Genomic DNA, 72,089 nt, shown 5'->3' on the forward strand with positions numbered 1-72,089 from the left:
AAAACGAAGTGTGATCAGTGATTGCTCTGCTTTCATTAAACTTTGTTTGAACATTTAAGCCGTGGAAATACTGAGAATAGAAATTAAAATTCTAAGTAAAGGAAAGAAGGATCAAATATTATTTTCTAAATTTGTAGATGGTATCTTTATAAAATTTAAGATGATCAGTTAGGGGAGAGGAATGCAGTTATTCTTACACATAGAAGAGTTAACTGCTTTTTACCATAATCAAGAGGTTTTTTTTTTTAACACAATCATGACAGTTAAAAAATATATCATATAAACGTAATCCATTTATAAAACCAACAAAAGCATAAAATCCCTAGGAATTAACTTAACAATAAGCATGAAGGATATGTAACACTTTTACACCAAATTAATTGATATTTTTAATTGATTTCAAAACTTCATAAGCATATATTTTAAATTATCCCTATTATCATCTTACTTGACATTGTGAAAAATCCAATTCAATTTGCATAAACAATAATTTATGAGAAACTACACCAAGCCATAATATAAAATATGTAATGATAAGCAGGAACAGGAAAAAATGTTAATTGCAAAGTGAAAAAAACTCAGGGTATATATATATATATATATATATATATATATAATGATGGCAATTTTCAAAAAACAAATATATATATATATGTTTTTATGTTTCTTATATATATTTTATATATGTTTGTGTATATATTACGTAGGAACATATTTATATGGTGTTTTGTACGTTTGTGAGTGTATAAATTTAATATTAAATATATGCCACCCAAATTAAAGGCAAAGAAAACATACCAATGTATCAACATACTTGTCTTTGTGAGTTGGGACTATACATATTTTCACCATTTTTTCCACTTTTTTGACAAAACATAATTTGTCTACAACAATCAAAATTGCTTATGTAAAATACTTAAAAGTTAATGCACATACAAAGTCATGGGCATAAAAAAATTCCATGCTAAAATATGTTTCATCCTTATTAAATATTATTTTTCCATGTGACTCTAACTTATTTATTTATTTATTTATTTATTTTGCGGTACGTGGGCCTCTCACTGCTGTGGCCTCTCCCGTTGCGGAGCACAGGCTCCGGATGCGCAGGCTTAGCGTCCATGGCTCACAGGCCCAGCCACTCCGCGGCATGTGGGATTTTCCCAGTCCGGGGCACGAACCTGTATTCCCTGCATTGGCACGCGGACTCTCAACCACTGCGCCACCAGGGAAGCCCTGACTCTAACTTTTATAAAAGCTAATATAAATAGGTAATAATAACCAGTCTTTAATAATCACATTCATAGTGTTTTATTCAGGAAAAACACATCTATTAGTCATGTTGAAATTAGAAAAAGATTTTCCCTAAGGAACATCATAGAAAGCTTCCCCTGTAATTTCATTAATTGCATCTTTGCAAATTTTTACATAAAAGAGTGACAATTTTCATGTGATTTTTTAAAGTAATGTTCCAAATAGTGTGCTTTCATCTTCCAATTTAATTCAGCAAAAGCAATTACAAGCTTGGCCAATCTAGCAAGGTCCAAATATGTAGTTAACTGATGGTTAAAGTTAATCCAGGGATAGATTTATTAAAAGCATAATTGGTATATAAATACTATTTTATTGTAAATATGCCAGTAATGTAGAAGGAGATAAATTAGAAATTGGAATTTTCTTTTTAAACTGATAAACATTTCCCTGAATACCATACCCTTTCCCAGTGGTAACCTGTCTTCAAAGTTTGCTGAGTGTGTCATTCTTGAAATTTTCTATGCATTTATCTAGTTTACTCACTAAATCTATATAACATTTTGTTCAGTTTTTTACACTATATGTTTACCTCTAGCCCTATTTACTGATCTCTTTTGTCAAGAATTGCTATCATATTTTTCAAGTGCTTTTGCATTATCTCTCAAGATGGCCTTGTTGTTTTATTTTTTAATCTGTTAATATATGGGATTGTATTGATATATGTATTAATTATCCTCAAATTCTTGGATTAACCCTATTTGGTTATGTTGAAATAGTTCTTTAAAACACTGCTGGAATTTATTTTCTAATGTTTTAGCTGGAAACTTTTAATCTGTCTTTGTAAGTGAAATTGGCTTGCACAATGTGGTGTGTGTGTGTGTGTGTGTGTGTGTGTGTGTGTGTTGGTATCTGACTTATTTGGATAGCATGTAAATAATATCCTCATAGAATGAACTGGCAAAGATATTATATTTTCCACATTCTAAAATAGTTTATATGGCATGCAGTTATTTTTTTCCCTGAAGATTAGTTAAAAAATATTTCACATATAAATTTTTAAAGAGTGATGATTTTAATAACATTTATCACGTTACTGTAAACTAGTATGAAAAAAGGAGGCTTTTGGTCCTGAAATGATTGGCTTTCTGTTTTGTCTTTAATCTTTCTACCCCACATGTATGTGCCATCCTGACCCTTCCTGACAGGAAGATGATAAAAGGAAAAATGTAATTTAAAAAAATATATCTAGCTTAAGGTACTAGTAAGTGATGGCATTTTTACCTGGGGACTAAATTGTATTTTAAAATAAACAGAAGTTACACTTTTCATCACTTAGATGACTAGTTGTCCAGATCTGCCTTACTTGTTCTCTAGCCATCATTGCCTGACAGGTTCTCATTGGCCCAGAGACTGTCTGTATCTGTTTGTACTAAGTAAGTGAAGATAAAAATTTGGCATGACTTTTTTTTCAAGAATGCATTCTCACTTAATGAAAAATATTGGATTGTTGAGTACTCATGGACTAAATCTGAAGGACATTTTGATCAAACCATCCAAACTTCATTAAAATCAAGTGGAACATTTACTTCATTATTTCCTTTCCATAAAATGCACTGTTTTCAAATGCAAAGAAAGTTCAATGCTGCAACATTATGAGCAATTAATAAAGGCCTCATAAATTTCATAGTACCTATCATGACAATAGAGAAATTCCTACAAGTCTTCACAATCTCACTGTTGTCAATAGTGTAATTACAGAGACAATGGAGCGTTTTTTTTAAAAAAAATGAATTTCATAGTCAAGGACCAAACTGATAGCTTAGCTGATTTTAACAACCTTTATGTCTTATAAAAGGTCAAAGCACTGTCCTTTTTTCTCCATTGGTTTTATTGAATATTTTATGAAGATAATTTTAAGCAAGTATCAATATGTATTTCACTCAGTGCCTGCCTACAGATGCTGTGAGAGGGAAAATTCTGTTTCCTCCGTCTTCCAAAGCTGATATTATATTTGAATCTTTGTCAGAAACATCCATTGCCAATGATATATAAGTAATGTTGTGGTATAACTTGATGATACTTGACTAACATTAATTTTTTCATCAGAATTTTTGTATTTTAAGCAAAAATAATATTTCTCGCTTGATTTTAACACACTTAGTGTGTTGGTTCCTAGCAGAAAATATGCTTGGGCAAATTTTGAGTTGAAGAATGTACTTCCTTTTAAAAACTACTTAGAAAATGAGACATTCCTTTGACATTAAAAAACTATGAATTCAGTACTATATGACTAATTTGGAAGCTATGTAGAAAGCATTGGGTGTAGTGGATTTGAAACTTTCAGAGAAATACACAAAATGTATTTTGCATTGTAATATGCTATGAGCATTTATAGCCCAAAACCCATGATGGAACTGTGGAAACAATGCATTGGCATTAAAACTTTATTTTCAGAGATTATAAAAAAGAAGAAACACTTACTTTCATACTCTTAATAGATAGAATTATGCATTCATCTCATCTACACATGTTATCAAGTAACTAAGATAAGAGCAACAGCAAATACAACTGTTTCATTCAACTGAAAATTATATTCTGAATAGTTTAAACATTATTCTAATTAACCTATGTCTTAATATCATGGTAAATATTATCAAATAGTACTGCACAATGTTCTATTTTATAATTGTCAATTAAAGGTTATTCATAAAAAAATGAAAGCAAAATTCAGTGAGGTGGATAGTTAAGACACCAAAACTTCTAAATATAAACATAGAACAATGCTGAAGGATTTGAATTTTACTTAAATTAAGTAGAATTGCTGTTAGTATGAAACCATTAATAACTGGTTATTAACCTTGAAGACTGGGTGAACAGAGGATTGACCATACAGGGCATATTGCTACTGAGCTGCAAAGTGTTACCAATTACCCTTCTGGTTCTTAGTGAAATTTAAAGTATAGATTTCATTTCCAAATTCTGATATGGTTTGGGATTTAGTTACCTTGGAGACTGCTTCTCTACCCTTGCCAGAAAAAGGATCATTTGAGGGTTCCCATTGTTTCCAGCTTAGAACAATTGAGAAATTACAACATTTCTTTTGAAATATACTCATAGTTCAAAATTTCCACTATAAAATGCATCAGCAGTATAAATTCCATATCATCAGTAACTGTGTACCACTGTTCATGTAATAGCCTACATCATTGAATGCATATTTGTGACTGGCACTGTCCTAAGGCTCTACATAGATAATCTCACTTAATTTCACAAGAGAATACTGGATTTGTTCATTAGTGCTAACATTGTTTTGGTGGAGCGTTTAGGATTTTCTATGTACAAGATCATATCATCAGCAAACAGAGATAACTACACACACACATACACACAAATTCTATTGGTTGTGTTTCTTTGAGATCCCTGATTTATACATATGTCTTCTTTCTATTTTAACAGTTTTTATCTGTGCTGTAAATTTTTGATTGATTGAATGGGGTGTGATTCTATTTATTATTTTATCCCCTTGAAAGAAAAGAACGTGGTTTGCTTTTAAAGCCTAACACAAAGATTACAATTCTGGGCTTGATTTTGAAGGAAACACATCCAGGGTGATGAAGATGAAAAAAAGGGAATAAAAGGAAGATGAGGCTAGAAAAGATACATAGCAGTAATCCATAAACAGAAACACCAAATTATTTAGTAGATGTTTGTTGCACTAGGCACATGAGACTAACTCATCTTAGAATTATTCATGGAAGAGAGAATTAAGGGAGAAGTGATATGTTCAGCTTTCTTTCTCTTATTACTGATTCACCAATATTAATTACAAAGGGATGCAACAACCCCAGACTTTATGGTTGCAATATATGTCTAATCAGAAAGCCATATTTGCTGCCCTATAGTGTAGTATTTTGTCCAAGAATGGATTTGAGATCCCATGAAAATGCAACCTCAAAGAAAAGAACAAAGAAGACATTCAGAGGAATTGAAGAAGTAACAGAGACACACATAACCTTGCCCAATTCAGTCCACTCATTGTGCCACTTAAATATTTTATGACTTCCCATTTTATCTTAGTTCTATATTCTCCATTTTTTCCTCATGTTAATAAATCATCCCTACTTTATAAATCAAGGAGAAGTATGAGTCTAATTAGTCAGTCTCCTCCAAAATATCAGCTAATTATTGGGTTGACCAAGCAGTTCATTCATTTTTTTCCATAAGAGGGCTCTAGTAGTACTTAGTTGTCTTTAACTTCATTCAAAACAATTTTCTTAAATTGTATTGTGACAGCTGTCATATCAGTGTGCATTTAAAAAAACATCAGAATTGGTGAATTTTTGTGTAGCCATTTTAATACTGAAGATGGAAGAATAAAAGCAACATTTTCGGCATATTATACTTTATTATTTCAAGAAGGGTAAAAACACAACTGAATCGCAAAAAAAGATTCGTGCAGTATATGGAGAAGGTGCTGTGACTGATCAAAAGTGTTGAAAGTGGTTTGCGAAGTTTTGTGATGGAGATTTCTCGCTGGATAATGCTTCACGGTCGGTAGACCAGTTGAAGTTGGTAGCGATCAAATGGAGACATTAATTGAGAACAATCAACGTTATACCACGTAGGAGATAGCAGACATACTCAAAATATCCAAATCAAGCGTTGAAGATCATTTGCACCAGCTTGGTTATGTTAATCACTTTGATGTGTTTGGGTTCCACGTAAGTTAAGCAAAAAATCCCTTCTTGACCATATTTCCACATGCGATTCTCTATTGAAACATAACAAAAAGTTTCGTTTTTAAAACAAATTGTGATGGGTGATGAAAAATGGATACTGTACAATAATGTGGAATGGAGGAGATCGTGGGGCAAGTGAAATGAACCACCACCAACCACACCAAAGGCTGGTCTTCATCCAAAGAAGGTGGCATTGTGTATATGGTGAGATTAGAACGGGGTCCTCTATTATGAGCTCCTTCTGGAAAACCAAATGATTCATTCCAACAAGTACTGCTCCCATTTAGACCAACTGAAAGAGGCACTCGATGAAAAGCACCCGGAATTAGTCAACAGAAAACGCATAATCTTCCATCAGGATAATGCAAGACCATGTGTTTCTTTGATGACCAGGCAAAAACTGTCACAGCTTGGCTGGGAAGTTCTGATTCATCAGCTGTATTCACCAGATACTGCACCTTCGGATTTCCATTTATTTTGGTCTTAACAAAATTATCTTAATGGAAGACTGTAAAAGGCACTTGGAATAGTTCTTTGCTCAAAAAATAAAAAGTTTGGGGAAGATGGAATTATGAATTTGCCTGAAAAATGGCAGAAGGTAGTGAAACAAAAGGGTGAATACGTTGTTCAATAAAGTTCTTGGTGAAAATGAAGAATTATTATTACTTAATAATAAAAGTAATTATTATTACTTTTATTATTACTTAAAAACCAAAGGAACTTTTTGGCCAACCCAATATCATTGCTTAGAAGTAAAAGAGGCTCATAATTAGCTATCACTTTGGCTAGTCTGGCTTATTTGTTTAGAAGAGGGACCAAGGTTGTCATTCCCAAGGAGTCTGATCTGTTAAATGCTATGTCCTTATTAGGCAGTTGTTTTAGTTGTACCTTGATAGTCATTACCATGCATGACACTATGTTTCATGTCATATTATAGTTATAGTTATATAATATATAGTTATAATTATAGTCATATGTTTTGGATTGATTTTCCTAGCCAATATAATAATTCCTATTTGGCCTATAAGACTAGTGACATGAAATTAAAGTCCCTAATTGGTAATACAATTTCCAATTTAGTAGAAGATCCTGTTGTATTCCTCTAGCAGAAATGTTTCCCATTTCTGATTTGAAGGAACCAGAAATTCTAACCCAGAAGAATATAATATTGGGGGGACAGAATCAAATTTTATAAATGAATCTCTGGGTATTATTTTAAGGGAGATAATTTCTACTCTTCACACATTCCCTTGGCTCCCAGAGGTGTGTATTATAGCTTTAGCAAGCAATTTTATACAGTGGATTTTGTTTCAAGGTGTATACCAGATCAAAGAGGACAGTGCCAGAGCCTGTGCCTTGGATGAGGTTTCATCACTGTGTTCCAATATTCTATCAGGCTGACTGTTTCCAAGAGATAGGGTTCAATGCTATGCATTGGTTCCAGGCAATATTTGTGTGATACCACGTTGATACAATGGGTGTTTGAAGGCAACAGACTCTGATGCTGGTATGGATACTGTGAACAGGGAGGGTAAACCCTCATCTGGAGTATATGTCAAGCCCAGTAAAGACAAATTACTGCTTCCTCCAAGTTGGAAATAGTCCAATATAAATGACAGCCTTCAGGTGGCCAAAATAATAGTGCTATTTTGAGGCCCAATATCTGTCTCTGCTATCATTTTAAACATTCAGCAATGGCAGTAACTGAATCAGCCTCACTGAGAGAAATTCCATGTTATTGGACATATGAATATCTTCCACCTCTGCCACCATGATCCCTCTGTTCATGGGATTTGGGGACGCTCAATAGAGAAGTTGTCTGACATGCAAAATATGGGTGATCCTGACACATGATACTGTAGAAGATGGTGATTTCTGGCAGGTATTATTGTGACATGAAAAATCCTCATAGTTCATGTCCCTCCCATAAGCCCATCATGCATTTCTTCCCTGAAACTTGTTTTTAGTGGTCCTGTCTTGTTTAGTTCAGGTCCTGATGAAATGACCCTGAAAGTATCCACAGTCCAGAAATTCATGTATGTAAAAACCCCAGACTACCTCTAATCCACAGGAAGTGGATAGAAAGGTATACTCCTCACTGTGAAGATTTTCCTTCACTATTATATCTTCGAGGCATCCTTAAATGTGGCTCTTATGTGTCTCCACTATTCATCTGACTACTGCCAATATATTGTGGAAACCCATCTGTGAATCAGTCCCAAGTCCCTTCTTTTTTATCAGTCGGCCGTAGGAAGGTTTTCATAAAGCCGCAGATTTGGATTAAGGATGAGCAACAATGCAGCAGAGGTAGTTGTCATGGGACTCTGTTCATGTAATTTACTTGTGCTTTCTAGACCTGATTAAGTCTGGTTTAACTAAAGGATGGCTGCAGGACACACATGACTTATTAACATGGTTGATGAGATCAAACATAGCTCATGGTGAGCATTAAAATATCAATTAATTTGTGGTCCTGGTTAGGAAATCTTTCACTTCTAGGATGTGGTAGCATCCCAGGTGCTATAAACAAATAAGGAGTAGTTCTATGACAAAGAATGCATATTCTTTCCCCCAAACCTTAGAAATTACTGCTACTCTCATATTAGGGCTTGATATATATCATCTAGCATCCTTACTTTTCTTGGTATATCACTGAATATGCTACAGTGTACAACACAAGAAAAAGAAAAAGTTTACCATAGCCTGGAAATGTGGCTTTTTTCCCTCTGGAACTTACTTTAATTTAGCAAACTTTCAGGTAACCCAGTGAATAGGTTGGAACAGTTTTCCAAGTGTAGTCAGTGTTTTTCAAAATCTAGAGTTGTCAACCAAGACCTGGGTCTTTTACTTAATGGTTGGAGGTACAAGGATAAAGATCTTATCCATGTAAAAGGATAGTGAATATGTAATGAGAATATATATGTATCTTACATGGCATCTAGGGAACTTGACACTTCCAGCTCAACAGATCAATTTAACTTGATGCAATCAATATAGCAAATTACTGGTATCTTCTATGGATTATTGAGGTTATAAATGCCCTATATACAGTATTATATAGAAAGCAAGAGAGTTGACATAATACTTATATAAAACCATGAAGGTGGAATTATCGTCCTTGGTCCTTACCATATAAACACACACACATAGACACACACACACTTAATGGAGATTGAAAATTTACTTATTTATTATTTTCCAAACCAATAGATGCACACCTAAATCTCCAATGATAATGTCTATGATAAGCTTTTCTAGTCAGGGTATCACATGTAGACATAGCAGTTTCAATTCAAAATCAGGCTACCACCTGTTAAATATACAGGAGTCCATGTTTATGTGCCATGATCCATCACTGTTGTGCTAAAGCCATGTAAGAAAATTAAATGGGGATATCCAGGAATCACAACTACTACATTTTTCATATCTTTGACAGTAATACACATCTCTTCAATAATTCCAGAAATGCAGTATTGCTGTTGATTTCAAGCTTGTTGGAATGGGAGACAAGTTCAGTTTAGTTTCGTTTGGCTTTCCTACACAAATTTGAAAAGCAAGACAAGGGATGTTCTATCACTAACTGTGTTTTCCCCACTTATATATCAGGAACGGGATAAATATCCACAAATTTCATTATGAACCAGTGAGCACACTGTGAGTTGGGCTTGGGTCAGAACTCAGTTTATCACCTGACCTCCATATCTCTCATGCTAACAACTTGAGAGGGTATCATTTCTGTTTAATAGATGTTATTGATACCTCAGACCACTTATCTAGATGTTTTCGTAGTGTCTGAATGTTACTCCAAGTCAGTGTCAGATTCAATAATTCAGTTGCTGATTCAAGACTCTTATAAGATACACATATGCATGTGCATGTGTGCACACACACACACATCCATTCATTCATCTATCTGTCATCTACCTATCTATATCTATAAATATTTTTTGACATAGCATTAAGTGAAAGAAGTGTGAGAACATTTCCCAGTTTGTGGATTTTCAATTTTCCCTGGTGAAGACTGAGTTGCTATATTTATAGAAGCTTGAGAAACTGGAGTTACTAGGTCTTCTTAATGATTCATACATTTTATCATAGTAAATATCTTTTAATCCCTGATAGTATTTTTGACTTCTTTTTCTGATATTATTATAACTAAATCCATTTCTTTTTGATCAGTATTCTCCCCTTAGATTCTTTCTGTCACTTATACTTCAGACTTTCTATGTCCTGTTAAATTGGGTATGTCATAAATAAATAATAATAATTGTCTATTTAGCTAAATTAAATCTTACATTTAATGTTTTTATTGTGATTTTAATTTTAACATTTTTCTTTCTTAAGAACTGCATTGGATATTTTGCAAATAGATATAGACTTTTTCTTGATTTTGTCTTTTATAAAATAACTTTATATAATTTCTTTACATTTAGAACTGATTTTTCAAAAATCACTGGATTTATTGAAAGGCATGGTATGTATATCAGTTCCTCTTTTTTTTAGCTGACTTTTATTTATGTTTGACTTCATTTCATCTACAGTTCATATTTGATATTGAGGTTATTTTTTTTTTCAATTCAGTTTGCTGAAATTCTGAGGGCTTAAGTAGAGAATAATTTCCTCTAAAATAGGTCTAAATGTGCTTCTTCTGGGTTCCAAGGAAGACTATTAACCTGGGAAACTATCTTGAGCTTAACTTCAATTTATCAGTATATGATTTTTATGATTAGAGATCTACTTCTAATTTGAACTTCAGACCCAAGTGAGATCTGTAATTGCAAACATGCAGGGTATATTATTATTAACCCCCATCCACAGCATAAAAATATGATTTCTGGGGCTTCCCTGGTGGCACAGTGGTTGAGAGTCCACCTGCCGATGCAGGGGACACGGGTTCGTGCCCTGGTCGGGGAAGATCCCACATGCCGCGGAGTGGCTGGGCCCGTGAGCCATGGCCACTGAGCCTGTGCGTCCAGAGCCTGTGCTCCGCAACGGGAGAGGCCACAACACTGAGAGGCCCGCGTACAGAAAAAATATATATATGATATCTTACAGCCTTCCATTAGTGATAGGCACATTTTTGTACCCTCCTGTTTTAGCCCCCAGTGAGACTCTGCACTTAATATACAGGTGTAAGATTCATCCCCAACTTAGCAAAAGTCCATGATTTAGTCAGTTTTTCCTAAACTGTTATTGAATTTGCCTCTAAGACAGTCTCAGATTTCTTTGACTAAAATCACTTCTCTGATTACAAGTCATCTTTTGTTGCTTTTATTGTTTTGTGTTTTATTTCTTTGGTGGGAGAACTTAATTGCCTGCCTTATCTTCTTACAATCTCAGCAATTCATTAACTTTTATGTTATTTTATCCTCTCTCTAGTAATACTGTGGACTGGTATTCTTTTTTTTTTTTTCTTTTGCGGTACATGGGCCTCTCACTGTTGTGGCCTCTCCCGTTATGGAGCACAGGCTCCGGACGCGCAGGCTCAGCGGCCATGGCCACGGGCCTAGCCGCTCCACAGCATGTGGGATCTTCCTGGACTGGGGCATGAACCCATGTCCCCTGCATTGGCAGGCGGGCTCTCACCAACTGCACCACCAGGGAAGCCCTGGACTGGTATTCTTTTTAAAACCTACTCTAATATACTTATTTATATATTTTATAAAAGGTATGTTTATATTCTTAATATCAATTTTTTTTTCTTTTTAGCACCTTGGTGAAATCCACCATGTACAGACAGACATAAGAAAGACCAGGAGTTTATTCATCATCAGAAACTCATCCTATTAGAAACACCATGTATTGGATAATGGGATAATATCTAATTGACCCAATCAGATTCTGTAGTAGATAGAATTCCCTTGGAAACAGACTCTAAGAATATGAGATTTGTATGTAGTAGAGCTATTAATGTGTGTTCTTGGGAACAATATCTGTTAATAATATAGTAAAACAATGCAGGAAGAAATACAACATAGTTCTCCAAAGAAAATACATCTAAAGTTAGTTGAATTTCCCGAATGTCTTGTAATCATGAAAAACTATATATGGAGTCCCTATGATTACTGTACTTACCTATGGGGTAGTACTGCTCTTATATTTCCATCAGTTCTATCAATCTTCATGTCCTAAGCCTTAATACATTTTTTTATCAAGAAATCCAGTAATTTCCTAGTGTCCTTACAGTAGATACGGTTGTTTGCTTAAGCCATAGCATTGCTTCCTTTTACATACAACTCTGATTTTGATTAGATATCAACCTTCCCACAGGCAGCTTGGATATCCATAGGCTGTGGATGACACATTGGAAACCAATAACATGTCATTCAAACATTCTGGTTAAGCTGTCATTCTACTTGTCAGTGATCTTTTTTTTTTTCAGGAATAGAAATGTAGTGAAATTCAGATCACAGAGAATCATAAAGAAATTTGTTTTTGGAAAAATCATTTCTCTGTAATTAGCAATGATTTCCAGAAACATTTCTTCTTCTATCACTGATGTGAAGGAAAATGCAGGTAATCATGATCATTCTTGGCAGTAATTCTACAAGTATGTACAGAACCAATTTTAGGGTGGCATCAATACTGTGGCCAGGAGAGCTGAGAGATAGTAAAACTTGAGCCTTTATAATACTAATGAGCTCCTAAATTGATAAATTCTGAAGATTGTCTTTCTCCTAGACTTCTTCTGTATCAGCCTAATCATAGCAATCATATTTAAGCTGTTTGAATCAGAGTTCCTTGAGTCAGCATCCTAAATGAATAAAATATTTGTGTAGAAATGGAAATCTGAAAATAACATTCTAAAATATGGAATTGAGTAAAATTGATACAAGGCAATAAGGATAATATTTTTCTGTCACAGGAATCTGAAAATACTAGTTATTCTACAGAAAAGTTCTGTTTAACTATTGCCTGTTGTATATTGAGATGTATCAACTTTTGATGATGGCTGAGTCATCATGAATCCTAGTAGGAAATATTTATGAGATTGAACTAGGTTGAATCTTTTCTTTGGCATTACATAACACCTTAAATATGAGAAAACTTTTGTCTGCAAGTGACTCATAGGAAATCTGAGCGAGAAAAATATGTCTCTGCTAAGATAGGTCATCTTCACTTATGCATTATAATCAAAACAATTGGAAGTTTAGTAATCAGGGGCCTGGATGATTTAGAAAAGCTAAGGCTTGTAAGAACGATACTCTAAATGTTTGGGAATTTGAGAGAAAATAAGATTAGAACAAAACACTTGTCCCCCCCAAACCTCTTCCAAGCACTTCCTGTAAAGCATTGTGTGACTGATGAAGGGCACAGTCTGATAATTGTGAAGATACAGCTGTCTAAAGCAGCGATATTCGTGCCAGAGGCAGTTGGTTAAATCACCTGGTAACTGAGACCAAGAGGAAAGGAAAGTGTTACATTAAGGTCTCATGGCACAGACAGAGCACAGAGCTTGTTATCATAAACCAGAAACTTCCAGATTCATAGGCCCAAATAATTGCTGATTGTGTATTAGTATTCATGCAGTTAATTGAAAACAAGTAGACTGTATAACTAGTTTTAAAAGAAATGTATACCAAAGTGACCCCAAGCCTGGTTAGAGTATATGATTGCTAAACCTTCTAAAGTAAACACTAGTCCCAAGAATTTTCACCTACAGAAAGTACGTTGCTAAAGTGGTGCAGACCCAGAAAAGAAATTTTACACTGTCCACTCTAAGGTCACAGAGACAACAGACATGGCTATACTCTGAGAGAGGAGAATAAAAGCTCTCTGATTCACAAGCTATGAAAATCACTTCACTGACAGAACAGGAAGTTTTTGTATCCCTGTCCAACAAGTAAAGTATATTATAGACAACTGCATATTTTCCCATTGTCCACCTTTACAAAAGGGAGTTCTTTATTGTAATTATCATGCTTTTTTACCACTTTGTGTACAGTTAAGGAAGATAAATCACCTTATCACTGGACCATTGGGAGCCATGTCAGAGGACTGAATACTACCCAGAGATCTTGTACTTCAGAATAAATGCAGTAATTGACTTTGGATTTTCTCCCTTTGGGAAGGACTTAAGACATATTTCAAGTGGGCACGAATTTTTTTTAAATGTATTGTAGAATGTGTGGAATGAAAATATGTATGTGGAATAAGTTCTTGGATAGCCAAAGAGCGTGTAATATTGGATTTTAATTGTTGCTTATCCATTTATATTCCATATTCCCCCTTCATTTCCCTACTAGAAACTGAATTCATTTTCCCCAAATACCCAGTTCATCCTATGAAGCTTATATAACTTAGTAGAGACTGAGTGGGCTCTGTTTAGTCTGAACCAATCACAATATTTATCTTTACACCTCTCAGTGATTGGTTGGAAAATAGACATGGAATTTACTGAGAATTAAAAGAATTGGGAAGTCAGCTAAGGGCTTCTGGGAAAGTTCTTCTTTGCTCTTCAGTCAAGAACCTAAGAACAGGAATAAGCCTCTAAAACTGATTGCTACTGGCAGTCACCTTGTAACCCTGAGGGCAACCAGTCTTAGCATAAAACCAACCTGAAGACAAAAAAGATAAAAGACAGATAAAACCGATGACTCTGATGACTTCATTAAGTCATGTATTCAGTGAGCTTAGAAATCTGCTCCAGCTTCCAGTTTTATGAGACAATAGATGATCTCATTGTTTTAGCAAGTTTATATAGAATTCCTATTAATTAATCCAAAAGCATTCTAAATAATATAATCATATTCCCCATCTATTCCCTCTGGAAAACCTAGAGGGTGCTTGTGAAGAGATTCTATATAGGACAGTTTTCCAGGGGTATCCACAGCAATTCCATACGTCAAGCATCTCTGTGGCCTAGTTTTACAGAAAACTAAGTGCTTTTTACTCCATTCTGTCCTCTTTTATGATAACCCCCTGTAAAACTGGATGGTCTATATATGTCTGTACTTCATTTCTGGACTATTCAGGTACTGAGCCATGTGACTTCAGGTTTTCTTGAAGAGCAAAAAATTACACTGGGTATTTATTTCAGTGTCTGGACAGCTCATGATAAGAATATTCTATTTCATTTTAGTTTTGTCAATAGGGAAGGTTGTGTGCCCAGAGGAGAATGATAATCAAAACAGTAAAATGTTTTCTCATGCTTGAGAATACTAATGCTGTTAAATATTTCTTCTGAAACACTATGTGTAATGAATGACTGGAATTCAATCCTAGGTATAAACTTTAATTTACTCCATCTTTCCCCAGTTTTTATACTTACATTTTTTATTGTCCTTTGCTTTTGTAAGTAATGCCTCTATAAATATGTTTATACAAAATCAGTATTATTCAATAGAATTATTTTTGAATTCCTATCTTAGCAAGATGCTTATGTATTTCAAATTTAGTACTAGGTATTCATTAGTAAATTTGATTCTTGTTATCATGGAGCTTACAAAGTACTGAGGAGAGAGATGCAAAATAAAATCTCACAATAACATATTTTTCTGTGATGAATACTATCCAAAAAATGTATAGTATTTTATGAGACTAAGAGTGAAAGAACAAACGTGTTTTCCATTAAGAAAAAATCTGAGAGAGACCTTCAAGATTGCAGAGGAGTAACACCTTCCTCCCCACAAATACATCAAAAGTACTTCTACATGTGGAACAACTCCTACAGAACACCTACTGAACACAGGCAGAAGACCTCAGACTTCCCAAAAGGCAAGAAAATCCTCATGTACCTGGAGAGGGCAAAGAAAAAAGAAAAACCAGAGACAAAAGAATAGGAATGGGACCTGCACCTCTGGGAGGGAGCTGTGAAGGAGGAAAAGTTTCCACACACTAGGAAGCCACTTCACTGGCAGAGATGGGGGCGGGGTGTGTGTGTGGGGAGGCTTCAGAGTCACGGAGGAGAGTGCAGCAACGGGTGCAGAGGGCAAAGCGGAGAGATTCCTGCAAAGAGGCTCGGTGCTGACCAGCACTCACTAGCCTGAGACGCTTTGCTCACTCGCCGGGGGGCTGGGGACTGGGAGCTGAGGATCGGGCTTCCGAGGTCAGATCCCAGGGAGAGGACTGGGGTTGGCGGCGTGAAGACAGCGTGAAGGGGTTAGTGCACCACAGCTAGCCAGGAGGGAGCCCAGGAAAAAGTCCGGACCTGCCTAAGAGGCCAGAAACCGTTGTTTCGGGATGCACGAGGAGAGGCGCTTCCTGCTCTGTGTGCCCACAGATGGTAGAGCACAGCCTAAGCAAGCTCCACAGATGGGCATGAGCCGCAGCTATCATCTCAGACCCCAGAGTCAGGCACGGACCACTAATGCTGCCACCACTGCCACCAAAAATCCTGTGTGCAAGCACAGGACACTACCACACTCCCCCAGGAGCCTGTGTAGCCTGCCACTGCCAGTGTCCCATGATCCAGGGACAACTTCTCCAGGAGAACACAAGGCATGGCTCAGGCTGTTGCAATGTCACGTCAGCTTCTCCCCCTGCAGGATCACCCCACATTCCAATTATGACTATCATACCTTTCCTCCTCTCTGACCTGTGTGATCAAGAGAGCCCTAATAAACCGCTGCTTTAATCCTTTCCTGTCTGGGCGGGGAACAGATGCCTGAGGGTGGCCTACACACAGAGGCAGGGCCAAAACCAAAGCTGAACCCCAGGAGCTGTGCGAGCAGAGGTTAGAAAGGGAAATTTCTCCGTGCATCCTCAGGAGCAGTGGATTAAATCCCTGCAGTCGACCTGATAAACCCTGCATCTGTGAAATACCTGAATAGACAATGAATGTTCCCAAAATTGAGGTGGTGGACTTTGGGAGCAACTGTAGATTTGGGGTTTGCTTTCTGAATCTGATTTGTTTTTGGTTTTATGCTTAACTTAGTTTAATTTTTAGTGCTTGTTATCATTGGTGGATTTGTTTATGAGTTTGGTTGCTCTCTTTTTTTTTCTTTTAATGAGTGTGTGTGTGTGTGTGTGTGTGTGTGTGTGTGTGTGTGTTTCTTTGTGTGATTTTGTCTGTTTAGGTTTACTTTTACCTTTTAACCTAGAGTTCTGTCCATTTATCTGTTATTTTTGTTAATTTTTTTTGCTTGTTTGTCTTTTCTTTTAATGAATGTGTGTGTCTATGTTTCTTTGTTTGATTTTATCTGTTTAGTTTTGCTTTGACCATTTGTTTTGGGGTTCTATCTGTTTGTTTGTTTGTTTTCTTCCTTTTCTTTCAAGGCATACGGATGGCAGGGTCTTGGTGATACAGCCAGGTGTTGCACCTGGGCTTCTGAGGAGGGACAGCCAAGTCCAGGACATTGGACAACCAGAGACCTCCCAGCCCCATGTAGTATTAATTGGCAAGAGCTCCCCCAGAGATCTCCATCTCAACACTAAGACCTAACTCCACCCAATGGCCAGCAAGCTCCAGTGCTGTATGCCCCATGCCAAACAACTAGCAAGACAGGAACACAACCCCACTCATTAACAGAGAGGCTGCCTAAAGTCATACTAAGTTCACTGACACCACAAAACACACCACCGGATGGAACCCTGCCCACCAGAAGGACAAGATCCAGCCCCATCCACCAGAACACAGGCTCCAGTCCCCTCCAACAGGAAGCCTACACAGCCACTGAACCACACTCAACCACTGGAGATAAACACAAAAATAGCAGGAATGATGAACCTGCAGCCTGTGCAAAGGAGATCCCAAACAGAGTAACTGAAACAAAACGAGAAGACAGAGAAATGTGTAGCAGATAAAGGAGCAAGGTAAAAACCCACCAGACCAAACAAATGAAAGGGAAATAGGCAGTCTACCTAAAAAAGTATTCAGAGTAATGATAGTAAAGATCCAAAATCTCTGAAATAGAATGGAGAAAATACAAGAAACGTTTAACAAGGACCTAGAAGAACTAAAGAGCAAACAAATGATGATGAACAACAAAAGAAATGAAATTTAAAATTCTCTACAAGGAATCAATAGCAGAATAACTGAGGCAGAAGAATGGATAAGTGACCTGGAACATAGAATGGTGAAAATAACTGCCACAGAGCAGAATAAAGAGAAAAGAATGAAAAGAATTGAGGACAGTCTCAGAGACCTCTGGGACAACATTAAACACACCAACATTCAAATTACAGTGGTCCCAGAAGAAGGAGAGAAAAAGAAAGCGTCTGAGAAAATATATGACGAGATTACAGTTGAAAACTTCCCTGATGTGTGAAAGGAAATAATCAAGTCCAGGAAGCACAAAGAGTCCCATACAGGATAAATTCAAGGAGAAACATGTCAAGACACATATTAATCAAACTATCAAAAATTAAATACAAAGAAAAAATATAATAATCAGCAAGGGAAAAGCAAGAAATAACATACAAGGGAATGTCCATAAGGTTAACAGCTGATCTTCCAGCAGAAACACTGCAAGGCAGAAGGGAGTGACAGACATATTTAAAGTGCTGAAAGGGAAAAACCTACAACCAAGATTCCTCTACCCAGCAAGGATCTCATTCAGATTCAACAGAGAAATTAAAAGATTTACAGACAAGCAAAAGTTAAGAAAATTCAGCATTACCAAACCAGCTTTACAACAAATGCTAAAGGAACTTCTCTAGGCAGGAAACACAAGAAAAAGAAAAGACCTACAATAACAAATCCAAAACAATTAATTAATATCAATAATTACCTTAAATGTAAATGGATTAAATGCTCCAACCAAAAGACACAGACTGTCTGAATGGATACAAAAACAAGACCAATATATGTGCTGTCTATAAGAGACCCACTTCAGACCTAGGGACATATACAGACTGAAAGTGAGAGGATGGAAAAAGATACACCATGCAAACAGAAATCAAAAAAAAAAGCTGGAGTAGCAATTCTCAAATCAGATAAAATAGACTTTAAAATAAAGACTATCAAGGGATCAATCCAAGAAGATGATATAACAACTGTAAATATTTATGCACCCAAAATAGGAGCAACTCAATACATAAGGCAAATGCTAACAGCCATAAAATGGGAAATCAACAGTAACACAGGAATAGTAGGGAACTTTAACACCCCACTTTCACCAATGGACAGATCATCCAAAATGAAAATAAATAAGGAAACACAAGCTTTAAATAACAAATTAGACCAGACACACTTAATTGATATTTATAAGACATTCCAACCAAAAACAAAAGAATACACTTTCCTCTGAAGTGCACATGGAATATTCTCCAGGATAGATCATATCTTGGGTCACAAATCAAGCCTTGGTAAATTTAAGAAAATTGAAATTGTATCAAGTATCTTTCCTTTTCACAACACTATGAGACTAGATATCAATTACAGGAAAAAAATTTGTAAAAATACAAATGCATGGAAGTTAAATTATATGCTACTAAATAACCAAGAAATCACTGAAGAAATCAAAGAGGAAATAAAAAAATACCTAGAGACAAATGACAATGAAAACATGACGGCCAAAAACCTATGGGATGCAACAAAATCAATTCTAAGAGGGAAGTTTATAACAATACAATCCTACCTTAAGAAACAAGAAAAATCCAAACAACCTAACCTTACACCTAAAGCAATTAGAGAAAGAGGAAAAAAACAACACCCAAAATAGCAGAAGGAAATAAATCATAAAGATCAGATAAGAAAGAAATGAAAAAGAAATGAAGGAAACAATAGCAAAGATCAATAAAACTAGAAGCTGGTTCTTTGAGAAGATAAACAAAATTGATAAACTATTAGCCAGACTCATTAGGAAAAAAAGGGAGAAGACTCAAATCTACAGAATTAGAAAGGAAAAAGGAAAAATAACAACTGACACTGCAGAAACACAAAGGATCATGAGAGACTACTACAAGCAACTCTATGCCAATAAAATGGACAACCTGGAAGAAATGGACAAAATTCTTAGAAAAGTACAACCTTCCAAGACTGAACCAGGAAGATATAGAAAATATAAACAGATGAATCACAAGCTCTGAAATTGAAACTGTGATTTAAAATCCTCCAACAAACAAAAGCCCAGGACCAGATGGCTTCACAGGTGAATTCTATCAAACATTTAGAGAAGAGCTAACACATATCCCTCTCAAACGTTTCCAAAATATAGCAGAGGGAGGAACACTCCCAAACTCGTTCTACGAGGCCACCATCAGCCTGCTACCAAAACGAGAAAAGATGTCACAAAAAAACAAAACTACATGCCAATATCACTGATGAACATAGATGCAAAAATACTCAACAAACTTCTAGCAAACAGAACCCAACAGCACATTAAAAGGGTCATGCAGCATGATCAAATGGGGTTTATCCCAGGAATGCAAGGATTCTTCAATATATGCAAATCACTCAAAGTGATGCATCATATTAACAAATTGAAGCATAAAAGCCATATGATAATCTCAATAGATACAGAAAAAGCTTTTGACAAAATTCAACACCCATTTATGATAAAAACTTTCCAGACAGTGGCCATAGAGGAAACCTACCTCAACATAATAAAGACCGTATATGACAAACCCACAGCCAACATCATCCTCAATGGTGAAAAACTGAAACCATTTCCTCTAAGATCAGGAACAAGACAAGGTTGCCCACTCTCACCACTGTTATTCAACACAGTTTTGGAAGTTTTAGCCACAGCCATCAGAAAAGAAAAAGAAATAAAAGGAATCCAAATTGGAAAAGAAGAAGTAAAGCTGTCACTGTTTGCAGATGACATGATAGTATACATAGAGAACCTTAAAGATGCTACCAGAAAACTACTAGAGCTAATCAATAAATTTGGTAAAGTAGCAGATACAAAATTAATGCAAAGAAATCTCTTGCATTCCTATACACTAATGATGAAAAATCTGAAAGAGAAATTAAGGAAACACCCCCATTTACCATTGCAACAAAAAGAATAAAATACCTAGGAATAAGCCTACCTAAGGAGACAAAAGACCTGTTTGCAGAAAACTGTAAGACACTAATGAAAGAAATTAAAGATGATACAAACACATGGAGAGATATACCGTGTTCTTGGATTGGAAGAATCAACATTGTGAAAATGACTATACTACCCAAAATAATCTACAGATTCAATGCAATCCCTATGAAACTACCAATGGCATTTTTTACAGAAGTAGAAACAAAAATTTTACAATTTATATGGAAACACAAAAACCCTGAATAGCCAAAGCAATCTTGAGAAAGAAAAACAGAGCTGGAGGAATCAGGCTCCCTGACTTCAGACTATACTACAAAGCTACAGTAATCAAGACATTATGATACTGGAACAAAAACAGAAATATAGATCAATGGAACAGGATAGAAAGCCCAGAGATAAACCCATTCACATATGGTCACCTTATTTTTGATAAAGGAGGCAAGAATAGACAATGGAGAAAAGACAGCCTCTTCAATAAGTGGTGCTGGGAAAACTGGACAGCTACATGTAAAAGAATGAAATTAGAACACGTCTTAACACCATACACAAAAATAAACTCAAAATGGATTAAATACCTAAATGTAATTCCAGACACTGTAAAACTCTTAGAGGAAAGCATAGGCAGAACACTATGACATAAATCACAGCAAGATCCTTTTAGATCCACCTCCTAGAGAAATAGCAATAAAAACAAATGGGACCCAAATGAAACTTAAGAGCTTTTGCACAGCAAAGGATACCATAAACAAGATGGAAAGACAATGCTCAGAATGGGAGAAAATATTTGCAAATGAAGCAACCGACAAAGGATTAATCTCCAAAATGTACAATCAGCCCATGCAGCTCTATGTCAGAAAAATAAACAACCCAATCCAAAAATGGGTAGAAGACCTAAATAGACATTTCTCCAAAGAAGATATACAGATTGCCAACAAACACATGAAAGGATGCTCAACATCACTACTCATCAGAGAAATGTAAATCAAAACCACAATGAGATATCACCTCACACTCGTCACGATGGCCATCATCAAAAAATCTACAAACAAATCCTGGAGAGGCTGTAGAGAAAAGGGAACCCTTTTGCACTGTTGGTGGGAATGTAAACTGATACAGCCACTATGGAGAACAGTATGGAGGTTCTTTAAAAAACTAAAAATGAAACTATCATATGACCCAGCAATCCCACTACTAGGCATATACCCTGAAAACCCATAATTTAGAAAAAGAGATGTACCACAGTGTTCATTGCAGCACCATTTACAATAGCCAGGACATGGCAGCAACCTAAATGTCCATCGACAGATGAATGGCTAAAGAAGTTGTGGCACATGTATATAATGGAATATTACTCAGCCATAAAAAGAAATGAAATTGAGTTATTTGTAGTGAGATGGATCAACTAGAGTGTGTCATACAGAGTGGAGTAAGTCAGAAATAGAAAAACAAGTACCATATGCTAACACATATATATGGAATCAGAAAAAAAAATGGCTCTGATGAACCTAGGATCAGGACAGGAATAAAGATGCAGACATAGAGAATGGACTTGAGGACATGGTGGGGGGACGTTAAGCTGGGATTAAGTGAAAGAGTGGCCTTGACATATATACACTACCAAATGTAAAATAGATAGCTAGTGGGAAGCAGCTGCATAGCACAGGGAGATCAGCTCGGTGCTTTGTAACCACCTAGAGGGCTGGGATAGGGAGTTTGGGAGGGAGGTGCAAGAGGGAGGGGATATGGGGATATATGTATACATATAGCTGATTCACTTTGTTATACAGCAGAAACTAACACAACATTGTAAAGCAATTACACTCCAATAAAAGTGTAAAAAACATAAAATAAAATGAAATAAAAATTAACAAAAAAACCCTTTGAGAGGGACTAATGTTTTTACTGAAGTTTGAGTGCGTTGTTGAGGAGAGTGGGCTTTTCAGGGAGAAGAAACATTTTTCAATGATGTCTAAGTGTCTGAAAGAGCTTTCTGCACTAGAGAAGCTTGAAGAAATATACTGTGCTTGAAGAGGCAAGAAAGTACACAAGATAAAGGTGAAGAATTGGAAGGAACTAGAATATGCAAATCTCAGATTATGTGAGGAATATACTGGTGTACCAATTACAGATTGCTTAATATAACTGTTTTACATACTTAAAAATATCTGGTGTAGGGAATTAGAATTTTACACAGTATTATTCTTAGTTACCAAGACATAGTGTAACTCAACATTATTTGTCTAAGAAATTTATAAATAATAGATTGGCTGCAGTGTGTAGGAGGAGAATGTACCCAAAAGGAGCCCAGGTTTCTGATGTGTATAACTGGATAGGAAAAGCAGAGGAATGGTTGTAACAAAGAAATTAAGCATTTGATTCTGAAGAAAGAAAATGAAATGTGGTATAATATTTCATATAGAGAAAAACAGAAGAGGCTTGTGTGTTGATACAGTTATGGTCTACTGGAAAATTCCAAGTGAAGAAACTAAAATACAAGAAAGTAATAATGATTAGATTTTCTATGTATTTCTTTATAATAGCTCAGCAAACATTTTTCATAAAGGGCCAGAAAATAAATATTTTAGGTTTTGAAGCCATATGGTTTCTATCTCAACTCTAGAAATCTACCATTGTAGAATTGAAGTAGGCATAGTCTATAGGTAAAAGAATGAAACAAAACTCCACAGATGGATTGAAATTTAACTACGAAGTGTTATCTGGAACTATATTTCAATAAATTTGAAAACATAATAATAATTTATGTGTAAAATACCAATCTTGATTTTAAATTAACTAGGACACTTGAATAGATCAATCACCTTAGAAAAGAGATGCAGAAAAAGATTTTGCATCTTTTTTCAACATTCATTCATAATAAAACCTGTCAACAAAGTGTAGAAGGAACTTACCTCAACACAATAAATGTATATGAGAAGCCCACAGCTAATATAATAATTAATGGTGGAAAATGGAAAGCTTTTATTCTAAGATCCAGCACATGGCAAGGATGCCCACCCTTGCCAATTCTATTTAACATAGTACTGGAATTTCTAGCCAGAGAAAGTAGATCAGAAAAAGGAATAAAAATCATCCAAATAAGAAAGAAAAAATAAAATAATCTCTGTTTTCAGATAATACAGTCATATCTGTAGAAAAATCTAAGGATTCAATAAAAAACTCTGTTAGTATAATAAACAAATTCAGTAAATTGCAGGGTACAAAATCACTGTACAGAAATCAGTCACATTTTCCATTGTCAATAATACTGTATTGTATATTTAAAAGTTGCTAAGAGAGTAGATCTTAAAAGTTCTAATCACAAGAAAAAATTTTTTTAACTTTGTATGGTGATGAGCTTTCTGCAATATATACAAATATTGAATTATTACATTGTACACCTGAAACTAATATAGTGTTATATGTCTGTCATAACTGAAAAAAAATCAGTCACATTTCTACACATAAACAATAAACTGTTCAAACAGAAAATTAAGAAAAATTTCCCATTCACAGTAACAACCAAAAGGATAAAATACTTGAGGATAAACTTAACCAAAGAGGTGAGACACAGTCAAATGGAAAGATATCCAGTGTTTGTAGATTGGAAGAATTAATACTGTTGAAATGTTTGTACTACCCAAAGAGATCTACAGATTCAATGCAATCCCTATCAAAATCCCAATGATGCTCTTTGTAGAAATATAAAAAACAATACCAAAATTCAAATGGAACTACTAAAAACCCCAAATAGCCAAAGCAGTCTTGAGCAAGAAGTGTAAAGCTGGAAGAATCACACTTCCTGATTCAAAATACATTACAAAGCTACAGTAATAAAAACAGTATGGGACTAGCATAAAAACAGACATGTAGAACAAAGGAACAGAGTAGAGAGGCCAGAAATAAATCCAGGTTTCTAAGGACAACTGATCTTCAACAAAGCTGCCAAGAACCCACAATGAGGAAATGATAGTTTTCTTTAATAAGTAATGCTAATAAAACTGAATATTAACATGCTGGAGAATGAAATTGGACACTTATACCACATACAAAAATCAACTCAAAATAGATTAAAGTATTAAATGTAAACCTGAATCTATAAAATTACAATAATAAAACATAAGGAAAAAGCTTACTGAAATGGGTCTTGGCAATGAGTTTTGGGATATGACACCAAAAGCACAGGCAACTAAAGCAAAATAGACAAACAGGACTACATCAAACTAAAAAGCTTTGGCACAGCAAAAGAATCACCAGAATGAACTGGCAACCTAAGAATGGGAGAAAATATTGCAAATCTTATATGTGATAAGGAGCTAATATCCAAAATAGGTAAGGAACACATACAAATCAATAGCAAAAACACAGACCAATTTAGAAAATGGACCAAGGGCCTGAATAGACCTTTGTCAAAAGAAGACATCAGAATGGCCAAAAGTTACATTAAATGCTGCTCAGTGTCACTAATTAAGGAAATTCAAATTTAAACCTCAATGAGTTATTACCTCATACCTGTTAGAATGACTGTCATCAAAAAAGACAAAGAATAACACGTATTGGAAGGATATGGAGAAAAAGAACATTTGTCCACTGTATGTAGGAATTTAAATTCATATAGCAATTATGGAAAACAATAGGAGTTTCCTCAAAAGATTAAAAATGGAAGTACCTTATGATCTAGCAATCCCACTTCTACATATACAGCATATCCAAAAGAAATGAAATCAGTATCTCAAGAAGATCTGCACACCTATGTTCATTGCAGTGTTATTCACAACAGCCAAATAAGGAAACAACCTAAATGCTCATCAATGGATGAATGGGTAAAGAAAATGTAGATATATATTAGATTATTCAGCCTTAAAAAGAGAATGAAATCCTGACACTTGTGACAACATTGAGGAACCTGGAGGACATTATGCTAAATAAAATAATCCAGATTCAGAAAGACGAGTACTGTGTGATCTCACTTAATATGTGGAATCTAAAATAGTCATGGAACTCATGGAAACAGAGAGTATACTGGTGAGTTCCAGGAGGCAGGGTGGGTGGAGGAAAGGGGGAGATGTTGGTCAAGGGGTACATAGTTTTAGTCATGTAAGATGAATAATTTCTAATGAACAGCAGTGTGACTATAGTTAACAATATTGTATGTATACTTGAAAGTTTCTGAGAGGGTAAATCTTAAGGGTTCATACCAGACGCACACACACAAAAGCAAATGATAACTATGCAAGGTGATAGATATGTTAATTAGCTTAAGTGTAGTGATTATTTCACAATGTTTACATATATCAAAACAAAGCTGTACACTTTAAATATAAATAATTTTTATTTGTCAATTATGCCTTAGTAAAGCTGGAAAAAATAACAGAAAAAGGAAATGAGGTAAAGATATTTGGACAGTTAATTTGTCTACAAACTTTATTTATTTTTTTTATTTGCTGTACGTGGGCCTCTCACTGTTGTGGTCTCTCCCTTTGCGGAGCACAGGCTCCGGACGCACAGGCTCAGCGGCCACGGCTCATGGGCCCAGCCGCTCCGCGGCATGTGGGATCTTCCCGGACCAGGGCACGAACCCGTGTCCCCTGCATCGTCAGGCAGATTCTCAACCACTGCCCCACCAGGGAAGCCCTGTCTACAAACTTTAAATGGTAAGTAACTTTAATGATATTGAACCCATTTCAGTCATGAAATAAAATGTAAAACTTTTTATTTATTTTGTAAAATAAAAATATAGCAACATAAAAAGATTAATGTTAAAGCCCATTTCTATATCAAATGTAATTGATATGTTTATATATACAATATAAATAATATAATAAACAGTGTACTGAAAGCATAATATGTTATGATAAACTGGAATATATTGCAAGACTGAAAATTTAGCTCAGTGACAGTAATACTATCAATACATCTCATAAAATAAAACATTAATATTTTCTCTAATATCCAGGCAAATTTCTTGATACCATTTGAAATTTGTTTTTATCCAATTTTATCCAATTTTATCCAATTTTAATAGCAAGCAACACTTTAGATAACTTTAGATAACACTTTAGATAACAGGTCTCTAAATCTTCAGCATGGAGAAACCAGGATTAAGACAGAGAGATTAAGGATTAAGACAGAGAGAAACCAGGATTAAGACAGAGGGGGATAGCATCCACATTATTGTGCAATATTATTATAAATTTTCAGTTACAACCAATAAGATAACATGAAATAATCTTTATAAATTTTAAAAATGAAGAGATAAAATATATCTTTTTGATGATGTATTTTTGTACCTACCAAAACTAAGAGACAAGTCAATTCTTAAAAATCTATTAAGGGATCTAAGAAAATTGAAGGGATGTAAAATGTAATTTATAACTAGGTCTTTCCTATTAGAAGTAGTAATAGGATTTTTTAATAATCCATTCAACACAGTAGAAAAGCTATGATACTTTGGAATAAACTTAAGGGGAAAGTACCCAACTTTTATGAAGAAAGTAATAGTTTTATTGAAGGACATAAAACAAGACCATAACAAAGGGAAGGAATGTACCATATTGTTTGATGGGAACATAACATGTCTATGAAATCGTCTATTTTTCCAAAATTATATTAAAATTCAATGTGATTCCAATTTGAAATCAATGTTTAGAGTTATGCTGTGACCTTTATGCCAATGTGAAAGTATTTCCTTGTTTGTTTGTTTACAAACTTGGAACTATTTATTGATTGTGAGGAGAAACTTATGTACAAACAAGGCATGAGGAGAAGGGGGAAACTGTCCAGTGCTGGCAAAGGTAGTGGGGGCTGGAGAGTGGGCCTGACAATACACCAAGAATCAAGAGAAGTTTTCTGAAAACTAGCTCAACTCCTAAACATGCTTCATGGGAACTGGCTTCAGGACACAGTCCACGTGGAAGGGGACAGACAAAGTTGGTTCTAGAAGCCAAGAAGTTTAACTGCAGTGGAGTCCCTTCAGTGGAGTCTGATCCACTGTGGTAGGGACATAACCCCCTCCGAGATCTACTTTCAATCATAGATCCCTCTGTAATTTTATTACAAGGGGCCTCCAGTCTTTGAGCCCGGGATGTTGGCGGTGGGTCAGAGCACCTTAACTAGCCACCAAAATTATTCAGAGAATGGTTATGTGAGAATCCTCTAGATTTTAATGTGTAATATAGCTTAAAACAACTAACAAACCAAACTCAGAATCTACAGAGAAAATATCCAATCATAATGAGGATAAAGAAAGACAAAATCAGGAAAACCAAAGCTGAGAGAATTTCTGGCCAGTAGAATGGTATTAAAGGAAATACTAAAGGATGTTTTTCAGGCTGAAGGGAAACACCGCCCATTGGAACTCATGTATAGACGAAATGAAAACAGAAATTGTTGTTATTAACAAAACCCCAGCATTTTTCCTGCTCTTAATTTAGTTGAAGAACAACTATCTGTATTAAGCCAAAATAATTACAGTATATGGTATAACTGTCCCAGGCAATACAAAATAAATAAAGAGTGAGAAAAGAAATCAGTGAAATAAAAAGAAACTACTCAACATAAATACAATTAATAGAGACAAAAGTTGTTTTTCCTGAAAAAAGTTAATAAAATTGATAGACTCCTAACATGACTATTTAAGAAAAGGGAGAGACGGTGATCGTGATTACCAATATTAGGACGTAAAAGTATTTATTACCACAGTCGTGAAGGATTGGAAGAAGAAGGCAGCCCAGGGCTTGTGTTGAACTGGAAATCAGAGTGGAGTTTGAGAAAAATCAAGTACTGACATTTCTGGTAAGACACTGATGGTGAAGTTATCCTTAGATTTGGCAACGTGGGGTTTGGTGGGGTCCTCCAAAGACCACTTTTAATAGAGCAAGAGGAGCGATGCCAAACTGTAGTTGATAGTTGAGTAGTGTTTAGGTGATCCTTTGAAAAAAAAATTATATGCAGATAGTTCCTTCAATAAGTTTGGCTGTGGAGTAGAAGAAAATACAGTCTACCTGGAAAGGAACATATAGTCAATATGAATTGTTTCCTTCTTTCTTTTTATAAATCTTTTTATTTAAAAGTAAACTAATGTTTACACAACAGCAAGGAAATTGGCCAGCAGAACAAAAGAACATTAGTTCCCCTGCTCTGTAAAAGATATTTGGAGATAAATGACATCAGTTGTTTTTATTGTCTGAAAACCTTGCTGCAAAGAACCAATAATCTTGGTTAAATGTAAAAATATAATGTTATTTTTTTTGTGTTCACCTTCCTTTCAATAATAAGAAGACTCTTAAGGATTTATAATTGTAGCTTATTGAATGTCACATTCACAGTGGAACTGACGGCCAGTTAGTCAAGGATCTGTTGAATTAAGTAAAACTGCAATTTTTACTTAATTCAACAGAGGGGAAGAGTTTTGGAAAAATGCTACACGTTTTATGTACAGAAATATCCTTGACTTTCTCTTGTTATAGGACTTGTCATTAGAAATAAGAAAACTGTAACTTGCAGCTAAGCCATGATAATATCTATTTATTCAGCCATAAGTAAATTATGTATAAAATATTAGACACACATAATTTGTATATATCACCACATATGATTTGTCTATATTTAGTAAACTCAGAAGGTATTTTTCTGTTTGTAACCCTATTATAGAAGATGTACTAGTTTTTAAACCAATGTAGTAATCCTTGGCTCTTAAAAATAAAAATAGTGAGTTGGGTATCTGGTTAGAAATGCAAGTTTTCTGAGAGTCAAAAGAAAAATACATCCAAATTATATTTACTAATACAATTATATCAGAGTAGACTGCAGGCAATCATTTTACTTGGTCTGGTGTGATATAATTTGAAATGTAATTTTTGTAAAGAAGCAGGAGATGCCACTTTTTACAGTGATATATTACCCAATGACAAGATTGTTGTCTGTAGTATAATGTACCCAATTAAGGGGGCCTGGGATTTGCTTGGGGGAAATGACTGGTTCTGTGTTTGAGGCAGGAAATGTATAAGGTGAATCTAACACATATTAAAACACCAGAAAAATTGGCTACTCGAAACTGATGGGGTCATGTCAAGAGGACCCAAGAGTCAGTCAGCTTGAATAGAATCTTTAAGCCAATGATAAGATAGTTAAAAAAAATTTTTTAATGACCTCACAGTTGATTAAAACTCTAAATGTAGAAAATGAGTTCATAGAGATAGTGATAAAAAGAAGAAAAAAGTAACATATCAAAATGATAAAATCATTAGAGTTTGCTTAAACATCAACTCATTACTCTCAAAATAGATAATGGTAAGGAAATACACATTTTATGATCTTTATGGTAGGAACTGTATTTTAGATAGTCAAATAGCTCTGAGGGTCACTGTTCTTAAAAATGCATTCTGTCTCAAAAATGGAGAAGAAATGATCAAATTTAAATAACTTTTCGCAATCTATATTGAAATAATGGATTTAGGCAACAGTCATGATGGCTGTTACCATTGTACTAAGGTGGAATGCTAACGGGAAGAATTATAAAGAAGGAGTTATGTCATGACTGGAATGCAGTAATCAATCTTAGTATCAGAAGCAGGTTACCATGAAGGTAATTAAGCTTCAGCTTCAGGTTCCCTTATTTGCATATGTCACTTCCAAGCTCTGGGAGGGGCCAGAACAGTGTATGATGTTTAAAGAAATTAGTTAGGTTTTATGAATTTTAATTTTTGTGTCTGTAATTTCTTTACTATTCTAACTAAACATTTATATTTGTCACTTTTTTTGTAATTCTGTAGCCTTTTTGTTAAAGAAGAGACTTCAAATTGTAAAAGCTTCAGGCCTCAGCTAATCTAGACTTATTCCTGATTAGAATCACTAGTCCTGAGACAAACAAACATATTATGCTTCTCCATGTTATGCAATTGAATCACCCAAAATTATCTACACGGTATTCTTTTTTTTTTTAATATTTATTTATTTATTTATTTATTTATGGCTGTGTTGAGTCTTCTTTTCTGTGCGAGGGCTTTCTCCAGTTGTGGCAAGCAGGGGCCACTCTTCATCGCGGTGTGTGCACCTCTCACTATCATGGTCTCTCTTGTTGTGGAGCACAGGCTCCAGACGCGCAGGCTCAGTAGTTGTGGCTCACGGGCCTAGTTGCTCCACAGCATGTGGGATCTTCCCAGACCAGGGCTCGAACCTGTGCCCCCTGCGTTGGCAGGCAGATTCTCAACCACTGCGCCACCAGGGAAGCCCTACACAGTATTCTTGACAAAATTTTTGAAGTTTAATATATTCAAACCTTTATATCTAACTAAAATATTGAGAAAATATGGAGAACAGGGAAAAAGTTAAGCTACCTCATAAGGAAACAATCAATAAAATCCAAAATTTGGAGTGTACTATAGAATAATTGCCTACATTTCTTTAAAATTTTAATAGAATTGAAAAACAAAAAATTAAAATGGAGGATTTTGCGTGATTTTTTAAAATTCTGATGTGATCAAAAACTGTGAAAATACATTTTTTAGAAGGTAAAGGAAATTGATTATGAATTGAATATTATTACATAACATTAATAAATAATTAAATTTGTAACAAGTGCTAATGTGATTGTGTTTATGTAAGAAATATTTTTATTACTATTTTTGAGATTCATATTAACTTTAAAGTTGTTTGGTTTAAATAACAAATATTAGGGGATAGATTTAAAACATTTTTTTAAGCTAGATGATGAATTCATAAGATTTATTGACCTTTCTTCTTTTGTAAATATTTGAAAATTTTTATAATTTAAAAAGATTTGTTAAATTTCCCCATAAACATTCTGTTTACTTACACCATGACCAAGTGGGATTTATTCCTGGAATGCAAGGGTGGTTCAGCATATGAAAATCAATCAGTGTAATATTGATACATCACATTAGCAGAAAAAACCAAACCAAACCAGAACAAAACACATGATCATCTCAATGGATTAAGAAATAGCATTTGACAAAATTTAACACATTTCATGATAAAAACACTCTAAAAACTAGGAATAGAAGGAAATCACCTCAACATAATAAAGGCCGTATATGAAAAACTCATAGTTAACTTCATACTCAATGATAAAAGATTGAAAACTTTTTCTCTTAATATCAAGAACAAAACAAGAATGTTCTTTTTCAACACTTATATTCAACATAGTCCTGGAAGTCAACCTGGGCAGTTAGACAAGAAAAAGAAAGTTAAACGTTGCAAATCAGAAAGGAAAAATTAATCTTATCTCTGTTCACAGATGACATGACATTATATGTAGAAAACCAAAACAATTACAACCCGAAAAAGAGAAAAAATGGAACTAATAAATGAACTCAGCAAAGTTATAGGATACAAAATCAGCAACGAAAATTAGTTGCATTTCTGTATGCTAACGATGAACAATCAAAAAGGAAATTAAGAAAACCATTCAATTTACAATAGCGTCAAAAAGAATAGAATACTTAGGAATAAACTTAACCAAGTAGAAAAAATATTTACACTGAAATTAAAGAAACAAATTTTAAAAAGACACAAATAAATGGCGAGATGTCCCATATTCATTGATTGGGATATTCAATATTGTTAAAATGTCAACACTACCCAGAGTAAACTACAGATTCAATGCAATACCGATTAAAATCACAATGATTTTTTTTTTTTTGCAGAAATAGAAAAACCCATCCTAATGTTATCATGGAATTTAAAGGGACCTCAAGTAGTCAACTGGTTTTTGACAAGGATGCCAAGACTATTCAATGGGGAAAGAAACATCTTTTCAACAAGTGGTTTTGGGAGAAGATGATCTACATGCATTAAGAAAGGAAGTTATGCTGTTAACCTATATAAAAGTTAACTGAAAATGGATCAAAGACCTAAATGTAAAAGCTAAAACTATCAAACTCTTAGAAGAAAACATGGCAAAATTTCATGACATTGGATTTGATCATGTTTTATTGGATATGACACTGAAAGCTCAGGCAGCAAGAGAAAAAATAGATAAGTTGGACTTCATCAAAATTTAAAACTTTTGTGCACCCAAGGACACTATCAACAGAGTGAAGATGTAATCTACAGAATGGGAGAAAATATTTGCAGATCATATACTGCATAAGGGATTGACACCCAGAATACCAAAAGATGTCCTACACCTCAGCAATAAAAATACAGGGCAGTCCAATTAAATATAAGGGAATTGAGTGGACATTTCTCCAAAGAGGATGTATGGGTAGTGCATGAGCATATGAGAGGATATTAAATATCACTAATCTTTAGGGAAATTCAGACTGAGAGCAGGATGGCATGTCACCTCACACACTTGGGATGGCTGTTGTTGAAACAAAACACAATGGCAGGTGTTGGCAAAGATATGCAGAAATTGGAGTCCTTGTGCTTTGCTGATGGGAATATGAAATGGTGCAGTGGCTCTGGAGGACTGTCTAGTCCTCAAAAATTGTACACCGATTGCCATGTCATCCAGCAGTTCCACTTCTGGGTATATACCCAAAAGAGGTTGGAGTAGGGACTTGAACAGCCACTTGTACACCTATGTTCTGGCAGCATTTTTAACAGTAGCCAGGAGGTGGGGGTAACCTAGGTGTCTATCCAAGGAAGAAAGGATAAACAGAATGTAGTTTATGCATACTGTTGACTATTGTTCAGACTTGAAAGAGAAGGAAATCCTGGCATGTGCTACAGCAAGGATGAACCTTGAAGATGTTATGCTAGAAGAAGTAGGCCAGTCACAGAAGGATAAATGTTGCAACATCCCACTTGTGTAGGAATAGCTAGGGTGCTCAGGTTCATGGAGACAGATACTGTTACTTGGGGCTGTGGGGAGGAGGAAATTGGGAGTTGGTATCTAATGGGTATAGAATTTCAGTTGGGGAGCATGGAGAGGTTCTAGAGATGGATGGTGGTGATGGTTGCGCAGCAATGTGGGTACGCTTAATGCCACAGAGCTGAAGTGATAAGAATTGTGGATTTTGCCACGATAGAAAAAAATGAAAAAGTAACTATTAATGAAATAACTTTTAATTAAAAATACACAAAAGATATATAAAAATACTGTGTTTACCAAAAGGCATGCATAACTTCATATTTATCCTTTCACAGTTACAAACTCAACCTTTCTCAGTAATTTCTGGTGGTAAATATGGATTGATGCTTTTCACACTCATTAATCAATAATGTAGACTCCTGTGGGGACCTCCTTGAATTTTCACATGTACAGTATTACATCAGAAACAAGCACTACTGAAAGAAAAAATGAGGAAGAAACAAAAATAAAATCTTTATCATCTGTCATGAATGCACTTACACTGGTAGCCAGCAAATTTTTCTTTAAAACTCCAAAGAGTAAATATTTTAGACTTTTCAGACCATACAGAGTTTTTTGTAACTACATAATTCTTCTGTTGTTGTATAAAGGCAGCCATAAACAATACCTAAAGGAGTGGGCATGGCTGATTCCAAGAAAACTTTACCTACAGGAACAGTCACGGGCCAGCCCTGGGTAATTTGCTGACTGTAATCTTTACCATGTAGTAGTTTGATTGCCAAGAGCTCCAGCTTTTCTTTGGGCACTCAGCTGAAGCTAATGGATAGAATATATTTAACATAGGTATGCCTGTGAAGTGCACTGGGAGGCCTCCTCAATAATTGTAGCACTTATGATTGGTGTTGGAATCATCCCAGGTTTATTCCTCTTCCATTATCTTTAAATTAAGAATTGCCATGTGATTTGCTTTGGCCAGTGAAATGTGAACAGAGTATTATATGGATTTCCAATTGGAAAAATTGAAATACAGGTGCAACTTGCCATCTAACCTTTTGCCTGCTGCAATATTGTAGAATTACGTGTCCAGAATGAGTCTGTATCACCCTAGCTTCCTGAGTGACAGTTACAAGCAGAAAGCCCCTGCAGTACCACAATAGATATGCTTAATTGGCAAGAAATAAATTGTGACTGTGTTAATCCAGTGAGATTTTGTGATTGTAAATTATCACATCATAATTTAATCCATCCTGCTTGATAGTACACTATTTGATTAATAATTGTGTAATTTTAAATTTCCATTAATTGTAAATCATGATTTGCCAGTATCTGAAGCAGCGATTAAAGGAGTTTTATGTGAAAGGGCATCGACAGACTTGTATCTGCATTGTAATTAGGGATTACAATGCGTATTTTAGAGTGCTGAAGAATTCTGGAAATCTACTGTGTCTTTCTGAAGCTGACCTAAGCAGTATGACATAGGCTATTTTAGCTCACAGCCCATATTTGATGTTTATTTGGAGTACCATAAATCTATATCAGTGCAATTCTTATAACTTCTGTTAAATCTTGACTATCAGTATGAAAATTAGGGATTACAATGAATATTTTATAATGCTGATTTTAATACTGAGGCATGTCAAAATAAAGTGATTTTCCTTTACACATAGAAGAAAATAAAGATGTCAGTCACATTCCTTCCCTCTGCCTATTGAGAAAGCTCATCCCAATTATAAAACATCATGCTTTTTATTATAGCTCTGTTTAACTGTATTTAAATAGAAAAACTCTAATGTATAAATTGATAAACATAACATGAATTCTAAAAATCCGGATCAAAGAATAAGTTGTATTGTGCATATTGCTAATTCATGTAGTTCCTTTCATTAGAATGTATACCTGACTTTATAATATTGAACTTATAACCCTTTATCATGAACATTTTAAAAATAAAATCCAAATAACTACAGCATGCCAGTTGGGTCTCTGAATTTTATGTACCTGATCATTCTGATACACAGCATCTGTCACCTTAGTTTAATGCGCAAAAAGCGCTGAGACCATCTTATTCCCTATTCCTTGCCACAGGTATAGACAAATGATGACAAGCTGTGAATCTAAAAACTGTCTTTAACGGTCTGTTAGAACAGGTTGAACATTGAGAGTGAAACCATTTACTGATAAAATTTCTAACTCATGCCGTATTGGGGAATGGATGACAGAGGGAACGGACTCTTGGCAATCAGCACACACTAGAGAAAACATAAACAATGAATGTCTTTGCAACCTTCGTCACCTCCTATTTGCTTTACATTTGTCATTGGTTTTAGTGAATAGGAGCTGGGTTCCAAGAAATCTCTGCAGGTTTCTTCAACTTCTCTCGTCTCTGAGCTTCTGCAACCAACACGTCTGCTTGAACCCATCAGCTGTGGTAAGTGTACATTGAGAGTCTTAAGGGAATCTGCAACTTGAGTGCAGGCAGCACAAAGGTAAAGATCCTGCGTGGCTTTAATACATTTATACATTTTTAAAATCCCATTTCAGGTAAATTTGTCCCTGAGATCAGTGTATGTGAAATCTCAAGTAAAGCCTTAAACATGTGCTTGAGACACTGGTGTTTCACGGACTTCAAAGGCAACAGATGTGACAATCCAGGGTGAGCCATTCAGTGCCAGTTCAGCCAGAGACTGGGAATACCAATGATGTTATGCTTTAATTCGAGTAAGTATATTATCTGAGTTATTTTCTCTTAGCAAAGTGTCTGCTCATTAATTTTTTACAGCGCTTTTATATAGTTTACTTTGGCTTTCATTTTACAGCCTCCGCGCAGTTCCACAGTACTTAGGTCAACACCATTTTCCCCAAAACGTCTTAAGTGAAGTTAGTTCATACTTGCAATACAGTTAGGTGTTTTGTCACATTCTGTGTTCCACTGTGGATTCTCCAGAGTATCTAAATGAATGTTTTTTTAAATTATGTATATTAAGGTTCACTCTTGGTGCTGTAAATTTCTGTGGGTTTTAACAGATGCACAGTATCGTGTATCCACCACTACAGTATCATACAGGGTACTTTCACTACCCTAAACAATCCTCTGTACTTCACCTATTTAACACTTCTCAGTCCCCAGACACCTGGCAACCACTGACTTTTTAAAATGATCTCTATAGATCTGCCTTTTCCAGAGTGTCATACAATTTTTCATGATTCTTTTCAGACTGGCTCCTTTCACTTAGCAATATGCATTTATGATTTATCCATATCTTTTCATGTTCGGTACCACATTTCTTTTTCTCATGGAATGACACCTCATTGTTGGGATGTACCGCAACTGTTTATTCACACCTGTTAAAAGGAGATCTTGGTTACTTCTGATTTTTGACAATTATGAGTAAAGCTGCTATAAATATTTGCATGAAGGTGTCTTTTAGGATCTTTATCTTTGATTTTCTATGGTTTGAAAATGATATGCCTACATGTAATCTTTTGATATTTATTCTGTTGGATGTTCTCTGAGCTTCCTGGATCTGTGATTTGGTGACTGACACTAATTTGGGGGAAATTCTCAGTCATTATTGTCTAAAATATTTCTTCTGTTATTTTCTATTGTCTCCTGTGGTATTCTTATACGTGTATGTTACACCTTTTGTAGTTGTCCCACAGACTTTGGATATTCTAGAGATTCTCTCTTCTGTCATGTCTAGTCTACTAATAATCCCATCAAAGGCTTTCTTCCCATCTCTGTTGCAGTGTTTTGCATTTCTAGTGTTCTTTCTTAGGATTTCCATCTCTCTGCTGACATTATGCATCTGTTTTTGCATGCTGTTTATCCGTTAGAGCTCTTAACATATTAATTATAGTTCTTTCAAAATCCTGGTATGATCATTCCCAATCCCTGCGATGTGTGGTTCCTTCTACCTCTTGTGTTTTCTTTGCCTTTTACTATGCCTTGTAATTTTTCTTGACAGCCAGATTTGAACAAAGAACTGCTGTAAACAGGCCGTTAGTAATGTGCTGGTAAGGTGTGGCGGGAGGGGAAGTGTTCTATAATTCTATACCTATAATTCTGTAATCTCTAATAACTAGCTCTCAGTTGTTTAGTGGGCCAGTGCCCCTGGAGCTTCACGAGTGTTTTTCAGTTTTTGTCTCTCTCCTTAGGTGAATGAGGATGGCTCAAGTGGGCTAGAGCTGTGTATTCCCCCGCTCCTATGTGGAAGGCTACAGCTGACTAAAGTTGGGTATTTCCCTTCTCCCAGGTGAGCTAGGCTCTGCTAATATCGCAGCCAATTAGACTCCGGTTAATTAACTTCTCCTGAGCGCGGGCCTTGTTAAGTAGAACAGCCTGCTCTCTGGCGTATTTCAAAATGGTTCCTCTTCCCTTCCTGCTGCTGACAGCACAAGGGGATTTTTCTCTGACACTTAACTGTGAGAATCCAGTTGAGCTCCTGGAAGTAAAACTCACTAAAGTGTGGGAGCCCCACTATGACTGGGCTCCCCTGGAGTTTCTAACCGTCAGGATTGTCCACACTGAGACTCCAGCAATTAGACAATTCCAGTTCAGGTTTTCCTGCTCCGGCACTTGTTCCCTTGCCAGTTTCTGCCCGCCAGACTCTGCTCAGGTGAGTCATGACTCTCTGTATTCACTTGTCTGACTTTCCAGTCCTGGAGACAGCAGTTTGCACTGTGTCCTCCCCCTCTGTTGTGAATTCAAGAAGAGTTGTTGATTTTCCAGTCTGTTCAGCGTTTTACTGGTTGTTAGGACAGGGTGGTGACTTCCAAGCTTCTTTCATGTAGATCAAAAACCTGAAGTCTGCAGGGGTTTTGTGAATATGTTTTAAAATAAGTTGAGTAAACATCTAGGAGCATAACTGCTGGATTGTGTGGTAAGAGTATGTTTAGCTTTGTAAGCAATTGCCAACTGTCTTCCAAAGTGGCTGAACCTTTTGCATTCTCGCCGTCAGTGAATGAGAGTTCCTGTTGCTCTGCATCCATGTCAGCAATTGGTATTGTTAAAATTTTGGATTTAAAATCTTTCTAATGGTTGTGTAGTGATATCTCTTTGTTGTTTTAGTTTGCAGTCCCCTAATGACAAATAATTTTCAGCATATTCCTGTTTATTTGCCATCTGTATGTCCTTTTTGGTGAGGTATCCAGATATTTTGCCTTAATTTTGTTTTTATTGTTGAGTTTTAAAATTTCTTTCTGTATTTTGCATACAATACCTTTATCAGACGTGGGTTTTCCAAATAGCTTATCCCAATGTATGACTTGTCTTTCTATTCCCTTAAAAGGTTACTTCAGAGCTTAGAAATTTTTAATTTTAAAAATCCAACCTACCAAGTTTTTCTTTCATGGAATGTGCTTTTGGTATTGCGTCTAAAAATGTGTCACCAAGTTCAAGGTCACATAGATTGTTCCTTACTTTACTTTCGTACTGGTACACTTCAGCATCTTCTTATTTGCAAACTTCCTTTTTAAGCATTGCAATTCAGTAACAGCCCCCAAACCTGAAGATTTTTAACCTCCTAATTATCTAATCTTTAATTATTGGTTTTTCAGTCTGAACATGATGTAATCAAAATATAAAGGACTTTCTACCACAATAGTTCTATGTTTTTAAACACACTTAAGTTGTTTATAAAGCTTCTCTTCAAAGGCTTAAATATTGATATTTGAAGAGAGGTAGCAAAGAGAAAATTCACACTGCCATGTGGGAACTTTTATTTTATTATTTTGCTGTTCTAGTTTCCCATTAGTAAATTTCAATTTGGTAAATTTTTAAAACCACCACTTACTTTCTTTTCGAGTTTTATTAAGAAATAATTTACATATATTACTGTATAAGTTTAAGGCACACAGCATGATGGTCTGAGTTACATGTATTCTGAAATGATTATCACAGTGGTTTCAGCTGATATCCATCATCTCATATAGCTACAATAAAAAGAAAAGAAATAAGAAAAAAATATGCTCATTGTGATAAGAACTCTTAGAATTTACTCTTTTAACAACTCTCTGATATATCATACAGCAGTGTTAACTGCTATTAATTTTTTAATAAACATCTCTGTTAATTGAGATAAAGTTTAACACATTCCTGGACACAAGGTGCTGACACAACTTGGAATCCATGGGTCTTTTACATTGACTCTCGTTTCCAAAGGAATTTAACATACGAAAATTCTTATACATTTTGGGTTTGATGTTTTTTAATACATTATAGAAAAATAGCCATAATAGATAAGTTTTGATAAAAATTGAAGAATCAAAGAAACCAGTGTATTCAGTACCCTAGAAACCTCAAACCAAAAGGAAATAGTAAACATGATCACAAAAGGAAATAATATGGAAGGAAAGCATAGGCTTTTATAAGTTGTCCTAGAATCATCTTCGCTTACATTATAACTTTAATGACTTTAAACTCATTTAATCTACATGTATTTAGTCAGCTTTTTTCAGTGATTATAGAACAATCTCTTAAATGATTTATGATTAAAATTGACTAATCTGGACAGGAAATTCTCTTTATATAATAAAAGAGTTCCATGTGAAATACTCTATTTAAATTAAGAGGAACAATTATGGAAAATTCCTACCATGTAGTGACCTGACACAATGAAAGTACTCAAATATGTTTGCTGAATAAGTTATAAAATGATAATAAAAAGTTAGCAGAGCAAAAAAAGATGAATAAATTAGATCCATATTTTTGAGTCTAGATTGACAAGATTATTAATATTTGCTTAATATCATTAGGTACTTTCTGTGTTTTGAGCTTTATTCTATTTTACATTAATTACTCCTCCCAACACCCTTATGAGATAGTTGTACTTTATGAGAGCTTTGCCACTTCTAATAAATGTTTGCTTTCTATTTGATTCATATGTATTTCTAAGTTTGACTACAAGCCTATCCATATTTAAGATACTCATACCCATTGCATTGAATTAAAGGATTTGGGTGGCTAATCAAGGACAAGACATATGCTAGGAGATGGCAGTAGCACACAAAGAGCTGCATTGTGGGCAGCACTTGGACAGGGTGCATGTGAGGGGAGATCCCTCACAGCAGGAGACCTCTTAGACACAGCAGCCTAGGTCCACCATCCATAAAGGGAAGAGGACAAATAAATGACTGGGGAAGAGAGCTGGAGAGGAGGCTTAAGTGTCTAGGTGATGCCTGGGTCAGAGAGCTTTCAAAGCCAGCAGGGACTTGGGATCTTTAAAGGGCCATGGTTTACCTTATTTATGGCTAGTAGATGTTGGGTGCAGTTTCTTGGGGTTTGCAGAGAAGACTGGCTTCTAAATGACTAAAAATAGGCCTATTGGGGCTATATTTAAAGCAATTGGATGTGTAAGAATTTGAGTGTAGCACCAGTAGGCTTTTGAGCTAACAGTCTAGACTACTGTGATGAAGTAAAAACATGGGGACCACAGTAAACAGGGGACATCTTTGGCTCATTTGTATAACACCTATAAAGTAATATCTATTCATTCTTAAATATACAAAATAAAAAAAGCATACAAAAAAAAAGCATACATATTGCCGATTTTAAGTTGCTTGGGGTATATGTGTGTGTATATACATATAAATGTATATATTGCATGAGCTGTATTTTCAAGCACACACACACACACACATGCACGCATAAACCCTAAAACTATTAAATATATGAAAAAAGCTTTCTACACGCACTATCAAGTTTTCCTTAGGGGATTTTTTCCTTGTGTCTTTAGGGTTTAGGCAGTGGTATTAGGCAACTAGGGATGTCATAACAAAATGCCACAGAGTGGATGACTTAAACAACAGAAATGTATTTTCTCACAGTTCTGGAGGCTAGAGGTCAAGGTGATGGCAAGTTTGGCTTCTGCCTGAGACCTCTCTCCTTGGCTTCCTGCCTTCTGTGTCTTCATATGACCTTTTATTTGGTTTCTCTTCTTCTAATAAGAACACCAGTCTTATTGGATTAGGGCCCCATCCTTATGATCTCATTTAACCTTGATTACCTCCGTAAAGTCCCTAGTTCCAAATGCAGGCACATTGGATGTTAGGACATCAATGTGTGGATTTAGGGGAGACATAATTCCATCTATAAGTACACTGTACCTCTGGATTGCAATTTTGTATGATATATGTATTTAGATGTAGAGCCAATAATATATGTGCTGCACAATTTCACTATTTTAATTGCATGTGTATTATATACCACATTTTTATTTAAACTTGGACAAGAATTGCAGGTTCATTTGGCTTATGAAATTCAGTTCATTTATAACCTGTTTCACACAGCACTTCAGAACAGAAAATTAACTTTCTTAGCTGAATAAAACCAAAATGGAAACAAAATTTTAGTTCCTAAAAGAGCTTTGTAAATGATTTTGTATTGCACATTTCATTTCATTTATTCCAACCAGGATTAAAATATGTTAAATACTCTTTTTTGTTGTGAAGATATTCACAACTACGAAATGAAGTGGCCATTGTATTCTTAAGAGCTCAACATAATTAAGACTATACTTTATTGAGATCAACCAATTCCATTAAAATATCACTAGAAATGAATAAATTGAAAGGATCCTCAGCGAAATGAGAAGGAATGATTATGAGTTACTGAAATTTGAGCTCTATGAAGGCAGTATTTTGTTGCTGTGGTTTTGTTCATCTGTACAAATAGGAGTAAAATCTGGTAGCATTACATTGAAAAATAACTCTATATTAAGTTTATACTTCCTCACAAATATTTGGCAATGTTTAACGTTGTATCTTCATGCCAGGAACTTTTCTAGGATTTAGGAATCGATCTCTTAATAAAATAGATCTCTCTCCCTGCCCTCATAGAACTTCATTCTAGCATAGAGGCAGAAAATAATCAAACACTTCCTTTAAGTTGGGTTTCCCCTTTAGAGCTAGCCAGTGACCCTGACAGAAGTTTTTAAGTATTCAATGTATAAAAGTATATCTATAATCTCTGAACTGTATAGTTCACATACAATAATTGTACCTACAGTTGCTACATTTCAGGGCACTATCATGTCGACCTACTCTATATGACTAAAATAATCAGCAATACAGTTCAGTTGTAGTTTCTAAATGTACTAGTGGTGAACAGAGGACCAAAAGGCAAGATGTCATATAAAAGAGTGGTAAAGAAATTAGTTTTTTTGCTCTGTTTGACTCAGTTTTCTGCTGCATACTTACTATGATATGAGACAATGTATTCTACCTCTACAAAACTCAGGTGTTTCCTTTGTGAAATGAGAGAAATAATTAAAGGATGGCTCTGAGTATTATAGAAGATAGTATGTGCATTGTACTTAACATGATACCTGGTATGTAAGATTCATTGAAATTCATGGTAGCTATTACTATTGCTAAAATGCAGATGTGTTGAAGGGGGCAAAAAGATGAGCTTTTTTTTTCCATTTGGAGCAAATTTCTTAGATTTCACAACATGGATTAATTATTTTTAAACCAAACATTCCATTAGATATGGGAAATTTCCCATGACTACTATTATGATAGTAATCACCCTAGAAAACTGATAACTTAATCTTAGCTGTTTATGTTCAGAAAAAAAATTGAGAATATTTTGATGTGTTGTTTGTGGGGAGGTTTTTAGTAATTTCAGTTTTCTTGATACATTTGTATTCTCCATGTTTTATATGTGTTATTTTTGAAAAGTAAGAATGTAATTGGAGTGGCAGTTTACAGATAAGCAAGGAAAGGAGGCAGTTAAAATAAAAGTTTTTCAACAGTAAAAACTTTATAGTGGAAAAACTGGACAAACACTACCTCAGCCAGGTGGTCAAGGTCAACATCAACAGTGCTAAGTCATGTTCATAATATGTACCCTTGATATGACATGAAAGTGTCACTTTACTTCTATAGTTTTCCTTCCCCAAAATCCCAAACTCCAGTCTAATGAGAAAACATCAGTCAACTCTCAATTTAAGAACATTCTACAAAATACCTGAACAGTTTTCAAATCTGTCAAGGTCTCCAAAATATACAAACAGCTCACATAGCTCAATATCAAAAAAGAAAAAAAAAAACAATCAAAAAATGGGCAGAAGACCTAAATAAAAATTTCTCCAAGGAAGACACAGATGGCCAAAAAGTGCATGAAAAAATGTTCAACATTGCTAATTATCAGAGAAATGCAAATCAAAACTACAATGAGGTATCACCTCACACCAGTCAGGATGGCCATCATCAAAAATTCTACAAACAATAAATGCTGGAGAGGGATGGAGAAAAAGGAACCATTCTACACTCTTGTTTGGAATGTAAATTGGTACAGCCACTATGGAGAAGAGTATGGAGGTTTCTTAAAAAACTAAAAATAGAGTTACCATATGAGCCTGCAATCTCACTCCTGGGCATATATCAAGAGAAAACTATAATTCAAAAAGAAACAAGCACCCCGATGTTCATCGTAGAACTATTTACAGTAATCAAGACATGGGAGCAATCTAATGTCGACTGACAGATGAATGGACAAAGAAGATATGGTATATATACAATGGAATATTACTCAGCCATTAAAATGAATGAAATAACACCATTTGCAGCAACATGGATGGATTAAATATCATCATACTTAGTGAAGTAAGCCAGACAGAGAAGGACAGTTATCATATGATATTGCTTATATGTGGAATCTGAAAAACAAAAATACATTTGAGCTTAATTACAAACGAGAAATAGACCCATAGACATAGAAAACAAATTTATGGTTACCAAAGGGGAAAGGTGAGGAAGAGAAATAAATTAGGAGGTTGGGATTAACATATACATAGTTATATATTTTATATATAAAATAGATAACCAACAAAGACCTAGTGTATAGCACAGGGAACTATACTCAATATTTTGTAATAACCTATATGGCCAAAGAATCTGAAATCTATATATATATATAAACTTCAGTTTATGTATATATATAAACTGAATCACTGTTCTGTATACCTGAAACTAACATGACATTGTAAATCAACTACACTTCACTAAAATTTTTAAAAATTAAAAAATAAACTTTCAAGGTCATCAAAAGTCAATAAAAGTATGATAATCTGTCACAGCTAAGAGGAGCCTAAGGTGACATTACAACTAAATGTAATGTGGTATCCTCAGTGAGTTCCTGGAAGAGAGAAAAGGCATTAAGTAAAAATTAAGCAAATCTGAATAAAGTTTGGAACTTGTTAATAATTATTTAATAATTAACAATTTGGGTTCATTAATTGTGACAAGTGTACCATATTAATGTACGATGCTTTGATAGAGGCTACTGAATATGAACTATTTGGGAACTTTCTGTACCAGCTTCACAATTTTTCTGTAAATCTAAAACTGTTCTAAAAAATAAAGTTTACTAATAAATATATAATCAAAAAATTTTTTAATTCACATAGTTTGGACAGTTCAATGACAAAATGGTGGTGTTCAGAGAAGAAGTCTTGGAAATAAACACAAAATTAAAAGTCTACTTACAAAATGGATGGAACTATACATGTATTTTTTTCTTTGTAAAAATATCAAAATTTTGGAAATATTTACACAGTCAAAATAAAGGCAAAAGAAAATAAAAGTAAAAGCAGAAGATTTTTAAGTCATATCAAATGGATACTCTTGTCTACACTTGGCCAAAATTTCGCATCAAAATTAGTATTTTTATCTTGTGATTTTCTAAATATGTAACAACTGGTAGAACTTAGAACCTGGCAAATGAGAGCAGACAATAGTAAACAGTGCTCATAACTATATAACACCTAAATATTAGAGTGGTATTTCTAAAACAGAATGTCAGCTCAGCCCAAATACAAAACGTTTAGATTGAGTACCTGAAGTCTTGCTATGTTACACAATGGGAAGAAAATTATATTACAAAAACAGATACAATGCAAGTTTCCCAGACCAGATAATCTCAACAACTATAAAGCCCTAAATCTATATCAGCCATAAACCTGAAGGAAGGAAGGAAGGAAGGAGGGAGGGAGGGGCATTACAGCTCTTCCTGGCCTCACTGCCTCGCTTGCTGTCACTTGGGACTCCCCTTGCTCTTTGACTATGAAATTTGGTATATACATCTCCTTTGGACAGCTTCCTATGCATCCTTCAAGACCTGCTCAAAAATCACTTTTGCCAAGAAGTCTTTCATGAAACTACCAGTAAGAGTTAGCTGCCCCTCATCTGAGGCCCCATAGTATTGTGTTCATTTTGTCACTCTTTCAACAAACACTTAGCAATTTCCTACTGTATTCCAGGCCTGTATTTGTATCTCTGTACCATCATTTCCTGAACTCTATGACAGCCATGTCTGATTCCTCTGCTAGATTCAGACTAGTGCTTGGTGGTCTCCTCCTAAAATGAATGAGAAAAAAGAATCAGCAGTTACTCCTCACGGCCTGCCTTGTTTGAGGTGTGTCCTATTATAAACCATACTTTATAAATGTGAAAAATGAGACACGAGAATGCAAGGTAACATATCTGAGGTAATACTGCTGCAAAATTTTCTTCTTTAGCCTTTTGATGCAATGGATTACATTGATTATTGAATGTTTAGACAGCTTTGAATACCTGGGATAATCCTAGTTGGTTATGGAGAACATTCTTTCTATACATCTTTGGATGCAGTGAGCTATAATTTTGGTTAGGATTTTTGCAGCTACCCATGATATATCGGACTGTAGTTTTCTTGTCTTTTTCTGGTTTTGTTATTGGGGTAATTCTGGTCTCAAAGAATGAGTGAGGAAGTGTGCCCTCTGTTTCTCTTTTCTGGAGGATACTAAAGAGATTTGGGATCATTTCTTTCTTAAATGATTGGTAGAGTTCACCAGTGAAAAAATCTGGGCCTGGCGCTTTCTCTTCTGGAAGGATAATTATTGTTTGAATTTCTGTAATAGATATGGGCCTATTAAGATGATCTATTTCTCCTTGTGTCAGTTTTGGTATGATGTGTCTTTCAAGCATTAGTCCATTTCATTCAAATTGTCAAATTTGGGATCATACAGTTTTTCATAATAGTCTACTATATTTTTAAATGATGGTCCCTCTTTCATTTCTGGCGTTGGTAACTTATGTCTTTATATTTATTCTTAGCCTGGCTAGAAGTTTATTGATTATATTAATGTTTTCAAAGAACCACCTTTTTGTTTCATTAATTTTCTCATTGTCTCTATTGATATTTCTCTATTTCTTATTTTAAGATTCATTAATATCTGCTTTAAGTTTGTTACTTCTTCTTTCTTTTGGTTTATACTGCTCTTCTTTCTCTAGTATCTTAAGGTGAAAGCTTACATTTTTGGTTTTAGATCTTTATTTTTCTAAAAAATATGCATTCAATGCTATAAATTTCCCTCTAAACATTGCTTTCACTGCAACTCATAAATTTTGATAGGTTTTATTTCAATTTTCACTAAGTTCAAATTATTTTTAATATCTCTTGACATTTCTTTTTTGACCCATGTGTTATTTACAAGTGTGTTGTTTGTTTAATCTCCAAATACTTTGGGATTCTCCAGCCACTTTCTGTTGTTGATTTCTAGTTTATTTCCATTGTGTTCTGAGAGCATACTTTGGATGATTTCAATTCTTTTAAAATGTGTTTGAGGTGTGTTTCTTGTCCCTGAATGTGATGTATCTTGGTGAATGTTCCATGTGAGCTTGAGAGGAATGTGCAGTTGACTCTTAAATAACATGGGTTTGAACTGGGCAGGTCCACTTATACCTGGATTGTTTTTAAGAAACATATAGTCAGCCCTTCAAATTCTTGGGTTTCGCATCTGTGGATTCAATCAACTTGGATTGAAATTTCCATTCATTTTACTACTACATTTTATATGAGGAACTTGAGCATCAGCAGATTTTGGTATATGCCGGGGCTCCTGGGACAAATCCCCCTCAGATACCAAGGGATGACTGTATTCTTCTGCTGTTGGATAAGTATTTTATAAATGTCAATTAGATACAGTTGATAATGATGGTGGTTCAGTTCAACTGTATGCTCACTGATTTTCTGTAAGCAGAATCTGTCAATTACTGATAGAGGTCTGTTGAGCTCTCCAACTATAATAATAGAGTTGTTTATTTCATCTTGCCATTCTATCTGTTTTTGCCTCACTTATTTTGGTACTTTGCTGTTATGCACATACACATTAAGGATTAAGTCTTCTTAGAAAATTGACTCCCTTATGGTTATGTAATGCCTCTCTCTATCCCTGATAATTTTCCTTGTTTGAAGTCTGCTTTGCCCGACATTAATATAGCTACTCCAGCTTTCCCTTCATTAGTGTTAGTGTGGTATAGTTTTCTTCATCACTTTACTTATAATCTATGTCTTTCTTTTTAAAGTGGGTTTCTTGCAGACAACATATAGTCAGTTATTTTTCTTTATCCCCTCTGTCATTTTCTGTTTTTAATTTTTATAGTTGCATTTAATCCATTCACATTTAAAGTGATTATGTGTGTAGTTGGATTAATCTCTCCCCTTTCTGTACTGTTCTCTATTCATTGCACTTCTTATTTTTTAATATTCTACCCTTTTTCTGCCTTATCTGGTTTAATTAGGCATTTTATATGATTCTGTTTTCTCTCATTTCTTAACAAATCAGTTATACTTCTTTTTAAAAAATGATTTTAGTGGTTGCCCTAAGGATGGCAACATGTATTTACAACATGTATTTATAAGTCCACTTCTAAATAGGTCTATATTATTTTATGAGTGTGTAGGTACCTTAAAATATTTCATATTCATCCCTTCTAACATTGATGTCACTCATTTCACTTATCAATAAGCTATACTCATCCAATATATTGTTTCTGTTGTTAGTTTGAACACTTATATATTAAATCAAGTAAGAAAAATAAAAATAAAAGGGTTTATTTTACCTTTATGTGTTCCCTCTCTAATGCCCTTCATTTCTTTACGTAGATCTCAGTTTCTAACCTGCATCATTTTCTTTCTCTAAACTTTAAAACAATTAAACTTCTTTAAACATTTTTTGAAAGGCAGATCTACTGGTGAAAAATTCCTCATTTTTGTTCATTTGAGAAAGTCTTTATTTCTCCTTCATTTTTGCGGAACAATTTTCCTTAATACAGAATTCTAGCTTGGTGATTTCTTTATTTCAACATTTTAAATATTTCACTCCACTCTCTTTTTGTTTGCATTGTTGATGACAAGAAGTCTGCTATAAATCTTATACTTCTTTCTTCATAGGTAAGGTGGTGTTTTTCTCTGTGTGTGTTTCAAGATTTTTTCTTTGATTTTCTGTAGTTTGAACACAACATGCCAGGTAAAAGTTTTTTTATTATTTATCCCACTTGGACTCCTCTGAGTCCTTGATCTATGGTTTGGGGTCTGTCGTTATTTTTGAAAAATTCTTAGCTATTTTCACCTCACAAATTATATCAGTCTTGTGAACTGAAATCACATGTTTTATATTACCAATTCATACTCTCCTCTAATAAGCCGTTCATCATAGAAGACCTGCCACCTTACACTTCCTCTAGATCCATCTCTGCTGAGACCATTGCATCAAAGTGAGAACTAATCTCAAACTGATTTTTCCAATTTTCTCTTTGCACAGTGCTGAGTAGTGGGAACTTTAATTGTAACTGATCAATTTTTGTCTTTTATATAGTGTGCAGAATGTTTATTTTCACAAAACGTAAATAACATGTGTGTATATATATGTGCATGTATATGTTATATATATATGTTATATATATATGTTATATATATATATATATATATATATATATATATATAATGTTATGATTCCTTGCTTGGAAGGATGGAATCTAGGGCAACAAGAAAAGGGGGAGTGAGACATGGTCTTCCTCTTATCTTTACCTTTTTCTCTCTCCTTTTCTTTTTTTACCTAAGTTATTTATTTAATTCATCTCCTGCTACAAGAAAAGTGATGGAAAATCAGTCTACTGGTCATCATTTGATGCAAATAAAGAACATGGGCTTAAGGTCCTATACATTTTACTGGTCCATGTGCAAGAACAGTCCAAATCTGAGCTGTGGTCCATGATGTAGAACAATGGTCCAGGTTTTCTTTATTCATCTTCATTGCAGGTCAGAAGTGGCTTCAAATGAGGGTTATGGAACAAAGAATGGTTACCATATCTCTAGGAAAATGGCTTGGACCTGATGCAGAGATGGGGATAGGCAAAAACTTGCGTTCTTATGTTTTCTCTGGTGCAAACAGGAAGGCGTTCAGCAAGCTGACTCCCACCCTGGGGAACATGACAAAGTAAATAGGGGACTTCCAAGTGTGAGCTAAGCCCTCCTTGCTTGAGGCACCTCTAGACATGGGAAGCCCCAGATGTGGTTGGGACATACCTAGAACCCCGGAAACCCAGAGTCTAGCCACCACTCCATTTTCGACCTGATTCAAAGCTATCATTGCCTCTTTATTATTCTAGAGATTATAAAGAAATTATTATTCCTGATTAAAAACAGAATTATCAAATTAAAAATCATTGTGATAGCAGTAAGCAGCAAGTTATATTCCTTAGAAAATCAATGCAATGAAATACATCCTCGGCATACATACATACTCAGTTTTTCTCAGAATTCAGAAGAAAATAATAGAAACTAGGTGTGATGAGAGAATAGTTAAGTGAAAGAAGGTGGAAAATAAAATCCAATCTACAGAAAATTATAACTTCATGAAACAGTCACTTTTACAAATTACAAGATTTTTTTTTAATCCAGAAAGTGACATAGTTATTTATCAGTTACTAGTTTTGGATTCCTTTCAACATTTCTGAAGACACAAGTCAAGATGAAGCTGATAATTGCCCAACATTCGATCTGATAAAAACATAATGCTGCAAACGAAGGAGAACTTTCCTCTGGTGAATGGTGGACTGAGGGGGTAAAAATGAAGCACGTTTTCACCTCGTGGAACTGAGAATGCATGAAGAAACGTTGATAAAATATCTGATTAACTTAACCACAGATGTTCACAAACTGAGTTTTAAATAGATATTTATGGTTTTCCAAAGCAACAAAAGCAGCAGCCCATCTTCATGGGATCAGCTAGTGAGTATCAAAATTATTCAATACACTCTATCCCCGACTGTCAAAAGTGAATACTCTCAAGTGCTTGGCATTCTGTCGAATAGTGGTTAAGGAGAAGCTTGAAATGTGTTTTCTCTTGTCCAGCAAGTTAACATTTTCTGATAAGTTTCTGTTTTCTCTTGAAGGACCTACTCTTCTCTTGATGGTAAGTTATTCTCTTTAAGGACACGCTGTCCCCCCGCCCCTCCCCTCAACTACAGTAGTATGCTTTATTCAGAGGTTTCTGTAGGGCACAAATATCATGATATGATAATGCAAAATACATATGTACATTTTAGTTAGCAGATGGTTGGTCTCCTTATATAGATTTTAAAATACAAATCAAAATAAAATTCAGATGGAATAAGGACTTAAATATATAGAGCATAAAATTACTGAAATAATACAGGAGATAACTGAAACTCTGAGCTACACAATAAAAGCAGACATAATGATTTGGTTAAACACCAAAAGCTTCAAAAAGTTTAAACAACAACAACAAAAAAAGTTTAAACAAATCTCAAAATAGAGAAATAACTTCTGCAATGCAAAATAATCAATATAGGGGCAAGAGATTTCATTAAAAATAAAGGTAAATATTATATTGAATAAATGCCAGGAAGAAGAAATTCAGGAAAGCAAATGTAAAACATGTGATAAATACAATGAAATGCTCAAACTAACCAGCGTTCAACAAAACAAAATTTAAAATAAAAATAATATGAATGTTTTGTCTATACATTTAATTCATGAAATTGGTTAAATGTAAACTATTCAAATTGATGGAAATATAAACATTGGACTAATATTCTGTATTGTTTTGGATTTTGCTTTCTATTTGATGGTAAGATTTAGAGACTTTTTCATGTCTGTTTATAGATTTATAACTTTTTCAAAATACCTTCATAGTACATATTCTGGATTCTTCATAATTTATTTGTCATTCCTATGGGGATTTCAAGTTGTCCTCACTTGGTTGCTATGCCAGCAATTCTATACGAGAAAACCTTATCCATACAATTTGGTTTCGATGTGTTTTCTTAGCGCTCATTAATTCTCCTGAAGAAACCTGCTCCTTTTCCCAAACTTTAATTCAGGAAACACAAGGATAGTCACCTAATTTTATAACTTTGTTTTGTGTTATTGAGATCTGTATTGTTAATCTTATGATCTCACAGTTCTTCCTCAGTTTGGTCATATTTCCTTATGCTAACAAAATCTTCTTTTGAGAGGTAAAAAATATTTTTTATTCTTACTGAAGATGCACTTAAAATATTTTCCACTAAATTTTACTTTTGTTGTTGGCACCAAATTATTGAGAAAAGGGCAAAAGAAACAACTTTATTCAGCCATATATAATTACAAATCAGTTTGTTGGTATTTAGTAATATTGGTTCTTATTATCCATTATCCTAAATTAAAATTTAGTATATTTACAGACGATCAGAAACACTAGGAAGTTAAAATTACATATTATTTCTTTGCTCTTGAAATTACATTTGATAAGCTTTTGTATTTTTTTAAGGAAAAATCTGTGTCTTCAGCACTTTTTGATGTAGCATTACATTAAGAACATTTTCCATGTTATTAAATATTTTTTGAAAGCATGTTAATACCTACAAAACATTCCATCTTATGGAAGTACCATGTAATTTATCTGTGCCTTTATTACTTGATATTAAATGTGTTTCTAATTTCTTCTATCCCCAAACATTCTATAATAAGCATTCTTGTACATTAATCCTTGTTAATTGCTTTATTTCTTTAAAATAATTATTATAATGCTATATAAGTAAAGTATGCTGTGGGCACTCAAAACCATAGAGAAAACAGTACATCTAAATGTATTAGTGTTTAAGAATCATAACACATCGAGGGGGATTTTAAGTGAATGAACCTAGTGATTAATTTTAAGAACATAAAACTTGAGACAACCAGATATTATGTGCTCCCTAACGTGAAGAAATAAGAAGTGTAGCACAGCAACTATGAAGAACTCTTACCAATCAAATCTGAATCAAAACTGTAGTTCCCAATCACTAATTTGTTAAAAAAGAAAAACATGAAAATCAGAGAAATATGTTAAAAATAAAACAGGAATTCACACAGAAACATGCAAAATTTTGTTAACTCTACAAGGCAAATGACCACCCACAAGGAAGAATAAACTTCATGGAAAAAAGAGAGAGGGACAACCTATAGATTTAAAGACAAGAGAATAATCAACCAAGCTATCAATACTCTGAGCCCTGTTGGGATTCTGATTTCAATAAAACAACTTTGGAAATAAATTATGATATCATGCAGATATATACACTGACTAGATTTTTTAATATTAAGGGTTTATTGTTAAATTTGTGGGTGGATAGCTGGAAAAGCTTTTGTCTTATTTTGTATTTTTTTAGTCCTTATGCTATTTTTTCCCCGATGAAATGTTATGTTTAGGATTTTCATCTATACTATTTAGGTAACTATACTATTTAAGTAACTCTGAAGCAATCCTAAAGTAACCTTAAAGTAATCGTGTTTTGGGCAGAGCCAAAACACGATTGGACATATGTTGATAATTATTGATCTTCTCTATATTTACATATTTTTTGAGAATTTAAAATGCCACAAAAGGGAGCAACAGGAAATGAGCTTACTATTTTGGTGGGGAATAGATAATACAGTCTTGTTATATATATATATATGGTTTATCCTGAAGAGATTTGGGAAAGGAAGTGATATGATGGGATTCACAAGTGAGAGTGCACTCTTATGAACATGGACATGAATTCATCCAGGAGCAAGGAGACCATTAATACCTTCCTCACTTTCTATAATTCCAGTCCCCTCTCTGTCACATTCTTATGGGCTATAATTTCTCTACAGAATGATAATAGAATGATAAAGAAAATAAGAATGAATTAAAAATGAGATGTGAAAGCCAAAGGGACTCCTTGGTAGAGGCAAAGAAGCCCTCATTTTGCAGCAGGAGTGCAGAGAAAGCCAAACATGAGGCCTGAGATTTATTAGTCTGTGCGACTAACTTCAAAGGAGGTTAAACTTGGCGTATTTGTTATACCAAGGGCATTGCCCCCATTGGGAATATCTGAAGCTTTAACGCACAGAATCTAGACATGCGGATGATTGCTCCTGAAGATTTTGATTCCTCTGACTCTTCTGAACCTTCTAAGCCTGCAGAAGTGTTCCATTCCTTTTTGCTAAGAGCAGTCATCTCAATAATCCTGAGAGGCAGCAGATATACCACTCAAGATCTGCCCTCACTTTCCCTCCTGGCCACTTGGCTTATACCTAGGTTTTAAGTCATAATATCAAGCAACTGAGGATGCACTTGGCTTCATAAACAAAGTACTGTAATTTAAAGATGCTGCAAAACTATCTGACATGTATCAGTAGCCATCTGGGATGTATGAGTGGCACTGTGTTAGAAGAGTCTTTATCAAAGGGACTGGAACATAGAATTGGAAAGGGAAGAATTTATTTACCTGAGAATATTCTTTGGAGATAAAGGATTTAGTGTCCTGGAAAGAACCTCAGGAGATTGTACAAACTAATAAGGTGGCTCCCAGTGGCATGGTACACACAGTGGCCAAGCTGAGCAAAGTTGAAATGCATGAACTGCAATGTCAGATGATGGATAAAGAAATTAAAAAGTTCAGAGAAGTAGACATGCTAGAATGGATGTAATATGTACAGTCAGAAGATAAGCATGATGGTTATGTTCCCTGGGAAGGCCCAAAGGACACAAAATTTATCAAGGCCATATGAATGGCCTGGTGAGACAGGAAGCAGCATCATTAAAAAGTTCAGGGGCTTCCCTGGTGGCGCAGTAGTTGAGAGTCCGCCTGCCGATGCAAGGGACGCGGGTTCGTGCCCCGGTCCGGGAGGATCCCACATGCTGCGGAGCAGCTGGGCCCGTGATCCATGGCCGCTGGGCCTGTGCGTCCGGAGCCTGTGCTCCGCAACGGGAGAGGCCACAACAGTGAGAGGCCCGTGTACAGGAAAAAAAAAAAAAAAAAAAAAGTTCAGTAGTGTCTCTACTTTTCATTTTAGGGCTGGAGATAGAAAATACTGTTACAGAATTTATCTAGCTGAAAACAGTGTCCATGCATGGACTTTAAAACAGTAGAGTCTAGGTGGCAGCAGTTAACTGTCAGTAACCAGGTGGTACTTAACCACATATATTGTGATCACTAGCAAAGTTGGAGTAATAGCCCTGGGAACCAGATACACAGGGACTTACAAGGATGGTTAGTAGAATACGACCTCCCTAGGGGCAAAATAGATTGGTGGCTGACAAAGTCACTACTCAGCTTGAACCAGCAGAAGAAATCAAGGTTTGGTGATTGGGCATCTGAGGATAGCCACCCTAATAAATATGTCATGATTCCTTGCATAGGTTTCAGACTGGGGACCATTGTTCAGAATCAGAGCCCACTAAACACTGGTTCCAAGTGGAACAATGGCAATACCATAGCATGTATACAAAGCAATGATTTGCCGCATTTTTCCTCAAGAAAATTATGGCCATTTACTCACTTGACTATAAATTGGGAGATGGGGATTACTCATATTTTTAGCACTGTTGGTATAGGTTATAGGGTTTCTGTGATATTGAACTACGAATACTTTGAAACATTATTGTGGCCTTCCTATATGTATGGGGGCATATGGGAGACAGGTAATAAATCACTTACATAGACCACCTGATGGTCATTTCCCTGGACCCTGAATGTTTAATTGGTATTAACATACTTGGAAGTTAGTACAACTTACAGATTGGGTCCTTGGTTGTAGATAACTACCAAAATAGGGAAAGCCACATGAGAGCCTCTGAAACTGTTCCTGTCATGAGAAAGTGAGTAAAAATATATAAATAAAAATTGTATCATATATGTATTATATAGAGTTTAGGAGATTTATATCAGCCATGAGTTTCTAACAGATGCAAGGATGGTGGTCCTTACCACATCCTCAGTTAAGTTACCTAGCAATGATCTTGCAAATACCAGATGGATCCTGGAAGGTGACTGTAGACCGCTGCAAGCTCAACCCAGTAGTTGCCCTGATTGAAGTTGCCATGATGGATGTGGTAACTTTGTTAGAACAGATAGAGCCTCAGCTTCTGGTATATGGACATTGTTTTGGCATATACATTCTTTTCTATTTCAGTAAGAAAAGAGGATCAGGGAGAGTTTTTGCTCACTTCAAATGTGTAATAAACACTTGCAAATTTTGCTGTTGAGCTGTAATTCCTTTTCCTCAGCTGTAAGGTAGTCCAAAGGGATCTCGGACTATCTAAACATTGCAGAGCGCAGCACATGAATCCATTGCTTTCAGGATAGCATGTTAATCTCTTCAAATAGTTAGTACTATGAAGGCCTTCGTGAGACACTGTTTAGAGGATGGAGTGGTCATGATGGCAGAGAGAGAGGCCAACAGCATAGATTCTCACTAACTAAGGCTAATCTAGCTACTGCTACCACCAAATGTCCAACCTGTAAGAAAAAGAGACCAAAACCAAGCTCCAAAATTACATAATTTCTTGAGATTTACTATCTACCTGGTAACAAGTTAACTATTTTGAATAGCTTCCATCCTGAGAATATCACTGGTCTTGTCACTAGAATAAATTATTATATATTTCTGCCAGTGTGTATGGGTTTCAAAAATATTCCTGTTCTGCTACTTGTTTTTCAAAGAAATGAGTTTTATGGAAGGTGTCATGGTTTATTTTATACCTCAAACTTGACTGGGCCACAGGGTGGCCAGATATTTGGTCAAACATTACTCTGGATGTATCTGTGAGGATGTTTCTTTTTTTGTTTGTTTTTTTCTTTTTAACATCTTTATTGGAGTATAATTGCTTACAAAGATGTGTTAGTTTCTCCTTTATAACAAAGTGAATCAGCTATACATATACATTTATCCCCATATCTCCTCCTCCTTGAGTCTCCTTCCCACCCTCCCTATCCCAGCCCTCTAGGTGGACGCAAAGCACGGAGCTGATGTCCCTGTGCTATGCAGCTGCTTTCCACTAGCTATCTATTTTATATCTGGTGGCGTATATATGTCCATGCCACTCTCACTTCGTCCCAGCTTGCCCTTTCCCCCTCCCCATATCCTCAAGTCCATCATCTACGTTTGCGTCTTTATTCCTGTCCTGCCCCTAAATTCTTCAGAACCATTTTTTTTTTAGATTCCATATAAATGTGTTAGCATATGGTATTTGTTTTTCTCTTTCTGACTTCACTCTGTATGACAGTCTCTAGGTCCATCCACCTCACTACAAATAACTCAATTTTGTTTCTTTTTATGGCTGAGTAATATTCCATTGTATATATGTGCCACATCTTTATCCATTCATCTGTCGATGGACACTTAGATTGCTTCCACGTCCTGGCTATTGTAAATAGAGATGCAATGAACATTGTGGTACATGACTCTTTCTGAACTACGGTTTTCTCAGGGTATATGCCCAGTAGTGGGATTGCTGGGTCGTATGTAGTTCCATTTTTACTTTTTTAAGGAACCTCCATATTGTTCCCCGTAGTGGCTGTATCAATTTACATTCCCACCAACAGTGCAAGAGGGTTCCATTTTCTCCACACCCTCTCCAGCATTTGTTGTTTGTAGATTTTTTGATGATGGCCATTCTGACCGGTGTGAAGTGATACCCCATTGTAGTTTTGATTTGCATTTCTCTAATGATTAGTGATGTTGAGCATCCTTTCATATGTTTATTGGATATCTGTATATTTTCTTTGGAGAAATGTCTCTTTAGGTCTTCTGCCCATTTTGAGGTTGGGTTGTTTGTTTAATTGGTATTGAGCTGCATGAGCTGCTTGTAAATTTTGGAGATTACTCCTTTGTCAGTTGCTTCAGTTGCACATATTTTCTCCCATTCTCAGGGTTGTCTTTTCATCTTCTTTATGGTTTCTTTTGCTGTGCAAAATATTTTAAGTTTCATTAGGTCCCATTTGTTTATTTTTGTTTTTCTTTCCATTAGTATAGGAGGTGGGTCTAAAAGGATCTTGCTGTGATTTATGTCATAGACTGTTCTCCCTATGTATTCCTCTAAGGGTTTTATAGTGTCTGGCCTTACATTTAGGTCTTTAATCCATTTTGAGTTTATTTTTGTGTATGATTTAAGGTAGTTTTCTAATTTCATTCTTTTACATGTAGCTGTCCAGTTTTCCCAGCACTACTTATTGAAGAGGGTGTCTTTTCTCCATTGTATATCCTTGCCTCCTTTGTCAGAAATAAGGTGACCATATGTGCGTGGGTCACCTCTGGGCTTTCTATCCTGTTCCATTGATCTTGATTTCTGTTTTTGTGCCAGTACCATACTGTCTTGACTACTGTAACTTTGAGTATAGTCTGAAGAAGGGAGCCTGATTCCTCCAGCTCCATTTTTCTTTCTCAAGGTTGCTTTGGCTATTTGGGGTCTTTTGTGTTTCCATATAAATTGTGAATTTTTTTGTTCTAGTTCTGTGAAAAATACCATTGGTAGTTTGATAGGGATTGCGTTGAATCTGTAGATTGCTTTGGATAGTAGAGTCGTTTTCGCAATGTTGATTCTTCCAATCTAAGAACATGGTTTATCTCTCCAACAGTTTGTATCATCTTTAATTTCTTTCATCAGTGTCTTATAGTTTTCTGCATACAGCTCTTTTGTTTCCTTAGGTAGGTTTTTTCCTAGGTATTTTATTCTTTTGTTGCAATGGTAAATGGGAGTGTTTCCTTCATTTCACTTTCAGATTTTATATCATTAGTGTATAGGAATGCAAGAGATTTCTGAGCATTAATTTTGTATCCTGCTACTTTACCAAATTCATTGATTAGCTCTAGCAGTTTTCTGGTAGCATCTTTAGGATTCTCTGTGTATAGTATAATGTCATCTGCAAACGGTGACAGTTTTACTGCTTCTTTTCCAATTTGGATTCCTTTTATTTCTTTTTCTTCTTAGATTGCTCTGGTTAAAACTTCCAAAACTATGTTGAATAATAGTGGTGAGAGTGGGCAACCTTGTCTTGTTCCTGATCTCAGTGGAAATGATTTCAGTTTTTCACCATTGAGAACGATGTTGGCTGTGGGTTTTTCATATATGGCCTTTATTATTTTGAGGTAAGTTCCCTCTATGCCTAATTTCTGCAGGGTTTTTATCATAAATGGGTGTTGAATTTTGTCAAAGGTTTTTCTGCATCTATTGAGATGATCCTACGGTTTTTCTCCTTCATTTTGTTAATATGATTTATCACATTGATTGATTTGTGTATATTGAAGAATCCTTGCACCCCACTCGATCATGCTTTATGATCCTTTTAATATGCTGTTGGATTCTGATTGCTAGTATTTTGTTGAGGATTTTTGCATCTAACTTTCTTAGTGGTATTGGCCTGTAGTTTTCTTTTTTTGTGAAATCTTTGTCTGGTTTTGGTATCAGCGTGATGGTGGCCTCATAGAATGAGTTTAGGAGTGTTCCTCCTTCTGCTGTATTTTGGAAGAGTTTGAGAAAGACAGGTGTTAATTCTTCTCTAAATGTTTGATAGAATTCGCCTCTGAAGCCATCTGGTCTTGGGCTTTTGTTTGTTGGAAGATTTTTAATCACAGTTTCAATTTCAGTATTTGTGATTGGTCTGTTTATATTTTCTATTTCTTCCTGTCAGTCTCGGAAGGTTGTGCTTTTCTAAGAATTTGTCCATTTCTTCCAGGTTGTCCATTTTATTGGCATAGAGTAGCTTCTAGTAATCTCTCATGATCCTTTATATTTCTGCAGTGTCAGCTGTTACTTCTCCTTTTTCATTTCTAATTCTATATTTTGAGTCTTTTCCCCTTTTTTTCTTCATGAGTCTGGCTATTGTTTGTCAATTTTGTTTATCTTCACAAAGAACAAGGTTTTCATTTTATTGATCTTTCCTATTGTTTCCTTCATTTTTTCTCATTTATTTCTGATTTGATCTTTATGATTTCTTTCCTTCTGCTAACTTTGGGGGTTTTTCTGTTCTTCTTTCTCTAATTTTTTTAGGTGTAAGGTTTCGTTTCTTATTTGAGATGTTTCTTCTTTCCTGTGGTAGGATTGTATTGCTATATACTTCCCTCTTAGAGCTGCTTTTGCTTCATCCCATAGGTTTTGGGTCATCGTGTTTTCATTGTCATTTGTTTCTAGGTATTTTTGGATTTCCTCTTTGATTTCCTCAGTGATCTCTTGGTTATTTAGTAATGTATTGTTTAGCCTCCATGTGTTTGTATTTTTTACAGATTTTTTTCCTGTAATTGATATCTAGTCTCATAGCATTGTGGTTAGAAAAGATACTTGATATGATTTCAATTTTCTTAAATTTATGAATGCTTGATTTGTGACCCAAGATATGATCTATCCTGGAGAATGTTCCATGAACACTTGAGAAGAAAGTGTATTCTGTGGTTTCTGCATGGAGTGTCCTATAAATATCAGTTAAGTCCATCTTCTTTAATGTATCATTTAAGGCTTGTGTTTCATTCATTATTTATTTTCAGTTTGGATCATCTGTCCATTTGTGAAAGTGGGATGTTAAAGTGCCCTACTGTTATTCTGTTACTGTAGATTTCCCCTTTTATGGCTCTTTGCATTTGCCTTATGTATTGAGGTGCTCCTATGTTGGGTGCATAAATATTTACAATTTTTATATCTTCCTGTTGGATTCATCCCTTGCTCATTTGTAGTGTCCTTCTTTCTCTCGTAATAGTCTTTATTTTAAAGTCTATTTTGTCTGATAGGAGATTTGCTACTCCAGCTTTCTTTTGATTTCCATTTGCATGGAATATCTTTTTCCATCCCCTCACTTTCAGTCTGTATGTGTCCCTCAGTCTGAAGTGGGTCTCTTGTAGACAGCATATATATGGGTCCTGTTTTTGTATACATTCAGCCAGTCTAAGTCTTTTGGGTGGAGCATCTAAACCATTTACATTTAAGGTAATTATCGATATGTATGTTCCTATTACCAGTTTCTTAATTGTTTTGGGTTTGTTATTGTAGGTATTTTCCTTCTCTTGTGTTTCTTGCCTAGAGAAGTTCCTTTCGCATTTTTGTACAGCTGGTTTGTTGGTGCTGGATTCTCTTAGCTTTTGGTTGTCTGTAAAGGTTTTAATTTCTCTGTCAAATCTGAATGAGATCCTTGCTGGGTAGAGTAATCTTCATTGTATGTTTTGCCCTTTCATCACTTTAAATGTCATAACACTCCCATCTGGCTTGCAGTGTTTCTGCTGAAAGATCAGCTGTTAAATACAAGGAAATCCCCAAAAGGTTATTTGTTGCTTTTCCCTCCCTGCTTTTAATATATTTTCTTTGTATTTAATTTTTCATAGTTTGATTAATATGTGTCTTGGCGTGTTTCTCTGATAGTATCCTATCGGACTCTCTGGGCTTCCTGGACTTGATTGACTATTTCCTTTCCCATATTAGGGAAATTTTAAACTATAATCTCTTCAAATAGTTTCTCAGTCCCTTTCTTTTTCTCTTCTTCTTTCAGGACTCCTATAATTCGAATATTGGGGCATTTAATGTTGTCCCAGAGGTCTCTGACACTGTCCTCAATTCTTTTCATTTTTTTTCTTTTTTCTGCTCTGCAGTAGTTATTTCCACTCTTTTATCTTCTGGGTCGCTTATCTGTTCTTCTTCCTTAGTTATTCTACTATGGATTCCTTCTAGAGAATTTTAATCTCATTTATTGTGTTGTTCATCATTGTTTGCTCTTTAGTTCTTCCAGGTCCGTGTTAAGTGTTTCTTGTGTTTTCTGCATTCTATTTCCAAGATTTTGGATCATCTTTGCTGTCATTACTCTGAATTGTTTTTCAGGTAAACTGCCTATTTCCTTTTCCTTTGTTTGGTCTGGTGGGTTTTTACCTTGCTCCTTCATCTGCTGTGTATTTCTCTGTCTTCTCATCTTGCTTAACTTACTGTTTGCGATCTCCTTTTCGCAGCCTTCAGGTTTGTAGTTCCTTTTGTTTTTGGTGTCTGCCCCCAGTGGGTAAGGTTAGTACAGTAGGTTGTGTAGGCTTCCTTGTAGAGGTTACTGGTGCCTGTGTTCTGGTGTATGAGGCCGGATCTTGTCCTTCTGGTGGGTAGGACCATATCCGGTGGTGTGTTTTGGTGTGTCTGTGACCTTTTTATAATTTTAGGCAGCCTCTCTGCTAATGGGTGGGGTTGTGTTTCTGTCTGGCTAGTTGTTTGTCATAGGGTGTCCAGCACTGTAGCTTGCTGCTCGTCAAATGGAGCTAGGTCTTAGCATTGAGATGGAGATTTCTGACAGCTTTCGCCATTTGATATTACGTGGAGCTGGGAGGTCTCTGGTGGACCAGTGTCCTGAACTCGGCTCTTCCACCTCAGAGGCTCAGGCCTGACACCCGGCCAGAGCACCAAGACCCTGTCAGCCACACATCTCAGAAGAAAAGTGAGGGAGAAGGAGAGGGAGAGGGAGAGGGAGAGAGAAAGAAAGCTATTAAAATAAAATAAAGTATTAAAAATAAAAAAGGAAAAAAGTAATTAAAAAGAAGAAAAAAGAAAGAAGAGAGCAACTGAACCAAAACACAAACCCACCAATGAGAGCAAGAGCTAAAAACTATACTAACAAAACAAAACAAAACAAAACAAAATGGGCCGACAGAACACTAGCACAAATGATAAAAGCAAATCTATACAGACAGAATCACACAAAGAAGCATGCACAAACACACTCACAAAAAGAGAAAAAGGAAAAAATATATATATATAAATGAAGAGAGCAACCAAATCAATAAACAAATCTACCAGTGATAACAAGCTGTAAATACTCAATTAAGATAAACATAAAGCCAGAAACAAATTAGATGCAGAAAGCATACCCCAAGTCTACAGTTGCTCCCAAAGTCCACCTCCTCAATTTTGGGATGATTTGTTGTCTATTCAGGTATTCCACAGATGCAGGGTCCATCAAGTTGATTGTGGAGCTTTAATCCGCTGCTCCTGAGGCTGCTGGGAGAGATTTCCCTTTCTCTTCCTTGTTCGCACAGCTCCCGGGGTTTAGCTTTGAATTTGGCCCCACCTCTGCCTGTAGGTCACCTGCGGGCATCTGTTCCCCGCCCACACAGGACACAGGATGGGGTTAAACGAGCAGCTGATTAGGTGGCTCTGGCTCACTAAGGCTGGGGGAGGGAGGAGTATGGAATGTGAGGCGAGCCTGCAGTGGCAGAGTCCGGAATGACGTTGCAACAGCCTGAGAAGAAATGTGTTCTCCTGGGGAAGTTGTCCCTGGATCACAGGACCCTGGCAGTGGCAGGCCACACAGGCTCCTGGGAGGGGAGTTGTGGATGGTGACCTGTGCTTGCACACAGGCTTCTTGGTTGCTGCAGAAGCAGTCTTAGCATTTCATGCCTGTCTCTGGTGTCTGCACTGATGGCCACAGCTTGTGTCCATCTCTGGAGCTCATTTAGGCGATGCTCTAAATCCTCTCTCCTCGTGCACCTGGAAACAATGGTCTCTTACTTCTTAGGCCATTCCAGACTTTTCCCCAGACTCCCTCCCAGCTAACTGTGGGGCACTAGCCCCCTTCAGGCTGTGTTCATGCAGCCAAGCCCAGTCCTCTCTTGGGATCTGACCTTGGAAGCCATGACCTCAGCTCCCAGCCCCCACCCACCTGGGCGGGTGAGCAGACAAGCCTCTCAGACTGGTGAGTGCTGATCGGCACTGATCCTCTGTGCGGGAATCTCTCTGCTTTGCCCTCTGCACCCCCACTGCTGTGCTCTCCTCCGTGGCTCTGAAGCTTCCCCACCCACCCACTCGCCACCTCCGCCAGTGAAGGGGCTTCCTAGTGTGTGGAAACTTTTCCTCCTTCACAGCTTCCTTCCAGAGGTGCAGATCCCATCCCTATTCTTTTGTCTCTGGTTTTTCTTTTTTCTTTTGCCCTACCCGGGTACATGGGGAGCTTCTTGCCTTTTGGGAAGTCTGAGGTCTTCTACCATTGTTCAGTAGGTGTTCTGTTCCACAGGTAGTTGTATTTCTGATGTATTTGTGGGGAGGAAGGTGACCTCCACATATTATTCCTCCGCCATCTTGAAGGTCCCTTTGTGAGGATGTTTCTGGAGGAGATTAATGCTTGAATCAGAAGACTGAGTAAAGCAGATTGCCCTCCCTAAGGTAGGTAGGTCTCACCCTATCAACTGAAAACTTGAAAAGAACAAAAATATACTGAGTTGTTTTTCCTGTCTGACTGCCTTCTGGCTGGGGCATTGGTCTTTTCCTGCCTTCAGACTCAAAGTGAAATATCAAGAGCTCTTAGTTCTCAAGCCTGTAGTCATTCTACTGGAACTTACACCATTGGCTCTCCTGGTGCTCAGGCCTTTGAACTCAGACTGGAATACACTATCAGCTCTTCCTGGTCTCCATCTTGCTGACTGCAGATCTTGGGACTTCTCAGCCTTCATAATTAAGTGAGCCAATTTCTTGTAATAATCTTTTCAGGGAGAGAGAGAGAGAGAGAGAGAGGGAGGGAGAGAGAGAGAGGGAGGGAGGGAGGGAGGGAGAGGGAGAGAGAGATAGAGAGAGAGATACCCATCTCCTATTGGTTCTGTTACTCTGGAGAACCCTGAATAATACAGTAGGAGCTTAATAATAATAATAATATAATAATAATACAGTAGGAGCTTCTTCTGTAGGAGTTTTGATGAACTTCATGCTCAGGGATGTCCTTGTCTGTAATTACTGTTTAGTATTCAAAACATGGCCTCTTTGTGTGGCTGTGGCTCTACATCTCAGGTTTAGTGTGATTGTAACTCTGTTGTCCTGCGTGCTATAGGCCTTGCCTTCTGAAGTAACGATTCACTTTTAATACTATGCTATTTTGGAATATTGTTTTCTGAGATCTATTTACTTTGGATCCATTTACCCCTGGCATCTAAGCTGCCTTTCTGTGGGATTCCTAGTGCTCCTATCTTCTCAGCATGGATTATGTCCCCAGTAGCTTTCCTTCAGGATAGGTCTTTGTCTTTCTGAAAAAGACTATTTGTAGTACATTGAGGGATGCCTGGGGATTTAGGCTGTAATGGTTTGATCTCCTCTGTGTGCTTCCCTGGGTCTTTTTTTTTTACATGTGTCAGAAACCTGGAGCCTGCAAGTTCTTCTTACAGTATTGAAGATTGTTTTAGCTTCTTTTGAAATCAAGTTTTTGTTTGTTAATCCTGGGTTCCATGACCTGTATGGTCCCTCAGTGTTCACCTATCTCTTCTCTGCTACCACTGGGCAGCAGCTGACCAAGCAAGGATCTGATGCTGTGGAACAGTCTGGCCACACATTCACCCTCAGTGGTTCGTAGAGGATCTGGCCATATAGCTTCAGTGAATGTGTCATCTGTGAATTACTAATTTTTCTATCTCTTTTGATCTTTTATAAAAAGGTTTGGGGGGATTTAACGATTGCTTCAGTGATGGTCCTGTTGTCAGTGGCTTATAAATAATTTTTGATCTCTTTTGATAATATTAAAGTTATTCATTTTAGAAAATCCATTAAATTTATTATATATTTATATAGATTATATATAAACTTAGGCATATATTTATAAATTGTCATGTTAGTTATGAATTATGTATTATACAGTATGCATCATTCATAATACAACATTTTGTTAAATGTTAAATAATTTAACTAACATACAACCTATGTTAAATAATTTAAATATGGTTAATAATATCCAATAGCATTTTATACAATTTTATATTGACCTTATGATAATGTAATATATTTGATATCTGCACTCCCTCATTAGGACATAAGCCAATAGAGAACTGAAATTTTATTTTATGAATCTTTACAACAACAAGTGACTAAAAACAATACTTGATATGTATTAGCAATTAAAATATAATTTTTAAAGTTTACAGTTCAAATTTGGAACATCTTATTACTTAAACTTTATCACATTTTTCAACTGTCAACCTAAAACCTAAGAATAAATCCACAAAATCAACAGTCATGTGCTGGAAAAATGAGTAATAAAAAATTTCAGGGAACACCATCAAAACATATTACATAAAAATAAATATTCAGATTTCACATATGAATCCCCATAGTTGAATTGATTTTGTATATATGTCCATGATATTTAATCACTCCTGTATATAAGACTAAAGTTTCCTGAAGAATTTCTAAAATAGTATGAGATCAAAACATCTAAACTTTCATAGAGCAATTTTGTTGCACAGATATTTACTTGCTAAGATACAGTAGCAGAGGAACTGTGACACTCATTGTTCTCTCCAAAATTTCACTTTAAATATATTTTGGGGGCTTCCCTGGTGGCACAGTGGTTGAGAGTCCACCTGCTGATGCAGGGAACACAGGTCCGTGCCCCGGTCCAGGAAGATCCCACATGCCGCGGAGTGGCTAGGCCCGTGAGCCATGGCCACTGAGCCTGCGCATCCGGAGCCTGTGCTCCGCAATGGGAGAGGCCTCAACAGTGAGAGGCCCACGTACCGAAAAAAAATAATAATAATAAAAATAAATATATTTTAGGGGTGGTGGTGGTGGAAAATAAATGTTTAACTTAGACAGTGAAATATTTTCCTGTATATCATCTTCCACCCAGTAAATTTGTAACACATTAGCCGAAGCTTCCGTAACGGAGTGCGGTTTGGGGAAGATGATATTTTGATAGAAAAAACATCCTGTATCTTACACAAAATTGACATTTTCTTCTTATTGATTACTAATATTTTTCTCGATGTACAGTAAATCAGTCCCTTAAATCCTGTAATCTATATTAAATTTTTTCCTGAGGAAATTATACTTTACATAACCATTTTAATGTGTTCCTTCACATCTTTGAAAGTGTATATCAGATTTGACTTTCCAGTTCTGTAGTTCCCCACTATCTGATAGCTATTTTTTTCCAGCATCACACCATATTATTCTAATCCAGAAAGTTTGAAAGAAACATTTATAAATAGAACTTTCTTGAAAATGTTTGCAATTTTTAGTACAAGTACTTTTGAAATTTACAGGTAAAAACGTCTGTAGACAAGTCTTTCCCATTCTTGGAGGACAAAGCCTAGCACATTTTCAGCAATTTATTTGACTTTCACTGCCTAGTTTTTCCAAGCAGTCAATTTCTCTTTTTCTGCAGAGTCTGTGAATAGGACTACATTGTCAGTTGAGAGGTGGCACAGATTTCCCTGGTTAGCTGCCCCCTTGCTCTTTTTCCAGTGCTGTCACCAGAGAGAAATGACTCTAGGCCTCAGTAAAGAAAACACTTTCTGTCAAGTTGTTCCCTCCACGTAGGAAGAGGACAGTAAGTGTCCATATGCAAACCTCCGCTCGACTTCCTTCTACCTAATAGAGTGTGTGCTTTGTGTGACTGCACAAACCATTCTAGAACTCACAGAAGTATTTGAAAGAGAATGAACTTTCAGGGGCCAAAAGGATGGCCATTGGCTTCTATATGTGAAATTTGTTGGGCAGATAAAGATCATCTTTGGTACTCTGGTGTTAATTATTTCAAATTATATCTGTGGAACTTTGTTTTTTCTTTTCCTTGTCTCCCTTTCGTGCATGCCTAAATGTCCAGGCAATATCAAAATATATCCTAATGAAAGAAGAGCAATAGTTACTTAGTAGAGAGAGGTAAGAAGTCATACAGAAACATCAATTTAAAAGAAAAGTCCTAGGGCCCATTTTGCTCAAAGCTAAGCCTGTGTGAGTCTTTCTCTGTCATTTATCTCTCTCACAGAGGCTTACCAGTCTGTGAACAGGCACTGAGCATCCTTAATGTAAACACAAGGTATTGTGTGACCTTCCCTGGTGGGTTTTTATTTTATATACCATTATAAATGAGCAATAAAATATATTGCTATTTAAAACACTAAGAATAGTGAATTTTCAATGGGGCACTTGCAAAAGAAGATGGCATCAATTCTCCAAACAATTCCACCTATAAAATCTGTTAGTAAGGACAGCCTTGATAATAGAAGTACATCAGAGGTTCTTGCTACTCAGGATTGTGGTTGAGTTGGTATTTTTGGTAGAGTCTCATGGTTTGTGTTTCACATCAGTGTTTTAGTTTTTGTTCCTCGATAGTACACAAGAGAAATACATGTGTCTAAGGATTATACCCTTGCTTCAGATTAGATCTCAATTTTCCACTGCTAGTATTGAAATTTCTGGGCTTTCTCTGATGGTCTAAGATGAGTACTTCATGCTTCTTAAATGTATATGAAGCATCTGCAATATATTTCTCTAATATTGTGGTCTTTTTTTGAACCTATCACTATTAGAAAATACATAGCATGTTATAATTATATAATAACGAACATTTTTGATCCCGTGGTGTTTGGCTTTGAGTTTTAGGAGATCATAAAATGCTTTGAGACAGGAGTAGATTTTCTTGTTTGTCATTAAGGTTTGATGGTTATTGACAAAGCAAACTTTATATTGTAAATTCTCTTGAAAGTGACAAACAACTTAACAAAATTTAGGTTTATAAATTCAGAGTAATCACCTCTCATCTTAAAGCAACACCACTATTGACTAGCTAACAAATATGCTAAAACACCCTCACAAAATCCCATTTTCATTATTCCTCCTGGAAATCGCTTGGGTGATATTCATTTGCCCGATTTAAGAGTTTACTTACATGATTTTTGAGTCAAATGATTTTTATTTTGTTAAAAGTATTATGAACAGAGTGGTAAAAGTCATCTAGGACCTATAATGGTAAAGGTAGATATCAAATAATATTGTTTTACTGGGAAAAAAATCTATACAGAATAGCTGTGGACCCAAGAATCTCATTTTTATGTACATAAAGAATGTCTAAAAATTTCTCACCATTTTACTATAGGAGGCATGGTAACTTACACATGTGTTTATGTTAACTGGATCTACTTTTAGGAGAAATTAAAAATCAACCCATTTATCCAGTTTAAATGCTAACAATGCCCTCATTGGACATCGTTATTATAGTACACCTGAATCCTACTGACACAGTATAAACCTATATGTCCTTGGTAAGTGTTTCATATTCAGTCTTCTATACTTCTTGAAAATATAAAAGTGGCTACACATAAGACAAATAAAAGTATCCATTACTTCAGGAATATTCTTAAAGCAATGGTTCCATGTATGTGGGTCAATCTACTGAGTTTAAATTTTGATTTCACCTATTATTAGGTGTGTCATATTGGAAAATTCACATGACTTCTTAAAATATCAGCTTCTTAATCTATAAAATTAGGTAAATCTAGTACTTAATTCCTGCATTATTGTAAAGGTTAAATATGGTAGAGTATATAACATTATTAGAACAAATCTAGGTGCATGGAGAACACACAATAAGTAATAATTTCTGAGCTTGTTCAGGCATTGGCTCTGCTTTTCTTTCCAGGATCAAGACAATTACCAAATAGGACTCAAAGCTCTGTTATTTTTTAGAGCTAAGAAAAATTCTAGTAGAGATTTGCTGAAAAGATAGTGTCAGAAGCTCATTTTACCATTTTGGTATCATTCTTTGGCACAGGGAAGTTGATTCTTTCCTCACATGCACCTAACACACCTTGTTTGCCTTTTGAAAATTTATGCTGCTATTAAACATCAAAAATTATATCACATGGAAATGTCCTTCTGGGAGGGTGTGCTGTTACTGTTGAATCATCTTTCTGTGGTATCATTAGGTACAAAAGCTTTGAAGTAAGACCTAAATCCAAAATTCTCACAGATGTTGCATGAAAACAGATTTCAAAAAGGATCTCTGTGCTCTTTCACAGACAGGTAAACATCTGTGAGAGAGAAAAAAGAAAGCAGGAGAGACAGAGAGAAACTCACTTAAAGGCTTAACTTTGAACAAAACAGGCCTTAGGCCTTTTCTTTCAAATCCATGTCTCTATTTATATGACTTCCTGCCCCTCTACTAGGTAACAATTGAAGTCTCACTTTGTGAACTAATTTACATTGAGCTCTTCCTTAGCCCTCAATAGTTCTTTTTAAAGTGAGGTTTGTTTTCCCTAATGAGGATCAGCTGTGAGCAGGGGTGGCCAAAATAAATTCCCTTTAACAAGCTGTGCCTCTGCTTAGGCTGAAATGTGGAGAAGAGGAGAGGCCAAGAATACATAAAAGATCTTGAGCCTGCCGGTTAACATTGAAGATCCTATAAATGCAATGTATTTAGACTCACCACATTTTTCTTTATTAAGGAATTATTATATTCCAAACACTAAAGCTACAAAATGAGGATAAACAAAGCCATGAAAAGAATGACCATCTTTGATAGCTCTTGGGCCATAAATTAAACTTTCTCTATTTTTAATAAGTGTACAAAATTTAGATCAAGGTTCATTTTATTAAAATTATTTGTTTTTCTTTGTCTTTTCATTTTATCAACTAGTGGCTTAGAAGTACTCATGCCATCACAAAATGAAGAAAAAGAAAACAAAACTACAAATTAGAAAGGGTCAATCTATCAGGATTATAGCTTGATCTCTCAAAGCCTAGAGCTTACTAAAACCTCAAAATAATTTCATCAAACAATGTTATAACTGGAGATAAACAGCCCAGTTTTCTTTAAGTTTTCAAGTCTCTTGTCTTCTATTATTAGTTTGTCATATGATTTATTTTTCAAAAAACAAGGATCTATCAAATTGTGCCACTAAATCTCTTCTCTACTTTGATCTTCATTTATGCTTTAAGGCAAAACAGTCTATGTGATGCTCAGCTTTATGGAATGTAGATTCTTTGCTCTTCATGTATAATCCAAGCTTCCCTCACCTCCAAGCACTCTGGAACTGACTGATGGCAAGCCTACCTCAAAAAGTCTTTTCTTATCCTCAGTAAGAATATAACAATAAACAGGAAGAAATGATGATGCTACTGCAGCCTGTGAGCACAGCTGCTCATTTCGTCAGTTCTGCTATTACCTCTGGCTCAGAGGTTCCATTTTCTCTGCTTCTATGGGATGTGTCAGGACTGCTCTGACAGCAAGCCCCATAGGCACATGGCATAAAGCTTCTTGCTTTTAAAGCCGGCTTTTACTGGCTCACCAGTTGAGTGTAGTAGCAGTTCTAATGATAACTGGGGAGCTAGTAGAATAATCCAAAAAGTGCTGCCCTCAAATTCTGAGTTAATGAAAAGAAAACGAACTTAGAGTAAACACATCATACTCTGAAGATAAAAGAAAACATATTCTTCTAGTTAACACTAATTATACGAATATTATTATTATCGTATTCTTTTTTCTTAAAAGCTCATGAGTTTTCGGTCAGAAAAATGTGGGTGGAAGTCCTGACTTTATAACCTATGAGCATTATGACTAGAGAAATTAGAATAATCCTATAATGTCCTTGAAATTCTTGAACTCAGCTACAAATCACTTGGTATAATCATATGCTGATTAAGATTTTGTGATGTTTAAATAACATAATATGTATTCATGATTAGGATTATGAGAGACACAGAAGTAATCACTCAGCATGGATTTTTTTTGTCTTTAAAAACAAAAAAAAAAAACATTAAAACTCTTTCTCTCTACCAGGTTAAATATACCTACCTTAAAAGCAGGGCGTTCCCTGACTTCTTTCTCTATTTCTATAGGTTTTGGTGTTTTACTGGCCATAATGAATTGAATCATGGCCCCCAAAATATAGGTCCATGCCCTTATATTCAGAATGTCTGAATTATTCCTAGTATGGCAAAAGATGTGATTAAGTTAAGAATCTTGAGAGGAAAAACTTATCTTGGATTAACAGGAGGGCCCTAAATGCAATCACATTTATCTTTATGAGAGAGAAACAGTTTTGAGACAGACAGAAAAGGAGAAACACAAACACAGGAGGAAGAAGCTGTGTGACCCAGAGACTGGAGCAGTATAGCCACAAGCCAAGGAACACGTGGAGTCACCAGAAGTTGGAAGTGGCAAAAATAGATGCTCCGCTCTAGCTTTGGGAGGGAATGTAGCCCTGCCAACACGTTGATTTAGGATTTTTGGCCTCTAAAACTGTGAGACAATAAATTCCTATAGATTTAAGGCACCGGTTTCTGATGTTTTTATAGGAACCACAGGAAACTAATGCATTGCCATTTTATCACTTTGCGCATTCCAAGTGTATCTTGGCAACTTATCGATAGACTGTTACGACCTTGAAAGTGGAAATCACATCTTACTCCTCTTTGTGTAGAATTCAGTACCTCGCCCAAGTCTGTACACTTCGCAAGGTCTAGAACAAAATTCCCAAATGGATTAATAAATGCCACCATCAGTGAGAGAATTATTCTGGACCCAGTTCCTAAGTACAATGATTAAGAATACTGATTTGGTGAAAAGTCAGCAAAA

General features: G+C 35.6%; 1 long non-coding RNA gene across 2 annotated transcripts; it reads left to right on the forward strand.

Annotated features, from left to right (window-relative positions):
• Positions 1-12,429: 12,429 nt before the first annotated feature.
• Positions 12,430-50,648, forward strand: LOC137218100 (uncharacterized). Of its 2 annotated transcripts, none has more exons than XR_010940463.1 (3): positions 12,430-12,506; positions 36,014-36,114; positions 50,433-50,648. It is a non-coding gene; the product is annotated as an uncharacterized lncRNA (long non-coding RNA). The 2 variants fall into 2 exon arrangements; XR_010940462.1 differs by lacking the exon at positions 50,433-50,648 and adding an exon at positions 36,228-36,329.
• The last annotated feature ends 21,441 nt before the right edge of the window (positions 50,649-72,089 follow it).

This window comes from Pseudorca crassidens, unplaced genomic scaffold (genome assembly GCF_039906515.1).
Source record: "Pseudorca crassidens isolate mPseCra1 unplaced genomic scaffold, mPseCra1.hap1 Scaffold_164, whole genome shotgun sequence".
NCBI lineage: Eukaryota > Metazoa > Chordata > Mammalia > Artiodactyla > Delphinidae > Pseudorca > Pseudorca crassidens.